This window comes from Miscanthus floridulus, unplaced genomic scaffold (assembly GCF_019320115.1).
Source record: "Miscanthus floridulus cultivar M001 unplaced genomic scaffold, ASM1932011v1 os_1932_3, whole genome shotgun sequence".
Classification (NCBI taxonomy): domain Eukaryota; kingdom Viridiplantae; phylum Streptophyta; class Magnoliopsida; order Poales; family Poaceae; genus Miscanthus; species Miscanthus floridulus.
Genome location: NW_027097997.1, coordinates 1851 through 72699, shown reverse-complemented (window position 1 = coordinate 72699; position 70849 = coordinate 1851). Strand labels below are relative to the sequence as shown.

At 52.3% G+C, this 70849-nt stretch overlaps 2 protein-coding genes and 3 pseudogenes across 2 annotated transcripts; all 5 read right to left on the bottom strand.

Annotated features, from left to right (window-relative positions):
* LOC136534431 (uncharacterized) overlaps positions 1-12978 on the bottom strand; it is a 14710-nt pseudogene extending 1732 nt beyond the window's left edge.
* A 3898-nt stretch (positions 12979-16876) lies between these two features.
* On the bottom strand, positions 16877-19474 carry LOC136534430 (pentatricopeptide repeat-containing protein At3g26782, mitochondrial-like; annotated as a pseudogene).
* Positions 19475-21908: 2434 nt separating this feature from the next.
* Positions 21909-23334, bottom strand: LOC136534432 (dehydration-responsive element-binding protein 1C-like). Its single transcript, XM_066526866.1, has one exon. The coding sequence runs from the start codon at positions 23209-23211 to the stop codon at positions 22507-22509; it is 705 nt and encodes a 234-aa protein (XP_066382963.1). The 5' UTR covers positions 23212-23334; the 3' UTR covers positions 21909-22506.
* Positions 23335-27918: 4584 nt separating this feature from the next.
* On the bottom strand, positions 27919-30770 carry LOC136534433 (peroxisomal membrane protein 11-5). The gene is made up of 8 exons (XM_066526867.1): positions 30639-30770; positions 29581-29788; positions 29404-29478; positions 29230-29304; positions 28892-28972; positions 28683-28757; positions 28382-28555; positions 27919-28287 (listed from the first exon to the last, which is right to left on the bottom strand). Exons 2-8 carry the CDS (start codon positions 29770-29772, stop codon positions 28255-28257), a joined length of 705 nt encoding a protein of 234 aa, XP_066382964.1. The 5' UTR covers positions 29773-29788; positions 30639-30770; the 3' UTR covers positions 27919-28254.
* A 664-nt stretch (positions 30771-31434) lies between these two features.
* On the bottom strand, positions 31435-57827 carry LOC136534429 (1-aminocyclopropane-1-carboxylate oxidase-like; annotated as a pseudogene).
* Positions 57828-70849: the final 13022 nt, after the last annotated feature.

Below are 70849 nucleotides of genomic sequence, written 5' to 3'. Positions count from 1 at the left end.
TACTACGAGCACTCCGGTGCAAGGAATACAAGACCGATCTCTCAGACTGGACGTAGGGCATCGATTGCCTGAACCAGTATAAACCTTGTGTCTCTTTGCATCACCATCTGAAATCGGAAGCATGCAGTTCAAATTCACTGGTTGGTTGAGGACCCCCCGGTCCGAAACACCGACAGTTGGCGCGCCAGGTAGGGGCCTCTGCATGTCAGTTTCGTCATCCCAGCAAGTTTCGGATGGCAGACCCCGTACGACCATTGCGTCTCGGCACGGTGGTTTGGTTCGGGAGCCTAGAGTTCATGTCTCTAGGGCATGAGTACGACATGGTACTCCTCACTCCTCGAGCCCCACCAACCGACGATGAAGTCACGCACCGGCAACCCAGGCGCAGGCGGCGCCCGAGCGGCCGCTCTCGCCACGCTCGCCAGGCACGACACGAGCATGACCACCCCGACGCTACGCGAATCCAGGGCGGCACGCCGCTCACCGCCGACATCCTACGACCAGCTGTTGGCACAAGGTCCCTGGCTAGGGACCTGTCTAGCCTGAGCTTGGACAAAGGAAAATCGCCGGTGGCACACGGCGATGCCCAGTCATCAAGCTCCGCCCCACCACTCCCTGAGGAGCCGATCCCGGCGGAGCAGAGTCTGGCGACGGCACCATCCCCATACCCCTTCGGGTTGAGAAATGCCGCCGCCTCTTACGCCTACGCTTACACTGCCGCTCACGAGGATCCCTCAGAGCGCCGCCAGCGCTTCGGCCTCGACCTAAGCACCCACGCCGACTCCTCGGATGAGGACGAGGCATGGCCCGGAGTGGATTTCTCCGGACTCCACGACCCTGGGGCTTTGCGCCAGTTCTTGGCCGCAAGCGACTACTGCTTCGGCTACTCCGACTCCGACGATGAAGGCACTTACGACCCCAATCGCGAGTGTTTTCACGTCGGGCTCGGGATGCCGAGGGCGGGCGAAGAGGACGAGGGGGTAGGTAGCCGTTCCCCGCTTCACCCAGGTGCGGGCGCCACCACGCCCCCACGCAATGTCCTACTGGCCGCACGAAATGAGAACGTCGCTCTTGCACGACCTCAGCGCCCAGACCTAGAATAGCTTCGTGAGCTCCAGGCCAAGGTCGAACAAGACCAACTCCTTCTGCAGCAGCTTCGAGACTCTCTTGAACAAGAACAGCGAGGTCACGGCGAAGGCGGGGGAGCCCGACGGAGGGCCCGCGATGTGCATCACCGCATCCATGACGATGAAGGGAGTGAGCAACCCCCAGTCTTCAATCGCGCTAGCCAGAACATCGCGGCTGCGGCAATGTTGGTTCGCGCAATGCCCGAGCCTTCTACCACGACGGGGGCGGCGGGTCCGCGGTGAGCTCCGGGATCTCCTAGAGACCGCCACGGTTCAGCAGGCCAAGAGTTTAGCCTCCCGACGGCACGGGGGCGCCTCGAACCTGCCCACGGCACTACCTCGACAGGACAGGGAAGCCTCGGCTCATCTCGAGCCCGACCGAGCGCTGATAGCCCACAGGGTCCCCGTGCTTTTGGACCGCCTCGGCAATCGACGCGAGGTACAGGGAGACCATGAGTTGGTCAGCAGGCGATGATGCCACGACAACGAGGGGCCCGCTCGGGGATACCACCCACACTGAGGCAGTCGCTACGACAGCGGGGAGGACCGCAGTCCTTCCCCTAAACCGCTAGGCCCTCGGGTCTTCAGCAGGGCCATCCGTGCTGCACTTTTCCTGGCCCGGTTTCTATAACCAGCCAATCTCGCGAAGTACAGCGGCGAGACCAACCCTAAACTCTGGCTTGCCGATTACCGCCTGGCCTGCCAGCTAGGTGGCGCAGACGATGACCTGCTCATCATCCGCAACCTCCCCTTGCTCTTGTCGGACTCAGCGTAAGCCTGGCTCGAGCACCTTCCTCCCTCACAAATCCACGACTGGTGTGACTTGGTTAGGATCTTCGTCGGGAACTTCCAGGGCACATACGTGCGCCCTGGGAACTCCTGGGATCTTAAGAGCTACGGCCAGAAGCCGGATGAGTCTCTCCGAGACTTCATCCGGTGCTTCCCCAAACAATGCACCGAGTTACCCAGCGTCGGTGACTCGGAGATCGTCCAGGCTTTCCTCTCCGGCACTACCTGCCGGGACCTGGTTCGAGAGTTAGGGTGGAACGTGCCATGCTCTGCTACCGCACTCCTCGACATCGCCACCAGCTTTGCCTCAGGTGAGGAGGCTGTTGGAGCCATCTTCCCCGATAGCGACACCAAGGGGAAGCGGAGGGATGAGGCCCCCGAGGCCTCAGCCTCCCACCTCCCCAAGAGAAAGAAAAAGGGGCGCCTGGGGAAGCAGGAGGTCCTGGAGGCTGATCTGGTCGTGGCCGCAGAACGCAAGAAACCCCGAGGCTTCAAAGGCCCTAGGCCCTTCGACGACATGCTCAAGAAACCCTGCCCTTACCACCAGGGCCCGGTCAAGCACGCTCTCGAGGATTGCACCATGCTGCGGCATTACTACGCCAGGCTCGGGCTCCCCGACGACGACGCCAAGTAGAAGGGCATCGGCGACTGTGACGAAGACAAGGACGACGGGTTCCCTGAGGTACGCAATGCCTTCATGATCTTCGATGGACCCTCGGCATGCCTTATGGCGCGGCAGCGCAAGAGAGAACACCAAGAAGTCTTCTCGATCAAGGTGGCTAGGCCCTAGTACCTTGATTGGTCTCGGGAGGCGATCACCTTCGATCGAGATGACCACCCTGACCATGTTCCGAATCCCGGGCAGTACCCACTGGTCGTCGACCCGATCATCGGCAACACCCGACTCTCCAAGGTGTTGATGGACGGAGGCAGCGACCTCAACATCCTCTACGTCAATACCCTGGAGCTCTTGGAGATCGACCGGTCGAGGCTCCAAGGTGGCATTGCCCCCTTCCATGGCATCGTACCAGGGAAGCGCACGTGACCCATCGGGCACATTGACCTTCCCGTCTGCTTCGGCACCCCCTCCAACTATTGCAAGGAAATCCTTACCTTCGAGGTAGTCGGGTTTGGGGGAGCCTACCACGCCATCCTAGGGCGGCCGTGCTACGCCAAGTTCATGGTAGTACCCAACTATACCTACCTCAAGCTCAAGATGCCAGGCCCTAGCGGTGTCATCACGATTGAGTCCACGTACGAACATGCATACGACTGCGACGTTGAGTGCATCGAGTACGCCGAGGCTCTTGCGGAGGCCGAGACCCTCATCGCCCACCTCGACTAACTCAGTGGTGAGGTGCCTGACTCCAAGCGTCGTACAGGGGTGTTCGAGCCCACGGAAGCCATAAAACTTGTCCCGGTCGACCCCGCCTGCCCCGACGACCGGGCGCTGAGGATCAGTGCCACCCTCGATATCAAATAGGAAGTCATGCTCGTCGACTTTCTCCGTGCAAACGCTGACATATTTGCATGGAGTCCCTCGGATATGCCAAGCATACCGAGGGAGGTCGCCGAGCACGCCCTGGACATCCGGGCCGGATCTAGACCGGCGAGGCAACGCCTGCGCCGCTTCGACGAGGAACAGCGTAGGGCCATCGGTGAGGAGATACAGAAACTCTTGGCGGCTGGGTTCATCAGGGAAGTGTCCCACCCAGAGTGGTTGGCTAACCCTATGTTAGTCAAGAAGAAAAATGGGAAATGGAGGATGTGCGTAGACTACACCGGTTTGAACAAAGCCTGTCCAAAAGTCCCCTTTCCATTACCCCGAATCGATCAAATCATTGATTCCACTACAGGGTGCGAGACCCTGTCTTTCCTTGATGCGTGTTCTGGTTACCATCAAATTAAGATGAAAGAGTCCGACCAGCTTGTGACTTCTTTCATCACACCATTCGGCATGTACTGCTACGTGACTATGTCTTTTGGCCTCAGAAACGCAGGTGCCATGTACCAGCGGTGCATGACCCAGGTCTTTGGCGACAACATCGGGCAGACCATCGAGGCCTACGTAGACGACATCATGGTCAAAACCAAAAAGGCCAAGGATCTCGTTGATGACTTGAGGATAACCTTCAACACCATCATCACCGACAACGGGACGCAGTTCACCGGCAAAAAGTTCCTGACGTTTTGCGACGACCACCACATCCGTGTGGCCTGGTCGGCCGTAGGACACCCAAGGACCAACGGGCAAGTAGAGCATGCCAACGGCATGATCCTACAAGGCCTCAAGCCAAGGATTCACAACCGGTTGAAAAAGTTTGGCAAGAAATGGCTCACCGAACTCCCGTCGGTCATCTGGAGCCTAAGGAACACTCCAAGCCAAGCCACGGGGTTCACGCCTTTCTTCCTGGTCTCTAGGGCTGAGGCTATCCTCCCCACCAACTTGGAATATGGTTCCCCAAGGCTACAAGCCTACAACGAACAAAGTAACCGCACCACCTGAGAGGACGCCCTTGATCAACTGGAGGAAGCCCGAGACGTCACGCTACTACACTTGGCCAAATACCAGCAGAGCCTACGGCGCTATCAGGCCCAACGCATCTGAGGCCGAGACTTGAAGGTAGGCAACCTGGTGTTGAGGTTAGCACAGAGCAACAAGGGTCGCCACAAGCTGACCCCGCCATGGGAAGGACCGTACATCATCGCCCAAGTACTAAAGCCCGGGACCTACAAGCTAGCCAACGAGAAGGGCGAAGTCTTCACCAACGCTTGGAACATAGAACAGCTATGTCGCTTTTATCCCTAAATTTCCAAGCATTGTATATATCGTTTCTCAAAATACAATTAAAAAGCATTCTTTAGTTGGTCTAATTTTTTGAGAAACCCCTCGAGCCCATCATAGGTCTCGGCAGTACAATAACACGACAAGGGAGACTTGGCTCTGCCTCGGTAGAACCAATCCTCCCTCGGGGGCTAGATGGGGGACTCCCCCCTAGGTCCCACGCACCGTTCTTCAGTTGTTTTTCACAAAAATTCCTACGCCAAGACTCTAGCAGGCTCTGACGAATCAGTTGTAAAAACTCCTCGAACCAAGGTCTGTTTCCTAAGCAAGAGGCCGGTAGAGTCGTGAGACGGCCTATGCCTCCGGGCTACGGCACTCCCTCACTACCTCTTGCTCGAGGGACGGCTTAGGCCCCAACGGGGTGCTTTGCAAACAAAATCCGATCAGGGGCAACAGAGGGCAGAGGCTCGGAAACATAAGAAAAACAACTAAGAAACACAAATACTTCAGAAATAAAGGCCTCGACGGCCACAAGCGTTACGATGCAAAAAATAACCCCTACTTTACTTTTACATAGCCTCCGGGGCACAGATCAAGGCTCAGGGTCTTCAGCACCGGCAGATGGTAAGGGAGGAACCACCTCCTCTTTGAAGAGCGTCGCCAGCACCGTGCTAGGGCCTTCCGCCGCCTCCATCAGCTTCATGACCACCGCGTCTGCCTCCTCGTCATCATCAGGTAGGACATACCCATCACTGATGGCCAGGAGGTCGACGCCGACATAGTGAGAAGAGATAACGGCCAGCGCGCGCTTGACACCAATGTGCAGCGCTCCTCGGAGCCGCTCGCGCACCTGGTTGCTTAGCATGGTCAGACGGCTCCCTAGGGAGCTACCTGACTGAACCCCCTTGACCTCTAAGGCCTCGCAGGCGGAAAGGGCAGCACGTTTCAGCGCCTCGTGCTCCCTGATCTCGGCCTCGAGCACCGTCTGCACCGCACTAGAAGCCTCGGCGTCTCGAGTGATCTCCGCCTCTGACTCTGCACCGAGGAAAATGGAATGAGTCCGAGCAAGAAAAAAAACAACCTAAGTTAGGGACGGAAGCCCATGGAACTCACCCTTGGCCTTCTGCTCCCAGCGTCGGGTCTCGATCTGACAAGCCTCGGTCTTCTCCTTCCAGCGCAGGGCCTCAGCCCGAGAAGCCTCGGCCTCCTCCTTCAAGCGCTGGGCCTCGACCCAAGAAGCCTCGGCCACCCTAGAAGCCTCACTCCCCAGCTCTGCGTCACGCAAGGGAGTTAGGGAGTGAACATAAGAAAAAGAAAACAAAATGAGGGGACTAAAACTCACCCTCGACCGTCCCCCTCCAAATTACAGCCTCGGTCCGCGAGGCCTCAGCTGTAGCAAGGGCCTCGTCCAAGGCACCTTTCGTAAGCTGGTGCACCCTCTATTCCACCCCTAGCTGCCCCGCGTGAGCCGCGGCCAAGGCCATAGCTTCAACGGCTCAGCCCCTAAAGGCATCCCGGTCGTTGACCGCGCGGGTAAGCTCCTCCTCCAACTCCTTAACCCGCGCCGCCAGAGGGGCGAGTTGCGTCTAGGCCGTGGCCGCCTTGACCTTTGCGTCAACACAATGAAGGCGGAGGTCCTCTACCTCCGCGCTCCACGCCGATAGGAGCTCATTGGCGCTGGCAAGAAGGTTCTTCTGCCACTGAAGCTGGTCCCAGACGCCCCTCTCCCACCGGAGAAAGACCGACTTCCCAAGCGACTGGGTCTCGAGCACCTGGGGAAGCAGAATGAGGGTCATTGGTTACAACGAAACTAGAAAAGGACAACGTCGCGCGAGAAAGGAAAACACAAACCTGGGCAACTCCGGGCAGTTCGTCGGCCACCACGGACAGGGCCGTCCGTAGCGACCGCTCCGCTAGCTGGAGGTATTGCTCGAAGGTGCCCCAGCGCCCACCTTCGGCTGCGCCCTCAAGGGCAAACAGAGGCTCCCCCTCAGAGTCGTCCCGGCTCCGCCACAGTACTCGCGGGTGATCCCACCCGCGAGGCTTGGGTCGCACCCGCACGAGGGCCGAGCTTCCCCCGTCCAAGAACGGCGCCGGCTGTTCCACGACACCGGCATCCTCGGCGTCGACCACCTCCCGCACCCGGGAAGTATCATCGGAGGAGATCGGATAGACCTCTGCCTCCCGGGCGCTCTCCCACAACAACGGCGAGCCTTGAACCAAGGGCGCCACCGAGGCCTCCGCCGCCTGCATCTTCGCCTCCTAGACAGATGGCCTCGCCGTCATCACGACGGCCTTGGTGATCTCGGGGGCTCCGGCCTCTGCAATTATGACCTCGACGGTCTTAGGGGCTTCGGCCTCCGCCATCGTGGCCTCGGCAGACGCAGAGACACCGACCGCGGCCACTGTGGTCTCGACGGTCGTGGGCGCTGTGGCCTCCGTTGCCTCAGCCTCGGAGACCCCGACGGCCTCGGCAACCAAGGGCACGCCGGCCCCATCCGACTTGTGAGCCTCGCCCCCATGAGGTGGAAGTGCTCCCTCCCTCGACTATGTAGGGGTCGCCTCGGCAACCCCTCCTTGGGCGGCCGGCCCCCTTGGGTCGACCCTCGCCAACGCCGCGCCGCGTTGGATAGCGGCTTGTGCCTCCACCACCCAGTGGGCGGAGGAGCCAAGGCTCGCCTTTAGCGCCTTAAGGGGCGCCAAGGGGAGCTCGTCCGCAGGCCACTTCCGACTAAGGAAAAATAACCTACAGGGTCAGCGCGAGACCAAAAGGGCAAACGGAATGCACTATGACCCTGCCAAAAATACACTGACCTTGAATGGGGCGGCAACCGCTTCGCCATAGCAAACCTCGTCTGCAACGGTAGAGGCGGCGGCAGAGGCGTTGCCTTCGTATCCATCGGCGCTGGTCGATCCTCGATGGACCCCGACACCCCTTCGGTCCTCTGTAGGGGCGGTGGCGTCGCCTCCACCGCCGCTTGTTCCACCACGGCTGCTGAGCCCAGCGGGCTGACGCACGTTTGCCCAACACCCATGCCTCGGGCGTGTCGGCCTCGGCCCCGGAGCCGGCAACCACCGACCCCGGGTCCGCTTCTCCTCCTCCTCCTGGGAGTGCCGGGCTGCTTGCCAACGCCCCAGGCACCACCTCCACTACGTTAGGAAGGTGGCCTAGGGGACCTCATCCCACCTCGCCCCCGTCATCCCCGTCCGAGGCCTCCGTCGACAGTGATGTCGACGGGGATTCCTCCAGCGGGAGACCCTCCTTCCTTTGTTGACGGCGGTGCTTATCCAGCTCCTCACGTGCGAGGAGTTGCTTCGTGCACTTCGCCGCCTAGGTGTCTTTCCATTTTTTTTGCGCGTCGGCGTGCGCGCGGTTGATCGCCCACCACCTCACGTCCTCAGGAACGGGCGGAGGAGAGGAGCGCACGTCCCTCATCCCCTGTAGGAACGACGGACGCGCATAAGGAAACAAGGGGTTAGGGGAGATTGAGGAGGCTCGAAGGCTATAGCGGCATGCGACTTACCAGCGAAAGGAACCCCCGCGACGGCCGCATCGTGATAGGGGTCAAGTTGCTGCCCCTCAGCTTCGCCTCTACCGTCTCCCCCACCCGACGAAGGATTTCCTCATCGGAAAGGGTAGAGGAGGACATCCGGGTGCCCTCAATGGGCTCACCCGGCTTCATCTCGAACAGCCGCCGGTGCCGAGCCATCAGCGGCAGCACCCTCCGGTGGTGGAAGGCGGCCACGACCATAGCCACGGTAAGACCGTGGCCCCGCAGCCTCGCCAACCCGTCCAGAAGCGGCTGCAGCTTGGGCTGGTCGTCCTTCGGGACGCCATACTTCCATCTCTTTGGGCAACTCTCCACAATCCGCCCAGTGTAAGGGGGAAGTCCTCCGTCGTCGTTGTGGAGGTAGAACCAACTCGTGTACCACTGGCGATTGGAGGACGCGAGTTGGGCCGGGATATAGAGGTGCAGGCGGTCCTGACGCACTTGGAGAGTGCAACCGCCAGCCCTCATCGCCTTCCTCTTACCTAGTGCGCCTGTCGGCTTGGTAGTATGCCCCGCCCGGAATAGGTGGAGCCACAACTCCCAATGGGGAGCAATCCCCAAATACCTCTCGCAGACGGCAACAAAGATAGCCGCCTGAGCGATGGAGTTGGGATTGAAGTTGTGGAGCTCCACGCCGTAGTAGTGCAGGAGCGCCCGCATGAACTGGTCTGCTGGGACGCCGAGGCCGCACTCGTGAAAGGAGACGAAGCTCACGACGTAGCCGTCGCAAGGCCTCAGCTCCGGCTCGCCGTACGGAGCAATCCACTCTGGCCTGCTGGGGTCTGTCACCGGGCGAAGGAGTCCACCGTCGACAAGCGACTGAAGCATCTCCTCGGTGACGTCCGACGGGTCCCATGGGTCTGCCTCGACAACGACGATGTCGCCAGCCATGGGTGCGATGGAGGAATCGGGTGCGGTGGTGAGTTTTTTCTCTCTCTCCCACGCTCTCGCTTTTTCCCCGCTTTCTCCCTAGGCTCGCTCTTCTCTCCTCCTCTTCCCGGCACCCGATGCTCTAGCAGTGGCTCGACGGAGGCAGTGCTAATGCAGGCAAGGTAAGACGAGGAGGGGCGGGACTCTTCAGGTATTTATGTAGGGAGCAGGCGAAACGAACGGGCGACGAAATTGGGGAGATTTTCCCCCTGATCCGGCGCAGTTAACCACGAGCCGATTTTGCTGGCCCACGCGCCCACGTCTCCCGCATTAAATGCGAGGATAGTTACGTCCCATCCACCACGTCACGCTCGGCCACTATGGCAGCAGGCGTCGTTTCGACTCCCCATGAAACCGCCTCAAAAGGCACGCCGCCCGTGCCGAGCCAATAGGGAAGATATTCCCTATGGCCTATTCCTTTCGTATGAAGGAACCGGGCTCTGAACCTATTACGATCCAGGGGTTCGAAGGCTGGGCCCCAAAGGGTTTCGATAGCCGCCCCAGGATAACAGAGTCAGGAACGACCGCGGGCGAGCCTATACGGGGCTGAGGGCCAAGCAATCGAAACGCTTGGGACACCCAAAGTCGTGTCCGAGACCGGGGGAAAGTCTCCGAATGGAATCCCACCATAGGGAGACACCGAGCCACCGAGGCCCAGCGAATGGCCTCGGCACCCACTAGAGAAATCCTCTGGTACTCTTGGAGTGTGTCTCTGGACCGCTAGCCATCCCCTAGCGAACGGGGTGCGGGCCTCTACTCGGACTACCCGATAACAGCTCACCGGAAGTGCCACCGCTCGTGCCCACCGAGGGTAGCGAGGCACATTCCACCCCTCCTTCTGAGCGAAAAGAAAGCGTGAGGGTCACACAAAAAGTTAGAGGAACCCCCGACGGCCTTCTCATTCTATGTAGAGGCTAGGGGGCTCTTCCTGCAACCTTGCCGAGACCCAGCGACCCTAGCTCACACTCAAAGGGGCTCGGCAAAACAAACCCTCCTTCCAAGCGAAAAGGAAGTGTGAGGGTCGTACAAAAAGATAGGGGAGCTCCTAACAGCCCTCTCACCCTGTGCAGAGGCTAGGGGGCTCTTCCTGCAAATACGCCGAGACCCCACAACTCGGGCTTGCGCCCAAAAGGGGCCTCGGCAAACAAACCCTCACGTGCGAGGGGCGTATAAAAAGTCAGGGGAACTCCCGACGGCCCTCTCGCTCCACGCAGAGGCTAGGGGCTCTTTCTATAACCTTGCCGAGACCATAATGGGCTTGGCAAACAAACCCTCTGTCTAAACGAAAAGGATATGTGAGGGTCAGATGAAAAAGTCAGGGGACCCCCGACCGCCCTCTTGCTCCAGGCGGAGGCTTGGGGGCTCCTCTTGCACCCGAAGACCAAGACAAACAGTCCAAGCCCATGCTAGAGGTTTCATTACAAAACACGATAAAGGGCACCGAGCCTGTTACGGTCCAGGGGTTCGAAGGCTGGGCCTCCAAGAGGTTTCGACAGCCGCCCCAGGGCAACAGAGTCAGGGATGACTTCGGGGCGAGCCTACGAATGGCCCAGGCCTGAGCAAACAGTCGCTCGAGGCGTCCTAAGTCGTGTCCGAGACCGGCAGGGAAGTATCCGAATGGGATCCCACCGTAGGGAGGCACCGAGCCACCGAGGCCCAGCGAATGGCCTCGGCACCCACTAGAGAAACCCTCTGGTACTCTTGGAGTGCGTCTCTGGACTGCTAGCTGTCCCCTAGCGAACGGGGCTCGGGCCTCCACTTGGACTACCCGATAACAGCTCACCGGAAGTGTCCACGCTCGCGCCCATCGAGGGTAGCCTGGCACATTCCACCCCTCCTTCTGAGCGAAAGGAAGCGTGAGGGTCATACCCAAAGTCAGGGGGCCCCTGACGAATCTCTCGCTCCGTGCGGAGGCTAGAGGGCTTTTTCCTGCAGCCTCGCCGAGACCCCCGCAACCCGAACTTGCGCTTAGGGGCTCGGCAAATGCAATAAGAACTACTCGTTCAAACACAATAATAAAAAAGCCCCTGGAGGAGTAACTCTACTCCTCCAGGACCTCGGGGGCTACACCCGATGGGTGCGCTCGCGCGCACCCACCGGAACCTCAAGATACAAAACTCAATTCCTACAGGAGCGGGTACGAACCAAGCCTAGGCAAACCCTCAGGGAGAGTGCACGCACTCCCCCGGAGGCTCGGGGGCTACTGTCGGGTACATTAGAACGGGGTACCCCGAGCGAACAATCAAAAGGGTCGCTAAAGTCCCATAAAAAAATAAAGCTAGAAGGTAAGCCATGGGCCCCTCACCCGCAACGACCGAGCCCACCAGGCCCCTCGCCTCGCCTCGAGCCTCGCGCAGGAGGTCTCGGCACCCTGACGTGAATTCCGCCTCGCGCGAGGCTCGCCATGGAAGGCCTCGGCAAGGGGTGCATTCTTCGTATCGCGCGAGGCCTCTCGCGGCATGCCTCGGCAAGGAATCCGATCTCCGTCTCGCGCGAGGCCTCATTCTCCGTGTCGCTTGAGCCCGGCTCGTCCGCAGCCCGTCGCCCCCCGCCTCGACCGACCCTCCAGACAGCACGTCATGTCTCATTAATGCTTCAACCACTCCCGCAATCTCAGCCGGACGATGGCTCAACGCCACAGAATGGCCAACGGGACCCGAGGTCGCATCAGCACCATACTGGTCGGGACAGGGCACGGCGGAGATTACCGGCCACTGTGTCCTAACGCTGTGCCCATGATCAGCGCCATACCAGCTGGGACAGGGCACGACGGGGATTACCGGCCATTGTGTCCTAACGCTGTGCCCACGATCAGCCGCCCACTCGAGGCCTCGGCACTGTACACCAAGGTCTCGGCTATCTTGGGGTTCGTGCCTGCCGAGACCCCTCCACTGCGGTGCAGCCTCGGCACCGACCAAGTCTTGGCTTCACGCACAGTCCGTCCACAGTGGCTTGCACGATCACCGCTGCACCCACTCCGAGGCAGTCCCGGGGCTCCCACGACGCACAGGATTGGATGGGACGACCACGCCGCCCCAGTGCTCCAAGGACGGACCACTCCGACGACCACGCCGCCACAGGAACAGGCTACAGGGCCCGGACACACCGCCTCTGTTCACACGACACCGTATAGTTAGCTCATGTACCGTCCTTGTCCTCCCTTCAGGCTATAAAAGGAGAGGACTTGGGCCGTTTTGGGGAAGGAGAACACCTGGTAACACACACAGGCACACATCCCAGCCGCCTGAGAGCAACGTCTCAGGCGACCCACACGACACCTTGCCGAGACCTGGGACTAGCTCCCTCTCTCCTCTAGCTTGTAACCCCTACTACGAGCACTCCGGTGCAAGGAATACAAGACCGATCTCTCAGACTGGACGTAGGGCATCGATTGCCTGAACCAGTATAAACCTTGTGTCTCTTTGCATTACCATCCGGAATCGAGAGCACGTAGTTCAAATTCACTGGTTGGTTGAGGACCCCCCGGTCCGAAACACCGACAATACCTTTCTCCAGAACAGTGTGTGCCACGTGAAATGGGACATGAGCAAAAACTTCAGGTCTAGGAAACATTAGCAAGTATGTTTTTTTGGGTCCGTGATCTCCACAAGTCGGGTATATCTCCTTTATCAGCTGCTTGCCAGGGTTTCCTTCCATCTCTTTCATTATGACCTCAAAGGGAGATGGCACACCGCTTTTGGTTGTCCTAGCTTGTTTCCGGAGGGTTGTCAGGGCCTATGTTTGCATGTCTTATCTTATCATTCTACACCAACTGATAGTAACAGAGAACAACAAATCAGAAGAGTGATATTCAGATCCCTGTTTTGGATAAATGTTGACTCCTAAAAGTTGGCTTAGCTCAAGGGCCCTTCTGTGCGCTGTTCTTTTGGAAACACCATTATCTGTTTTTCAAAATAAGAAGAAACTTTGATATTCTCTATTTTGATAGTCGATAGTGCTTTCACATATATGAGATGTGCCTGACAAAGTTCCACTTTGATCCCAGTGTTGTCATGTATGAACTGAACAACTTAAGTTTTTGTTATTCAAGAAATTCCTAATTGTAAGTAGCACTGAAATAATTCAATATCATTCTATATATATGAAACAGGTTGTCCTCTTGCCTCACCAATTTATGCCCTGTTCGTTTGGGCTGGTTTGGCTTATAAGCCATGACTGAAAGTACTGTTGGCTAGTTTGGTGTGAGAGAAAAATACTGTTCGTTGACTGTATGGCTTATAAGCCAAATACGACCAAGCGAACAGGCTGTTAGAAACAGCTGAAGAACTGATGGTAATTTTGTCAAAAAGAAAAGAAAGAAAGAATAATGATGCCAGGACACTACATATTGTTCCGTTTGTTTGTATTACCATTCTAATTTTGCTAGCAGTATGATCACTAAATAATTAGCACCGAGACAAAATTGTAATGCTGAAAATTTTCAGAGAAGATTAAGTCTACTTTTGGCCCCTCGACTATTGGGTTCGTCTAATTTTGACCATCAACTATAAAATCGTCTAATGCTGGTACCCCAATTATCAAAACCGTTCACTTTTAGCACCTGGACGCGGCTAGGGCTGTTTTGTCCAACGTGGAGCGTGTTTGACCACGCCACACTGGCGTTGACCGCCACGTAGGACGTTGGTCTCCATCTAGTGACATGTGGGGCACACACGTCAACCACCCATCCCCTCCCTCTCCATCCTCACGGTAGCGCCCCCACGCCGCCTCTGGCTCGAGCATCACCGACGCCGTCCCCCACGGCAGCGCCGCACCTATGCCGCCACCACTGTAGCGCCACAACCCATGGCCGAAATCCCGACGCCGCCTCCTAACTGTTGCAGCTGCCAGAGCTGTGCCTTGCCAGAGAAATCTCGACGCCGCCCCTTGCCTGCTGTAGCTGCCGGAGCTACACCCTACGTGGCCTCCGCGCCCGTAGCCGTTGGAGGAGGCTGGCCGGCAAGCAGCGCTGGCCCGCGCAGTCCCGCGGCCGGCTACGGCTCGGTGGGAGGCGGGTCATGGCCTGCTGGCCATGTGCGTCGGCGGCCTAGCGATCACAACCGCGGCAGCGGAGAGGAGCCGAGGAAAGGTGTGCCAGGTGCGGGACGAAGAGGGCTCGGCGGGAAGCGGGTCGTGGCTTGCTGGCCATGCGCGCTGGCGACTTGGCGGTCATGGCCATGGCGGAGAGATGCCACGGTGGCGGGGAGGAGGCGAGGAGAGGCACGTCGGGTGCGTGAGGAAAAGGGCTCGGTGGGAGGCAGGCCGTGGTCTGCTACTTTGCTGGCCACGTGCAACGGCGACCTGGTGGCCATGGCTGTGGCGGAGAGATGCCACGGCAGCGGGGAGGAGCCGAGGAGAGGCACGCTGGGTGTGGGAGGGAGGGGGCTCGGTGGGGAACTCGGCAGTGTCCCGGCCACTCGCGTAGGAGGCTGCGGTGGCAGCGATGCCGTGGTCGTGGTGCTGTAGCGGCGCAGCGAGCCGGCGACAGGGCACGCCACTTGCGTGAGGGCTTGGCGGAAGCAGCGGTGGTGCTCATTTAGCTTGCTGGCGGCCTGCGAGCACCGAGCAGCCATGGCAATGCCCATGGTGAGCTTGGTCTAGCGTAGGGAGGCGACTGTCGCCGTATCCTGCTCGTTCGCCGCCGCAGCAGCCTGCTGGCGTGCCATCGCCCGTAGCCAGCTCGCCGCCGTTGCCTCCTTCACGCACGCAAGAACGGGAGGAAAGAGAGGGCCAGCATGGCATGGTCAAACTCGCTCCACGTTGGACAAAACAGCCTTATCCGTGCTCAGGTGCTAAAAGTGAATGGTTTTGACAATTGGGGTACCAGCATTAGACGGTTTTGTAGTTGAGGGTTAAAATTAGACGAACCTAATAGTTGAGGGGCCAAAAGTAAACTTAATCCTTCAGAGAATGACCATTATTTCATATACCTTTGTAAATGGCTGTGGGTGGACCGTGCTTTAACTTCTGCTTCCGATGATTGCTGCACACCAAGGCACGACGAGTGGGACATGGTTGCCAATAGTGGTTCCTCCAAACAAGGTTGGTCCCTGAGATGACAAACAAAGTAAGGAAAATGAAGGCAGTAGTGCCAGAGACATCACTGCAGATATCCAAATGCCTGATAATGACCTATAGTTGCAGTACTTCCATGAGCAGGAACTATGTTGCAACTAATTTTCTTGGATGCTAGCCAATCAACTAATGGAGCAATGCCAAGAATCGACCACCTACAGTGATTGCAGAGTCCAATCTTCTAGATATGGACAGTGCAAAGCCGTATCCATCCATGAACTAATTGCATCAGAACCAAACAGCATAAGAGTGATGGCTATTAGGGACATGTGAAAAATCAGCACCGCACACAGTCCTGCACGCAAGCATGTGTGTCTCCTACCCACTGTTGACCCGCAGAACACAGGCAAGCTTTGACGGGTTACCTGACTGATAGGAAGCGATCGGAGCTATCCATGATTAGCAGACGTGGCGACACACAAGCCTGAAATTATGCAAGCCATTTTTAAAAGTCCCCGTTCGCTTCGCTGAAAAAACAAAGCCGAAACACTGTTCCGACTGATTTGTTGAGAGAGAAAAACACTGTTCCGGCTGAAAAAACAAGCTGAAAAAGACGGATTATAAGATAATCGAACAGGGCTAGAAGATTTGTCTGATGGCCAAACTGAACATGTTCCTGTGCAAAACTAAATTGAGACTGAAACTACGAATGACTGATGCTCAACGGACTGAAAACAGATAAATCAAACATCAGGAGGCTTCGACCGTCGCCACAAAGATTCTTATGAGGCATGCTTCTGACGGGCTGCCACGCGTCCGATGATTGTGTACAGGAAAACATCCCACAGGAGAAAATTGTATACAACAAAACCAAAGAGCTAATGGACTAATAAAAGAAACGGTAATGTAAAGAAAGAGCAAAAGCATCGGCCCATAAAAAGGGAAGGTAATATAACAAAAGGGTATCCATATTAGTTGCGGATGCGAATACGAATATCCATATTTATGTTTTTAGCGGATACGAATTCAGATTTTCAGACATCCATTTCTATCCCTACTCACAGCCCCGACGCGGAGGAGTGAGTAGCGAGGCGGATCGGACTTGGTCAGCAAGTGGTCTGGGGACTTTGTGGATCTCCTCCTACTTCATGAGTATAGAGTGCTGCAAGATGTGACACTTGCAACCCCATGGGAGTGGGAGTTAGCAAGTCCCACCTTTCAGTAATGGTCAGGGTATATTTGGGATACATTTTGAAGTTCCACTCAGGCATCACAATGTCATTTTGGTTGAATATGGCATCCACAAAAGGCACCTTTTTCAGGGTTTACTCATAGTGTACCTTGAAGGCGGTCTTTGTTTCCAATAATTTTGTTGCTCTGATATGAAAATTACATCAAACTCGTGTCTGAAAATCCTGAAGAGGATATCAGCAGATATTTAGTATAAGGTTGGAAAGCCATGTTAGACGTCCCGGATAAAATGGTCAGTGAGGGAAGGGAAGAGCCCCCATGTGTTGAGTTTATAATAACTAGTGTACCATATACCCTAAATTACTACAGATGATGACCGTCAAAACTTCATGTTAGTATATAGTGGTAAATAATAAAGCTAACTAATATCAGAATTACACAGGTCTGCTACCTCATAAAGGCTATTCTTTCCCTATTGGTTTACTGCGCTACGCCAGTTCCATCTCCTTCATGGCCCATCTCATCCTTTCTGCATCTTTCAACATTCCAGCTTCAAAGTACATGTTTGACATCAAAACATAGAATGTGACATCATTGGAGCCTGACTGGAAGAGGTCCTTGGCAACGAATTCAGCTAGCTCCAGATTACCGTGAAGCTTACAACCCCCAAGGAATGCACCCCACACGCACTTGTCTGGGCGCAAAGACATTCCCCTGATGATTTCATATGCTTCGACAAGTCTGCCAGCACGCCCTAGCATGTCAACCATGCAGGCATAGTGCTCCAGTGTAGGCGACATTTGGTAGTCAGAAAGGATGCTGTTGAAATGCTTTAGGCCCTGTTCGACTGGCTGGAAAAACGGCTGATGCTGATGCTGATGCTGATTTGTTGTGAGAGAAAAACAATGTTATTTCGCTGAAACGGTACGGCTGATAAGTTCAAGCGAACAGGGTTAGTCCTTCATTAACAAGGCCTGAGTGGCCACATGCCACTAGAACTGCAGTGAATGTGAACGAATTTGGTCTCACGCCTCCACTTTTCATCAGGGAGAAGATTTTAAGAGCCTCTTCAGAATCACCATGGTTAGCATATGCACTTATCATGGCACTCCAGGACACAACACTCCGCATACGCCAACAGTCAAAGACATTCCTTGCACTTGCCGATCCTTGCATCTGCGTCAAGCCCATGATTCCGGGCAAACTCATGCACCCATTTGCCAGTCTCCAGGGCTCCTGAGCGTGCGCAAGCAGACAGAACACTGACCAAAGTCACACAATCAAACCCCACCTTCTCATTAAGCATCCTACAGAAGAACTGTTTTTTTTTACAACAAACGACTTTATTATCAACAGCAAACAGCTGTTAGGAGCCTTACAGAGTTCAAGGCTACAGGTTGTAGTGCCTCTAGCAGAGTGCACTGAACATGAGCTGCATTAGAGCAGTTACATGATAAGCCTGATGAAACAGGTGATTGCGATTCTAAGAGAGCTTGCCTAGCTAAGACATCAGCCGTCTGATTGTGAGCTCTCTGTACCCTGAGAATTCTCATATCTCTTTGGCCTGTGAAATTGGAGAAGGTTTGAGTGAAGTATTTGATCCTCCACTCCGGTGGATTAGCTTGGTCGAGGCCATTTAGGAAGTGCACCAGCTGCTGATTGTCAGAGAGAAAGATGACCTGCTGCAAACCAAACCAAGACAGTTAGTGACAATTGCCGCAAGGGCCATTGCCGCAGCCTCGGCCATCAGCACTGATGTTGTGACCGTCATAATCGCCTTGATGTAGATGGTCTGCGCCGGGTGAACCTGGGCATTGATGATGAACAGACCAATTCCTGCATTTCTTGGAGTAAGAGAGGGGAGGTCAGGTGATGTTGAGGCATCGGTGTAGCATCTGACACCCTGCAGCAAGCCTGGAAAGCGAACGAGGTATCTGTCCTCCGGTGGATCCCTGTCTGCTTGCATCAGGTGTATTGGTGGAGCAGCAGTTCCTGCATTGTAGATTGGTGTACCTGATCGCGGCGAGCCGCTGGTGTCCTGCACTTGTTGGTCTGGTGTGTGGGAGACGGTTGTGTGACCTGCAGGGAAAGGAGCTGTACCTTGCAGAGGAGAGGAAGTTCCTGGAGCTGTGGAATTGGTGTCTGCAGTTTGGGTTTGTAGGGAAGCCTAGTGGGTACTGATGTGTGCCGCCACCACCGCGTGATGCACCTGCCAAGGAGTCCAGGACTTTCTCTTAAATCTAGTGTCGTTTCTGGCCTTCCACAAATACCACATAGTGATTAGTATCTTGCTAAGCAGATCATTAGAGGTAGAGGTAGAGATAATAGCCTGGAGGGTCAGTTGCACTCCATCGTGGTCCCATACATTGTGATGAGCGCATTAGCCAATGGAATGTTTGCATCGAACCCCTACCTGATCACGAACCCGTGAACCATTTCCCCGGCATACAGCCATTCTTGGCCCCGCAAGCAGGGCAGGAAATTGATCAGAGTGATCTCATTCGGAAGGACACCCTCTGCAACCATCGTGCCGAACAGCGCAACTGCCTCCCCAAAGAAGTAGTTTTGCATGTAGCCAGCAACCATGGCAGTCCACGACATGACCGTCCGGGACTACGAGCCATGGCTCTCCGCAAAGACCAGCTCAGCGTCTGCAACCTCCCCTTCCTGGAAGTACATCGCGATGACTGGAGCTGGACCTGTAGCCCTGAATGAAAGTCTGAAGATTCAGGCAGCCAGCCATCATCAGTGAATCCTCGTGCTGCTGCTTCTGACCGTGACCGTAGCAACCGGAGGTGATGATGCGCGGCGCTTGTCGTAAGCTGTGGCCATGCGCCGCGCCGCCCGCGCAGACGCGTCTACGCGAGTAGGAGGGCGGCCGGTGCCCATATTTATTCAATTCGGGATTAGCAACCACCTTTATCTGCTAATCACCTGCATGATTCCCCGTCAGGTAGTACAGCAGTATTAAGCTCGCCTGCATCTCCTCGCCTATCAAGGGAGGGCACATGTCGTAAGCTGTCAACAAGTCGCACGTGCGGCACCGCGTGCTGGAACTTGCGCCGCCGCCGGCCGGCCACCGCCATGATCTTGTCCTACCCGTTGCCGGATTGGTAAGCCACGGGCACGTGCACATGGTACTTACGGTAGGGTTTGTCTTAAAGTCTTCTTCCTTGCACCTCAGTTTTTTTCACTCTTTCCCCTTTCTTCTTTCTTCTTCTATTAAAAATATAAGGGAAATTTTGCTCACGGACACCGCTCAAACACCTAATATGCTGTTGGACACCGCCAAAAATGAAATATGCCTAGTACCATTACAAAACCATGTATGTTTGCCGTAGCACACCACACCGATTATTTTATTAATTTCTTAGATTTTAGGCAAGAGAAGGTGAGAGAAATGACATTTCTACCTTTATGTTCAACCTCTAGCTGGCCACTTATTATTTGCCATAACACATGCTGCTGTCACGGGCTGCACCGTGGCTATCAAGCGCCTGTAGGAAGTGGGGGCATGGCCATGTCCCACGCTGAAGGTTGAGAGCAGCACTATTTGGTGGTATAGTGAATCAGGCAGAAGAAGAGGTCGTCCAGGATGAGGCGCGTGAGCTTCTTGCCGATGGCCTCGCCGCCAAGCTCGATGGTGGAGTTGACGAGCACGAGGCAGAAGAGCATCACATCCTCCTCAGAGGTGAAGACGCCTAGGCCATCCGAGGTTATAACCATGTCGCCGAAGCCGAGGGACAGTTCGTCGGCGTCGGCCGTCGGCGTCGGCCGTCGGCGTCGGCCGTCAGCGTCGTCGAGGATGTCCGGCAGCCGCGCTAAGATGGCCTGCAGGATCTTGTGCATGCAGTGGTGCGCCGTGTGCTGGAGGAGCTCTCTACCACGGCTGCTGGTAGTGTGCTGCATGATCTAGATGCACACGTGTTGACGGCTGTGCACAGGAGCTTTCTGACAGCAGTGGCGTAGGCGGGGCCGTAGGAGCACGGCGAGCATAGCTAGAGCACGCGCATGAGCATGGCTTCATTGGCGCCGGCATCAGTCTCAGAGATGCGCTCGATCCGGCTGTTGGTGAGAGCGGTGAGGATGACGCCAGCGAGCCAAAGCCGTCTCGTCTTCATCTCTGTCGCCACGCTCGGTCCTCGACTGGGCCGTCAGATTCAGACTTCGAGGTGTTGGACAACACGGAGACCGACAGCGGCACTACGTCGCCGTTGTCATCCAGACCGTCTTCCCGCGGCTACCTCGCTCGCCGCACGCTGCGGGCGTTCAAGGGCCTCGTCAAGCTACAGGCGCTGGTGCGGGGGCACGATGTTCGGAATCGGTGGCGGCGGTGTGTTCGGAGTCTTTGGACAAATAATAAGTGACCAGCCAGAGGTTAAAGACAAGGATAGAAATGTCATTTCCCCCACCTTCTCTCTCCTAAAACATGAGAAATGAATAAAATAATGAGTGCGGTGTGCTATGGCAAATATCCACGGTTTTGTAATGGTACTAGGCATATTTCGCTTTTGGCAGTGTCCAACGACATATTACGCGTTTAAGCAGTGTCCGTGAGCAAAATTTCCCAAAATATAAATAGCGAGCATGAATGGGGTAGGACCAAGATTCAGGTGAAAATACATCTCGATTTTTAGTGTAATTACGGTGATTTTTTAGTGTAGGGTTTAGATAGAATTAGTTACTATATATGGGATTATGGGTGGTGGCACACCGAGGCCTTTGTTTAATTTCAGGATGTAAAGTTTTGGATGTCATATAGGATGTCGGTCCATCATTATCACACGTGTTACTGTAGCATCACGTTGTCAAATCATAAACTAATTAGGCTTAAAAGATTCGTCTCACAAATTAGTTGTAAACTATATAATTTATTATTTTTTTAGTCTATATTTAATATTCTATATATGTGTCAAACATTGGGATGGGATAGGGCTGGCCGGAGCAGTCTGCGTATGCAGGCCCGGGGATTCAGCGAATACGATCCGATGGGCCATGGGGAAGGCAGATTTGTCCTGAGCTGAGCTGCGTGCGCGCCGCCCGCGCAAACGCGTCTCTGCCTGCCTGCAAATCTGCAACCGAGGTCGGTGCGGTGCTTCATTTTAATTTATCCGTACCCCTCGCCAAAATGATTGTGTAAGCACGTGCGCCTGGGATGGGTGAACGGATCACCGTCACCGCCGCCGCTCCCCCATAGGCACGTGCATCTGCTCATCTCCAGTCGTTGATCTTCAGAAAAACAGAGAGAGGGACAGACAGACCTGCGTGCCGTTGCCATTTCCCCTTTGAAGAGTCCTCTTCACCGTCAGCCTTTTCGGTTGGCTGGTTCGTGAAGAATTACTGTTAACTGATTTGTGTGAGAGAAAAATACTGTTCCAGCTGGAAATTTACGATCGTTTACGACAAGCCACAAAAAAAAATAATAGTCCTACATTTGAACCGAGTGAAATTTTCTCAAATTTGACTGAACTTAAAGAAAATATATGAAATTCAATGATACTGAAAATATTAGTCATTTGTTTTTGTAAATTTGATTACATTTAAAATTGTTTGATTTTTTTCAAAAATCCATAGTTACATTCTTTTTTTACACAGAGCGAGCAGGCAGAGGATGCAAGTGAGCAAGTCTAACTGGAAAAAACTTCAATGCGAGCAGCAGCAGGGCTAGCTAACTTACACTCACTCCACCCATGCACGAAGAGCAGCAACAGGGGATCCTGCGATTCCTGCCTAGTTAATGTTGTTTTTCCCTCCCATGAAGATTAGCATTTACCAGTGTTAATCTTAATCCTATTCCAAAAAAAAATGTAGAAGGAGAATAACACTAACAAAAAAAAGACTCTCCTTTTTGTTTCAAAGAATAGTAGTATAAACTCTAGGCAGAGAGTTGCAGGTCTTTTATTATTCTCGCCCCCAAAAAAGGCAGAAGAACGGGAAATGCGTTCTTGCACGCCGTTTCGCCGTTCCCTCGTGTACTACGAACATTTGAATTCAAATTCAAATTCAAATTCAAACTCCCGTGACCCTATCAGCCCAGCGTGTCTGCTCTCCCAATCTCCTGTGCTCGAGACTATAGAGCAGCAGCTGAACCCGTGCCGGGTGCAGGCGTGCAGCAAGCTCAGTAGTAGCTCCAGAGCGTCATGTCGCCGGCGCACCCGGCGCCGTCGTCGTCGCCGTCCATATTGGTATGCCACCCGCTGCCGCCGCTCTGCCAGTCGTTCCCGCACACCATCCCGTCGTCGTAGTAATACGAGTGGTCCAACTCCATGCCGGCACCGTACGCGTACTCGCCGCCGTACATTGCGGCCGCGGCGTCCGCCTGGTACGCCGACGACGAGGGCGCGGGCGGGGCCTGGGTGATGGACGTTGACGCCGCGGGCACGGAGGCGTCCTGCTGCGCGGACGACGAGGATGCCGACGAGTCCTCGGCGAGCTGGAGGGCGGCGCGTCGGATGTCGTCGGGGGTGGTGAGCGTGGCGGGGTCGACGCGGAGCAGGCGCGCGGAGTCGGCGAAGTTGAGGCAGGCGGCGCGCCCGCGGAGCGCGAGCGCGGCGACGTCGTGCGCGCGCGCGGCGGCCTCGGCGGTGGCGAAGGTGCCGAGCCAGATGCGGGACTTCTTGTTGGGCTCGCGGACCTCGCACACCCAACGCCCCGCGGGCCCGCGCCGCCGCACGCCGCGGTACACCGGGTGCCGCGTCTCCCGGAACTTGGTCCGCCCCGCGGGGCGCTTCGGCGGCGCCGACAGCACCGTCGCGTACTCGTCCCCGTCCCCGGACGACGGCGGATCCCCGTACCCGTAGTCGTCGGCGACGCCGTACTCCATGGATTGGGCGGCGGCGGTGGTGGCGGCGATCCTTCGAGTGGTGTCTAGAATGTTCCTTGATTCGCTGGAATTGGAATGGATGGCGTGGCTGGTGATGGTTCGTTGGCTGGAGTGGGAACGTGTGTGCGGTCTGGTTTATATAGGATTTGGTGGTGGAGGGGGAGACATGGATATGGAGAGGAGAGGAGCGGGAGAAGTTTGAAGCGGGGCGCGTGGCGGGAGACGGAGGTGAGCTGGAGACTGCCTGGGGGAGAGTGCTGTGCTGCCTGCGGGACGGTGGCGAGGCGGCGGGGGAAGCCGTGTTGGCGTCAGCGTGGCGTCGCGTAGGGTGGGGTCCACGCCATTGCTTAGCGGAAGGAACGATGCGGATTGGGGAGACTTGGGGCCCCGCCATGGCAGCGACAGAGGAAGAAGGTGGGGGTGGCACTGGCACTGGCACGTGGAGATGGCGACAGCGGCTGGCTTTTGGGCGGCTGGGCTACCTGTCAGGCTGTGCTGCTGCCGTCTTCGGTCGGTCACTCACTGACATCCAACTATCCAAGGCTTCACGAAGAATCAAGAGGACGCACAGGATCTAGCAGGGCATGGGTGCGACTCTTACAGGGAGAAAAAAATAAGTGATTGTTTATTCTCAAAAACTTTTTTAAAAAGTGCTACAGTAGCTATCACGCATTAAATGTAGATGGAAAAAAAACTAATTGCACAGTTTGGTCAAAAATTATGAGACGAACGTTTTGAGCCTAATTAATCTATGATTCAACAATAATTACCAAATAAAAACAAAAATAGTACCATAGCCAAATTCTCAAAATTCGCGAACTAAATGCAGCCTACAAAAAGAGAAGGTGTCGTTAGGGCGTCCTCAGCCCTGCGCTCAAATCGCCGGCTGAGCTGGAGGCTAAAATCAATAAAAAAAATAAAAAAATAAAAAAAGCTGAGAGCACAGGTGCACAGACATTGGAGCTGTGAGAGGATTCTTCTTTGGACTCCGTGCGAGACTAGCGACTCTTTCGGCGCTAGCGCGTACTCTTGCCTCTCAGGAGCTCACCTCAGCTGGCGATTTCATCGCCCTTGGGGACGCCCTTAGGGCACTCCCAAGGCTAGAAACTACATATAGTTTCTATACCTATTAATTTTCATAGACACTATGTATAGAAACTATGGTTCCAATGGATAGTTCCTACAGAACAACTTTTTATCCAATCACATACACTCTCTCTCCATTCTCTACCAATCACATCCCTTCGTGTCTTGGTTCTCGTGTAGACATGGTTTCTAACTTAGACCCGGTTTCTATGATTTTTGTTCTCTCTCTTCAATAACTACCTTGCCACATCAGCAAAATGCTTAGGTGACAGTACAATTAATGCCCATAAAAACTATAGTGATTTCTGCATTGGGAGTGCCCTTATGGTTCTTTTTGTTTTTTTTTTTCTCGAAAAATCTTCTCCTATGCTAGTATTACGTTTCATAGAGCACGTACTACCACTACCAATGTAACTCTGCTCGAAGGACTAATACAAGGCTGGTCTCTGTAAGGAGTTTTGGTAGCGTTGTTTTCAAAATTATCATTTCATAAAAAAATAAATGAAACCTGGATGAAACGCTCACGCATAGTAAAAAGTTTCATTGTATGGCATTATAGACATTTAATTTCGTGATTTATACAGAGTTAGTAATCGTGCTAAGAGAGTTTCATCCTCATGAAACTCGTTTCTTCTCTTCTTAAAAACGTTGTCACATCATAAAAAATGCACACATGGTAGCTTATTAAATACAAATGAATTTTTGATAAGATTCCTACTAAAACTAACCTAATAATCTATATAATAAGTCTGTGCCAACAGCTAATCAAAACTGAGTAGGGTGCCGTTTGAATCCTATGGCATTCTAATCCCAACAGCTATATTGGGCTTTAAGATTCTAAAAATCTTTGAGTTAAAATCTCCTTAAAATCTAGACCGTTTAGACGAAATACTAGGATTGTGGGATTTTTCTATCCAGACTATCAAACTCCGGGGGATTCAAATAGGTCCTACATGCTCTCTCTCTCTCTCTCTCTCTCTCTCTCTCTCTCTCTCTCCTCTCTCTCTCCCCGGTTTGCTCCATATCGTTATTATCTTATTAGAGCATATGTAAGAGTACCTCATATCCCTTCCCGATCTATTGACAATTGGCAAATAGGCCGGCATCGTGTGTAAAAATGCGCTAAGCCTTTGTCGCGCGCATCGCTCTTCAAGGTGGAAGGGTGTGGGAGAGAATAGAGATTAAGAAAGGGTTCCTGATGCAAATGTACCAGAGAGAAAGAATATATAAAAGTGGTTACGATAATTTAGAAATAGTATAGGATTCCTGATGTAAAATTGTCTTTTATATTTTAGAAATGGATTGTTGAAAACTCTTGGAGATGGTTTTCTTTTTTTTTTCTCCCAACATTTTTTTAGGATTTGCAAAACTACATGTTTTCAGGAGAAAAAAAATAGGATACACTTGAAGATGCTCTAATTTTAGTTACCAGATCGATGAAAAAGTTTGTCTATAGTCTTCCAAGAGTGTAACAAGCCGGCGCCTTTTGCACTCCGATATCCCCTGTCGAAGCCAAGCCGTGGGCGGATCGGAGTCGTGGGCACGTCACGTTACGGCGGCCGGTGGCCTTGGCACGTGCTGCCCAACCCTGTGCGGCCGCAGTCCACTGGTTTGGTTTGCCTCGGCTTGCCGCTGGGGCGACTTCCTGCCAGTGACAGCTCGGACACAGCGGTGGCCGTTGCGCCGCCCGCGGAAACGCGTGGATTACCTGCCGCCTCGCGCCCGACACCGACCCGAGCCTGCTGCTGCTTCCTCGTCCGGACTCGATGCGGATGTGGCCGTGGCCGTGGCCGTGGCGTCCGTCCTACTCCGCTCTCAAATCAGGCGTCGCCGTCTGGACCCAATCAGCGGGCCGCGGCGGCCAACCAGCCGTCGGGCTCCACCGAATCCAATAGGGAACGGAAAGGAAGCGAAAGCAGCTGCTGCTGCTGCGGCCTGTGCCGTGACGGGAGTCCGCGGCAGCGGCCCAACCCGACACCTGCTGGAGGCACGGGATGGAGATGTGGGGTTCGACGTGACGTGGCCGTGGCGGCGTGGCCTGCCCGGGTTGAGCAGAGCTTGAGCGAGGCGACAGGGTCGTCAGGACGCAGGAGGGCCCGGGCGGAGAGCCACGCGTGGACCGCCCATCCATCCGTCGTGGTCGGTCTCTCGGTCCATTCTTCATCAATTATCATCACGGGCACGCCCGGATGGGATGGATACTCTCTCTCCTCTTTGACCGTCGCGATCCGCCGTCCACTACAATACTACATCCAGGTTTCATTTCTTCCCACCTTCTACCACGTCACCGAGTGGATACATAAATGGTGTAGTCATGTAGACACACCTCTGGTTCACCCTTCACCTCAATTTATTACTAGAAATACTGTGGGTAGGACATCCGTTTTGTCCAGACAAGCGTTGGTAGGCCTGGACACTCGCCTGAACGGCCCAACATTGTCATCCGCACGGACGCACCTATCTCAGTTCTTCACGGTGGCTATTGCAGTTCCCCACTAGATAGACCGTGGTCGTCGACGACGTCGTGTTTCAAGTATTTTTAGAAGTATGTTTTAAGTGTTTTATCTGGATACTGCCTATGTTGCAATGGCTATATACTTATGCTGCAAGTATATATTTCAAGTGTTTCAGTTGTTTCAAACGTCTGTTTCAAGTGTTTTATCTGGATGTTGCATAACATGCATGTTGCAAGCGTATGTTTCAAGTGTTTCAGGTGTTTTCATACGTATGTTGCAAGTGTGTTTATCTGTATGTTGCAAAAGTAGATCTGGATGTTGCATGCATTTGTAATGGCTTTCAAGTGTTTTTTTAGTGTTTTGCAACTATTTCAGACGTATGTTGTAAGTGTTTCTTCTGGACGTTGCAAAAGTAGATTTGGTGGTGCACATGTTGCAATGGGACCACCCGCCACAGTCGCCTGCTGTAGTTGCTGGGGCGTCGAATGCGCGTGGAAAGTGTACGAGGCACGAGCGGTCTCCACGTGTTGTAGGTCGGGGACATTCTGCTGCGCATGCGGTGTGCGTGGCGCGGGTCCCGCATGGATGCGCCAGGGTGCACGCGCAGGAAACGGGGTGCTGGCACAGGCATCTTTTTGGACGTCCATGAGCTAGCAATCCCCATTTATTACTGCTAATATACTAGTACTTACTCCTACAATATATATATAATACAATAAAACCTGCTTGTAGGCAGGATCAGGTGTACGGTAAAGTGTAGACACGGACGACAACCAATGGGCCGCCAGCGCCGCCAACCAAACTTCCTCAGCGGCGACCCCGCGTCGGCCCAGACCCCAGCGCCGCCCCTCTCCGGTCGAGGAACGCGCGGAAAATCCATCCATCCAGATCCAGTCGGAACCACCACCGAGGCCCGTACGCACAACTCCGCTGGCCCGCATGTGGGCTGGGCTGAAGCATGCCGGCGTGCACCCCACTTCCGGGCATGTGCATCGTTTCCTCGACCGCACACACACACCACTGTACACTTATCCATCTACACGTGAATGTCGATCCACTCAAAGTCAAAGGCGATATACCCAAACAATGAAACAAACAAACAAGCAGTCGTAAGGCGAATGATGAATAAAAAGAACACTGCTTGGAGATGCTATAACACTCATCGTTTCCACGGGTGACCATTTCTTATTCTGCCACAGGTCACACAGTGCCTTCATCAAGCTACAGATTAACCGACGACCATACAACTAACCAACAATCCACAATCGGATTATTTATGAATTATTACAGATTATCAGTCCTACCAGACATCAACATTGCCGTGGTTACAGCCACCTTGCGTGGCAACCAACCAACCAACCTACTAGTACACGCTACACGCAGAATCGAGAGTTCCATCCGGGATTTATTTCCTGGTGACAACGATGCCATCCATCAATCGGCGACGCACCAAACCAATCACTGCATATGCAGCCGCCGCCGTCGTGTACACCAAGCGACCTCACCTGCTCTTCGCTGGTGCGCTTGGAAGCAACTGCCAAGGCGATAAAGAAGAGATGAAACTCCAGCTGATCCGTCTTTTCCACAAACAGGGGGCAAGCATAAGCAACGCTTGTACAGGTACTTACCTGGTAGCAAGCGATCAGCGAGCTGGCGAAACCAAACGCGCCCGTGACGCGTGGGGTCACCTTCTTGGGTGCCAGCTGCAGCAGCCCCACGGCGACCACGATGTCGAGGCTCGATTTGATGAGGGCGAGCAGCCGCTCGTTGGACTTCTGCAGCTTCATCCGGTACTGCTCGTTCTGGAACACAGATTACAGCCAAATGCATCATCAGAAAGAAGAAACATGGGACAGCAGTTTCTTTCCATCAATCAAGGTGACATGGTGTACTATGCGTATGTCTTTGGTATCAAAAGAGAAACCGTACCTTGTACAACTCTTGGTGTTTCAGCTCCTTCTCTAGCTTCTTCATTGAAGCAGATAACCGTTGGAGCTCAGCTAGCTACACGGTTTGAGCATGAATCAGGTGTGGTAACATGATCGTGCCAAAAACTGTATAGGCTCACATAATAGAGTTGTTTCTAGATGGAGATGGTTACAAGCATACATGATATAATACTAGAAAAAGCAACATACCTCGATAATTGTTGTGCAGGTGTTCGAACCGAGGAAGCAATAAAATGCTATCCTTCCAAGGAACTCCGCTCGCTCCTTGTTCTGTAATGTATAAATAATCAGATTAGTTTCCCGTCTCTCGTTTGTCATAATGTAGTAAGTAGTATCGACTTCCATAAGTAAATTCTTTTCACAGATACTAGGGAATGACACTACTGCGTCAACTTGTTTCCTTTGTTTATCTGAACACAAATGATAGCAACACCCCGTCCTTTTTGCTATGCCAAAATCGAAGACACAGGCAAGACCAGGGCATATCAAACTTTTTGTCGCATGAAGATGTGAAAGAAAATTCAAACCTTGTATATTCCTGTCCTCCCAGCCCACACAATTTGGTCCAGGAAGAGGAAAGTTGACAGCATCGCATTCTTCGACTGGAACACGCATAAACAAAATCAATCAGAAAACTTCAGAACAAACTATCCTCAGCTGAACAAATCCTCATGTAATGCAAACTTCAGCAATCAGCATACCTTCCCGAGTAAGATCAGTGGAAGTGGAGTTCCTTTGGCAGGAGGACTAATTAAAGCATGAAGATCATTGACAAACTGTTAATAAGGAAAGGCTGGGTCATAAATCACACCAAGATGCAAGAGCAAAGGCTTTCGATTTGAGAGCAGTAGTAGTAAGTAAACGATTATGCAGTATACCTTAAAAAGCCGGAAAACTTTCCGAGCCAGACTAGTTGACTTGTCGACATTCTGTGCAGGCCCTGGTTCTCCATTACTCAGGAACTTTGATCCATACTGTATCGCTCTGCAGATTTTATCCCTTGCCTCAGCCTTGTTTAGGTACAAAATAACCAGAGCAAGGTCTCCTCTCACGGTGTCCAGAGAACCCATACTGAATCTTCAGTAACTGCATAAGTGACGCTGAGTCAAAACTATGGAGGTGAATGGATCGACATCACAATGACAGGAGCAGGTATGCAATTGAAGCACACACGGAGAAACTGAAAATTGGAGTGGTCACTCAATGAATGAACTATCTTGCATAGTTAATTAGTTATGCAGAGATAAATGATTCTAAGATTACATGAGTGTGGCTTAACGACAAATTCACGGATCCCGTATAAGATTAAAGGTAGCTAGTAATACGGTTGCAAGGAACATATAAGTTAGCTCAATTCCATGAGATGCAATTTCTCCTGCGCCACCAAACTTAGCTCGCTGCAAGATCCACGCTGCAGCGAGCGAGCTGGACCTCGGCAGCAACAGGCACCTGAGGCAACAGCAGCACCGCCGCCACGGGTTGACGGCGTGAGCCGTGCCTCCCAAGTCGCATCCATGGTGCGGTGATTCCTTGGAGGTCGCCGGCTGGCACATCACCGGCACGTCTCTACGCGGCCAACCGAACCCAGCCGCCACCCGCGACCGAGAGAGAAGCGGCGGCGGATTCGGGTGGGCGCCGCGGCGGCGACAGAGTCTGGGGGAACCGTGGAAGCCAACCAGATCGACAGCGCCGGCCGGCGGCAAGGTAGAGAGATCCCCCTAACAGAAACACGCTTAGCACCGAATCGAACCAGAGCAGCGAGCTAGCCAATCGGCGGCGCAATCAGGACAGGAATTTTGGGCGGCGCACATGAGGAATCGGGGCACGAATACTTCTCTGTTCCCTATCAAATCCGCTCAACCCCTCTACGGAAATCAGTGCACAGACTCGCTAGCGAGCGATCGATGGGAGCGAAGGCGTGCAAGGAAGCTCTCACCTGCGCCTGCGAATCCGACGACGATCTCGCCTTGTTGCTTGCCGGCTGCTGCAGCTGTTGCGGCCTTGCGGGCGATCGATCAATTTGATTGGGACACCACGCGAAGTATTCAACGTCTTTTTTCCTTCTCTATAAATATTGTTGGGCAGGTAAAATGTTAGGTGCACATGGAAACCTGTTACTACTACAAAACGTGCGCTTCTTCGCTTCGTAAGAGTACAAATTGTTTTTTTTGACAACAATAGGAGTACAAATTGTTAAGCCAGATGAAACCGTGGCAAACTAAATTGTAACCCTGTTTCTTTTTAATCTTATGTTTGAAACTTTGAATTGGCTAATGATTATCGTTAGTTGAGTTAATAGGGTTACAACATCAGCCTAGTTGAGTTATGTTGCAGGATGATTTGGACGATTTGTCATAAGGTTTGTGAAATTCCTTCTTAGTTCTTGATTTTGATGAACACAAACACATAGCCAGGGACAACGATAATAAGAATTGAAGAGTCCATCCTAGTTTATGACCTATTTAGATGTATTAACCGCTAATAGTTAGCTAGCCTGTTTCAAAAATATATATATAATTAGCTAGCCAACAGCTCATTTAGCTAACTATTAGCTGCTATTTTTGGATTAGCCTAACTAGTGATATAGTTGTCTAGTATTAACTAATATGGGAATTTTGCTGCAGGACATCGCTAAAAAGCCTAATATGCTGACGGACACCGTCAAGAGCGAATTTTGGCTAGTACCATTACAAAATCGCGTCCATTTGCTGAAACACACCACATCGAATATTTTATTCATTTATCAGATTTGCGGAGAGAGAAGGTGGGGAAAATGACTCTTCTGCCCTCGTCTTCAACCTTGGGCTGCCCACGGCTTCAAACCTAGGCTCCTTGGGCTGGAACTTCTGCTTGGCATACACGTCCATGTAGTCGCCGAACACGTACTTTGGGTACGCCTCCCCGCCGCTGGCCACCGCCACCGGCGAGATGGTGGCCTCGTTGGCCGGGTTGTAGAAGGAGGCGATGGAGCGGCGGTTGCCGTCGCGCATGGGCAGCACGCAGCGCCACGCGCTGCGGTAGCGGGCGTTACTGAGCACCTCGATCTAGTCGCCGGTGTTGACGACGATGGCGCCCGCGAGCGGCTGCACGTCGGTCCACTGGCCGTCCTTGAGCACCTCCAGGCCGCCGACCCTGTCGTCCTGGAACAGCAGGATGACGCCGCCGGCGTCGGTGTGCGCGCACAGGCCCGTGATGAGGTCCGGGCGTGGGCACGGCGGGTAGTGGCTGACCTTGGTGCCGAAGAAGGGCTCGTGCCGGCCGTTGCCAGAGAAGGCAGCCTTGATGCTGGCCCTGCCGAGGCCGAGGTTCTCGTCCATGGCCTCCATGACGCGCTCGGCGAGCTTCCGCAGCTCGGCGCGGTACTCGCGCATGGTCTCCTTGAACGCCGGCAGGTCGGACGGCCACTGGCAGCCATCGTGGATGTAGAAGATGTCCTCCCAGTCCAGGTCGTCCACGGGCGCCACCTCCTCGCCACGCCGCTCCGCGTCGACGAGCGCCTCCAGCGTGCGCCCAAGGTTGAAGACGAGGGCAGAAGAGTCATTTTCCTCACCTTCTCTCTCCGCAAATCTGATAAATGAATAAAATATTCGGTGCGGTGTGTTTCAGCAAATGGACGCGATTTTGTAATGGTACTTGGCAAATTTCGCTCTTAGCGGTGTCCGTCAGCATATTAGGCTTTTTAGCGATGTCCTGCAGCAAAATTCCCTAACTAATAACTAGAAACCCAAGCCGCGCCTTACAACATCGTCCAGGTCAGGGTGTTTTTTCCGGTGAACATTGATCTTGGGCTTGCAGTAGAAAAGGGATGTCAAGTAGATGCGTCTTGCTTGAATATTGGGCATTTGCATTAAGTTGGCTTCCCTCAAATTTAATTTCTGGCTTCTTCACCCTGATAGTAGTCGATTAAGCTAATGAAAAAAAGTTCATGTAACAATTGATGTAGAAAAGAATAGACTGGTACCAGGTATTCGGCCAGGTTTTGTATAAAGCAGACTTTACTACACATAGAGCGGTAGTGTGCAACTGTGCATCGGCAAGGCTGACTGGAAAACAATGAAAGTGCAATAAATTTCAACAGTTTAAGACATTCTGAATTCTTCACATATTACACGGTCTTAGTGTTGACATGTCTTACCGTTTTGTTTTAAAAAAAACATATAGTCTGTAGGTGAAGTTGAAGCAAAATACATTGTCAAAACAAATATAATTAGTGTGAGGAAGATTTATTATTGTGCTGCGGTACAAAACATGTGCAATTGTGAAATAGACAGCTTGCTTTCTCATTGCTTATGAAAGAACAAAATACCATTGTCGGTGTTTTGGACCGGGGGGTCCTCAACCAACCAGTGAATTTGAACTACGTGCCCCTAATCCCGGATGGTGATGCAAAGAGACACAAGGTTTATACTGGTTCGGGCAATCGATGCCCTACGTCCAGTCTGAGAGATCGATCTTGTATTCCTCGCACCGAAGTGCTTGTAGTAGGGGGTTACAAGCTAGGGGAGAGAGGGAGCTAGTCCCAGGTCTCGGCAAGGTGTCACGTAGGCCGCTTGAGACGTTGCTCTCAAGCGGCTAGGATGTGTGTGCGTGGGTGTTACAAGGTGTTCTTCTCCGTTCGTCCCCTTTTTCTCCCCCTCTAAGTGGCCCAAGTCCTCTCCTTTTATAGTTGAAGGGAGGACAAGGATAGTACATGTGTTTAACTATGCGGCGTCGTGCCAACAGGGGCGGCATGTCCGAGCCCTGTGGCTTATTCCTGTGGCGGCGTGGTCGTCGGAGTGGTCCGTCCTTGGAGCACTGGGCGGCGTGCCAGTCCCATCTGATCCTGTGCGTCATGAGAGCCCTGGGACTGCCTCGAAGTGGGTGCGGCGGTGGACGTGCAAGCCGGTGTGGACGGACTGTGTGCGAGGCTGAGGCTTGGTCGGTGCCGAGGCTGCACCGCAGTGGGGGGTCTCGGCGGGCACAAACCCCGAGATAGCTTAGACCTTGGTGCACAGTGCCGAGGCCCTGAGTGGGCGGCTGACCTGGTGCGCCGGCTTGGAGGCGATGATAACCCGGACCAAGTTGCCCATGTCGTGTTGTTTTCGAGGCGGGGATCGCGGGGCACAGTGCAGTGTGGGCGCTGATCGTGGGCACAACGTCAGAACACAGTGGCCGGTAATCCCCGCCGTGCCCTGTCCCAGCCGGTATGGTGTTGATGCGACCTCAGGTCCCGTCGGCCATTCTGTGGCGTCGAGCCATCGTCCGGCTGAGATTGCAGGAGTGGTTGAAGTATTAATGAGACATGATGTGCTGTCGGGAAGATCGGCCGAGGCAGGGGCGACGGACTATGGATAAGCTGGTCTCGCGCGATACGGGGAATGAGGCCTCGCGCGAGATGAAGAGCGGAGCCTCGCATGGGACGGAGATCAGACTCCTTGCTAAGGCCTTTCGTGAGAAGCCTCGCGTGATACGAAGAAGGCACCCCCTGCTGAGGCCTTTCGTGGAGAGCCTCGCGCGAAGCGGAGATTGCGTTCCCTACCGAGGCCTTCCATGGAGAGCCTCGCGAGAGGCAGAGACTGCGTCAGGACGCCGAGACCTCCTGCGCGAGGCTCAAGGCGAGGCGGAGGGCTCGGTGGGCCCGGTCGTGGCGGGTGAGGGGCCCATGGCTTACCTTCTAGCTTTGTTTTCTATGGGACTTAAGCGACCCCTTTGATTGTTCGCTCGGGGTACCCCGTTCTAAGGTACCCGACAGTAGCCCCCGAGCCTCCGGGGGAGTGCGCGCACTCTCCCTAAGGGTTTGCCGAGGCTTGGTTTATACCCGCTCTGTAGGAACTGGGTTTTGTTTTTTGAGGTTCCGGTGGGTGCGCGCGAGTGCACCCGCCGGGTGTAGCCCCCGAGGCCCTAGAGGAGTGGAGTTACTCCTCCAAGGGCTTTTTTCATTTTCGCGTTTGAGCGAGTGGTTTTTATCGCATTTGCCGAGCCCATAATCACAAGTTCGGGTTGCGGGGGTCTCGGCGAGGCTGCAGGAAGAGCCCTCTAGCCTCTGCATAGAGCGAGAGGTTCGTCAGGGGTCCCCCCTGACTTTGGGTGCGACCCTCACGCTTCCTTTCGCTCGGAAGGAGGGGTGGAATGTGCCAGGCTACACTCGATGGGCACGAGCGTGGACACTTCCGGTGAGCTGTTATCGGGTGAGTCCGAGTGGAGGCCCGTACCCTGTTCGCTAGGGGATGGCTAGCGGTCCAAAGACGCACTCCAAGAGTACCAGAGGGTTTCTCTAGTGGGTGCCGAGGCCGTTCGCTGGGCCTCGGTGGCTCGGTGCCTCCCTACGGTGGGATCCAGACTTCCCTACCGGTCTCGGACACAACTTAGGACACCCCGAGTGACTGTTCGCTCGGGCCTGGGCCATTCGTAGGCTCGCCCCAAAGTCGTCCCTGACTCTGTTGCCCTGGGGCGGCTGTCGAAACCTCTTGGAGGCCCAGCCTTCGAACCCCTGGACCGTAACGGGCTCGGTGCCCTTTATCGTGTTTTGTAATTAAACCTCTAGCGTGGGCTAGGACCATTTGTCTTGGTCTTGGGTGCAAGAAGAGACCCCGAGCCTCCGCCTGGAGCAAGAGGGCGGTCGGGGGTCCCCTGACTTTTTCATCTGACCCTCACATATCCTTTTCGTTCGGACGGAGGGTTTGTTTGCCGAGCCCATTCTGGTCTCGGCAAGGTTGCAGGAAGAGCCCCTAGCCTCTGCGTGGAGAGAGAGGGCCGTCGGGAGTTCCCCTGACTTTTTATACGCCCCTCGCGCATGAGGGTTTGTTTGCCGAGGCCCCTTTTGGGCGTGAGCCCGAGTTGTGGGGTCTCGGCGTATTTGTAGGAAGAGCCCCCTAGCCTCTGCACTGGGTGAGAGGGCCATCAGGAGCTCCCCTGTCTTTTTGTACGACCCTCACGCTTCCTTTTCGCTCGAAAGGAGGGTTTGTTTTGCCGAGCCCCTTTGAGTGTGAGCCGGGTCGCTGGGTCTCGGCAAGGTTGTAGGAAGAGCCCCTTAGCCTCTGCGTAGAGCGAGAAGGCTATCGGGGGTTCCCCTGACTTTTTTGTGCGACCCTCACGCTTCCTTTTCGCTCAGAAGGAGGGGTGGAATGTGCCTCGCTACCCTCGATGGGCACGAGCGGTGGCACTTCTAGTGAGCTGTTATCAGGTAGTCCGAGTGGAGGCCCGTACCCCATTCGCTAGGGGACGGCTAGCGGTCCAGAGACACACTCCAAGAGTACCAGAGGATTTCTCTAGTGGGTGCCGAGGCCGTTCACTAGGCCTCGGTGGCTCGATGTCTCCCTACAGTGGGATCCCATTCGGAGACTTTCCTCCGGTCTCGGACATGACTTTGGGCGTCCCAAGCGTTTCGCTTGCTTGGGCCTCGGTCCCGTATGGGCTCGCCCGTGGTCGTCCCTGACTCTGTTATCCTAGGGCAGCTGTCGAAACCCTTTGGGGCCCAGCCTTCGAACCCCTGGATCGTAATAGGCTCAGAGTCTAGTTCCTTCATACGAAAGGAATAGGCCGCGGGGAATATCTTCCCCATTGGCTCGGCAACGGGTGGCGCACCTTTTGAGGCGGTTTCATGGGGAGACGAAACGGCGCCTGCTGCCATAGTGGCCGAGCATGATGTGGTGGATGGGACGTAACTGTCCTCACATTTAATGCGGGAGACGTGGGCGCGTGGGCCAGCGAAATCGGCTCATGGTTAACTGCACCGAATCGGGGGGAAAATCTCCCTGATTTCGTCGCCCGTTCGTTTCGCCTCCTCCCTGCATAAATACCCTAAGAGTCTCGCCCCTCCTCGTCTTACCTTGCCTGCATTAGCACCGCCTCTGTCGAGCCGTCGCTAGAGCAGCGGGTGCCGGGAAGAAGAGGAGAGAAGAGCGAGCCTAGGGAGAAAGCGAGAAAAAAGCGAGAGCGTGGGAGAGAGAGAAAAAACTCGCTGCCGCACCCGATTCCTCCATCGCACCCATGGCCAACGACATCGTCGTTGTCGAGGCGGACCCCTAGGACCCATCGGACGTCACCGAGGAGATGCTTCAGTCGCTTGTCGACGGTGGACTCCTTCGCCCGGTGACAGACCCCACCAGGCCAGAGTGGATTGCTCCATACGGCGAGCCAGAGCCGAGGCCTCGCGACGGCTACATCGTGAGCTTCGTCTCCTTCCACGAGCGTGGCCTCGGCGTCCTGGCGGACCGGTTCATGCGGGCGCTCCCGCACTACTACGTCGTGGAGCTCCACAACTTCAATCCCAATTCCATCGCTCAGGCGGCTATCTTTGTTGCCGTCTGCGAGGGGTATTTGGGGATTGCTCCCCATTGGGAGTTGTGGCTCCACCTATTCCGGGCGGGGCATACCACCAAGCCGACGGGCACGTCGGGTAAGAGGAAGGCGACGAGGGCCGTCGGCTGCACTCTCCAAGTGCGTCAGGACCGCCTACACCTCTATATCCCAGCCCAACTCGCGTCCTCCAATCGCCGGTGGTACACGAGTTGGTTCTACCTCCGCAACAACGATGGAGGACTTCCCCCTTACACTGGGCGGATTGTGGAGAGTTGCCCGAAGAGATGGAAGTACGGACGTCCCAAAGGACGACCAGCCCAAGCTGCAGCCGCTTCTAGACAGGGCTAGGCGAGGCTGCGGGGCCACGGTCTCACCGTGGCTATGGTCGTGGTCTCCTTCCACCGCCGGAGGGTGCTGCCGCTGATGGCTCGGCGCCGGTGGCTATTCGAGATGAAGCCGGGTGAGCCCATTGAGGGCACCCGGATGTCCTCCTCTGCCCTTTTCCGACGAGGAAATTCTTCGTCAGGGTGGGGGAGACGGTAGAGGCAAAGCTGAGGGGCGGCAACTTGACCCCTATCGTGATGCGGCCGTCGCGGGGGTTCCTCTCGCTGGTAAGTCGCATGCCGCTTGTAGCCTCCGAGCCTCCTCAATCTCCCCTTACCCCTTATTTCCTTATGCGCGTCCGTCATTCCTATAGGGGATGAGGGACGTGCGCTCCTCTCCTCCACCCGTTCCCGAGGACACGAGGCGGCGGGCGATCAACCACGCGCACGCCGACACGTAGAAAAAACGGAAAGACGCCAAGGCGGCGAAGCGCACGAAGCAACTCCTCACGCGTGAGGAGCTGGATAAGCGCCGCCGTCAACAAAGGAAGGAGGGTCTCCCGCTGGAGGAATCCCCGTTGACGTCGCTGTCGACGGAGGCCTCGGATGGGGATGATGGGGGCAAGGTGGGGCGAGGTCCCCTGGACCACCTTCCTGACGTAGTGGAGGTGGTGCCCGGGGTGTTGGCAAGCAGCCCGGCACTCCCGGGAGGAGGAAGAGAAGCGGACCCAGGGTCGGCGGTTGCCGGCTCCGGGGCCGAGGCCGACACGCCCGAGGCGCGGGCATTGGGCAAATGTGCCGTTAGCCCGCTGGGCTCGGTGGTCGTGGTGGAACAAGCAGTGGTGGAGGTGACGCCACCGCCCCTACAGAGGACCGAAGGGGCGCCGGGGTCCATCGAGGACGGACCGGCGCCGATGGATACGGAGGCGACGCCTCTGCCGCTGCCTCCGCCGTTGCGGACGAGGTTTGCCGTGGCGAAAGCGGTTGTCGCCCCGTTCAAGGTTAGTGTATTTTTGGTGGGGTCATAGTGCATTCCGTTCACCTTTTTGGTCTCGCGCTGACCCTGTAGGTTATTTTTCCTTAGTCAAAAGCGACCTGCGGACGAGCTCCCCTTGGTGCCCCTTAAGGCGCTTAAGGCGAGCCCCGGCTCCTTCGCCCACTGGGTGGCGGAGGCACAAGCCGCTATCCAACACGGCGCGGCGTCGGCGAGGGTCGACCCAAAGGGGCCGGCCGCCCAAGGAGGGGTTGTCGAGGCGACCCCTACACAGACGAGGGAGGGAGCGCTTCCGCCTCAGTGGGGGCGAGGCTCACGAGTCGGATGGGGCCGGCGTGCCCTTGATTGCCGAGGCCCCCGGGGTCTCTGAGGCTAAGGCGACGAAGGCCACGGCGCCCACGACCGCTGAGACCGTAGTGGCCGCGGTCAGTGTCTCTGCGTCTGCCGAGGCCACGATGGCAGAGGCCAAAGCCCCCGAGACCGTTAAGGCCATAATTGTAGAGGTCGGAGCCCCCGAGATCACCAAGGCCATCATGATGGTGGCGAGGCCGTCTGTCCAGGAGGTGGAGATGCAGGCAGCGGAGGCCTTGGTGGCGCCCTTGGTTTAGGGCCCGCCGTTGTTGCGAGAGAGCGCCCGGGAGGCGGAGGTCTATCCAATCTCCTCCGACGATACTTCTCGGGTGCGGGAGGTGGTCGATGTCGAGGAGACCGATGCCGTGGAGCAGCCGGCACCACTCTTAGATGAAGGAAACTCGGCCCTCGTGCGGGTGCGACCTGAGCCTCGTGGGTGGGATCACCCGCGGGTACTGTGGCGGAGCCGGGACGACCCTGAGGGGGAGCCTCTGTTCGCCCTCGAGGACGCAGCCGAGGGCGGGCGCTGGGGCACCTTCGAGCGATACCGCCAACTGGTGGAGCGGTCGCTATGGATGGCGCTATCCGTGGTGGCCGATGAACTGCCTAGAGTTGCCCAGGAGCTCGAAACCCGGTCCCTTGGGAAGTCAGTCTTTCTCCCGCGGGAGAGGGGCGTCTAGGACCAGCTTCAGCAGCAGAAGGGCCTTCTTGCTGGTGCCAACGAGCTCCTGTCGGCGCAGAGCGTGGAGGTAGAGGACCTCCGCCTTCGTTGTGCCAACGCGAAGGTCGAGGCGGCCATGGCCCAGACGCAGCTCGCCCCTCTGGCGGCGTGGGTGGAGGAGTTGGAGGAGGAGCTCACCCGTGCGGTCAGAGATCGGGATGCCTTTAGGGGCCGAGCCGTTGAAGCTACGGCCTCGGCCGCGGATATCATGGGGCAGCTGGGGGTGGAATAGAGGGCGCACCAGCTGATGAAAGGTGCCTTGGATGAGGCCCTTGCTGCAGCTGAGGCCTCACGGACCGAGGCTATGGTTTGGAGGTGGACGGTCGAGGGTGAGTTTTAGTCCCCTCATTTTGTTTTCTTTTTCTTATGTTCACTCCCTAACTCCCTTGCGTGACACAGAGCTAGGGAGTGAAGCTTCCAGGGCGGCCGAGGCTTCTTGGGTCGAGGCCCACCGCTTGAAGGAGGAGGCCGAGGCTTCCAGGCCGAGGCCCTGCGCTGGAAGGAGAAAACCGAGGCCTGTCAGGTCGAGACCCGACGCTGGGAGCAGAAGGCCAAGGGTGAGTTCCGTGGGTTTCCGCCCCTAACTCCCTTGTTTTCTCTCTCGCTCGACCTCATTCCATTTTCCGCTGGTGCAGAGTCAGAGGCGGAGGTTACTCGGGCCGCCTGAGGCTTCCAGCGCAGGTGCAGACGGTGCTCGAGACCGAGATCGGGGAGCATGAAGCGCTGAAGCGTGCTGCCCTTTCTGCCTACGAGGCCCTGGAGGTTGAAGGGGTTCAGTCAGGTAGCTCCCTGGGGAGCCGTTTGATTGCACTGAGCAACCAGATGCGCGAGCGACTCCGAGGAGCGCTGCACACGGGTGTCAAGCGCGCGCTGGCCATAATCTCTTCTCACTACAGTCGGCGTCGACCTCCTAGCCATCAGTGATGGGTATGTCCTACCTGATGACGAGGAGGAGGCGGACGCGGTGGTCACAAAGCTGATGGAGGTGGCGGAAGGCCCTGGCACGGCGCTGGCGACGCTCTTCGAAGAGGAGGTGGTTCCTCCCTTACCATCTGCCGGTGCTGAAGGCCCTGAGCCTTGATCTAGGCCCTGGGGGCTATGTAAAAATAGAGTAGGGGTTATTTTTTGTATCGTAACGCTTGTGGCCATCGAGGCCTTTATTTTTGAAGTATTTGTGTTTCTTAGTTGTTTTTCTTATGTTTTCGAGCCTCTGCCCTCTGTTGCTCCTGATCGGATTTCGTTTGCAAAACACCCCCTTGGGGCCTAAGCCATCCCTTGAGCGAGAGGTAGTGAGGGAGTGCCATAGCCTAGGGGCGTAGGCCATCTCACGACTCTACCAGCCTCTTGCTTAGGAAACAGACCTTGGTCCGAGGAGTTTTTACAACTGATTCGTTAGAGCCTGCTAGAGTCTTGGTGTAGGAATTTTTACGAAAAACAACTAAAGAATGGTGCGTGGGACCTAGGGGGGAGTCCCCCATCTAGCTCTCGAGGGAGGCTCAGTTCTGCCGAGGCAGAGCCGAGTCTCCCTTGTCAGTGTTACTATACCGCCGAGACCTACGATGGGCTCGGGGGGTTTCTCGAAAAATTAGACCAACTAAAGAATGCTTTTTAATTGTATTTCGAGAAACGACATATACAATGCTTGGAAATTTAGGGATAAAAGCGACAGTAGCTGTTCTATGTTCCAAGCGTTGGTGAAGACTTCGCCCTTCTCGTTGGCCAGCTTGTAGGTTCCGGGCTTCAGTACTTGGGCGATGATGTACGCTCCTTCCCATGGGGGGGTCAGCTTGTGGCGACCCTTGTTGCTCTATGCTAGCCTCAACACCAGGTCGCCTACCTTCAAGTCTCAGGCCTCGGACGTGTCGGGCCTGATAGCGCCGTAGGCTCTGCTGGTATTTGGCCGAGTGTAGTAGCGTGACAGTCTCAGGCTTCCTCCAGTTGATCAAGGGCGTCCTCTCGGGTGGTGCGGTTACTTTGTTCGTTATAGGCTTGTAGCCTCGGGGAACCATATTCCAAGTCGGTGGGGAGGATGGCCTCAGCCCCATAGACCAGGAAGAAAGGCGTGAACCCCGTGGCTCGGCTTGGAGTGTTCCTTAGGCTCTAGATCACCGACGAGAGTTCGGCGAGCCATTTCTTGCCAAACTTTTTCAACCAGTTGTGAATCCTTGGCTTGAGGCCTTGTAGGATCATGCAGTTGGCACGCTCTACTTGGCCGTTGGTCCTTGGGTGTCCTATGACCGACCAGGCCACATGGATGTGGTGGTCGTCGCAAAACGTCAGGAACTTTTTGCCAGTGAACTGTGTCCCGTTGTCGGTGATGATGGTGTTGGGGACCCCAAACCTGTGGATAATGTCAGTGAAGAATAGCACCGCCTGCTCGGATTTGATTCGATTGATTGGACGAGCCTCGATCCATTTGGAAAACTTGTCGATTGATACCAGCAGATGGGTGTAGCCCCCTGGGGGCCTTTTGTAGAGGCCCGACCATGTCGAGCCCCCACACGGCGAACGGCCATGTGATGGGGATGGTTTGCAGGGCTAGGGCTGGGAGATGTGTCTACCGAGCATAGTACTGGCATCCTTCGTAGGAGCGTACTAGCTTGGTAGCATCGGCGACCGCCGTTAGCCAGTAGAACCCTTGGCGGAAAGCGTTCCCTACGAGCGTCCGAGGCACCGCATGGTGCCCGTAGGCGCCTGCGTGTAAGTCCCAAAGCAGGGCTTGGCCCGCCTCGGAACTGATACATCGTTGGAGGACACCTGAGGGACTTCGCCTGTACAATTCATCATTGTAGAGGGCATAGGTCTTGGCTCGGCGTGCAAGTCGTCGCGCTTTGGTTCTGTTGTCAGGGAGCTCCCCCCATCAAGCCAATCGAGGAACAGGACTCGCCAATCCGCGTCCTGATCAGTCTGCGGAGGCTCGGTGTTGACTTCCATGACCTCGGGCTCGGTCGAGGGGGTCTCGGCAGCAGAGGGGGCATCGAGCTTTGCCGTGGGTCCCACAGGTGGGCCCACCTCTGTCGTCGAGGTGTAGTCAATGGAAGGCGTGTGGAGGTCTCTGGCGAAGACGTTCGGGGGGACCGGGGCCTGTGCCGAGGCCATCTTTGCTAGCTCGTCGGTGGCCTCGTTGTACTTCCGCGCAATGTGATTTAGTTCGAGACCATCGAACTTGTCTTCTAGGCGTCGTACCAACTTGCAGTAAGCCTCCATTTTGGGGTCGAGGCAATTCGACTCCTTCATCACTTGATCTATGATGAGCCGCGAGTTGCCTCGAACGTCGAGGCGCCATGCCCCAAGTTCGATGGCGACTTGTAAGCCATTGATGAGGGCCTCGTACTCTGCCACGTTGTTGGAGGCGGTGAAGTGGAGCCACACCATGTAGCACATGTGTACTCCGAGGGGCGAGATGAACAATAGACCCGCACCTGCCCCAATTTTCATCAGGGATCCGTTGAAGTATAGGGTCCAGCAATCCGTCTGAGTTTGAGCCGGTGGCAATTGGGTGTCTATCCATTCAGCCACGAAATCGACCAAGACCTGAGACTTGATCGCTTTTTGAGGTGCAAAGGTCAAGGTTTCCCCCATAAGCTCGATGGCCCACTTGGCTATCCTGCCCGAGGCCTCCCGGTTATGAACTATCTCGCCTAGGAGGAAAGATGATACCACAGTCACTGGGTGCGACTCGAAGTAGTGACGCAATTTGTGCCGGGCCAGGATCACGGCATAGATCAGCTTCTGGATGTGGGGGTAGCATGCTTTGGTCTCGGAGAGCACCTCGCTGATGAAATAAACAGGATGTTGGGTGGGCAGAGCATGCCCCTCTTCCTGCCTCTCTACCACTACGGCAGCGCTGACCACTTGGGTCATTACGGCAACATAGAGTAAGAGGGCCTCATCCCTGGCCGGGGGTACCAGGATGGGAGGATTTGTGAGCAGCATCTTGAGTCTGTCGAGGGCTGCTTCAGCCTTGGGGGTCCAAGAAAAACGCTCAGATTTTCTCAAGAGTCAGTACAGAGGCAAACCTTTTTCGCCGAGGCATGAGATGAAGTGGCTCAGGGCCGCAAGGCATCCCAGGACCCTCTGTACTCCCTTAAGGTCTCTGATTGGTCCCATGCTAGTTATGGTCGAGACCTTCTCTGGGTTGGCTTCAATGCCGCATTCCGAGACTATGAATCCCAAGAGCATGCCTCGGGGGACCCCGAACACACACTTCTTGGGATTGAGCTTGATGCCCTTCTCTCTAAGGCATTTGAAGGTTATCCTCAAGTCGTCGATGAGACCCTCGGCCTTTCTGGTCTTGACCACGATGTCGTCTACGTAGGCCTCGACGGTCCACCCAATGTTGTCACCAAAGACCTGGGTCATGCACCGCTGGTACGTGGCATTTGCGTTTCTGAGGCCGAAGGGCATCGTCACGTAGCAGTACATGCCGAATGGTGTGATGAAAGAAGTCGCGAGCTGGTCAGATTCTTTCATCTTGATTTGATGGTAACCAGAATACGCATCAAGGAAAGACAGGGTCTCGCACCCTGCAGTGGAATCAATGATTTGATCGATTCAGGGTAATGGGAAGGGGACCTTTAGACAGGCTTTGTTCAAACCGGTGTAGTCTACACACATCCTCCATTTCCCATTTTTCTTCTTGACTAATACGGGGTTAGCCAACCACTTTGGGTGGGACACTTCCTTGATGAACCCGGCCACCAAGAGTTTCTGTACCTCCTCTTCGATGGCCCTGCGCTTTTCCTCGTCGAAGCAGCGCAGGTGTTGCCTCACCGGTCTAGACTCAGCCCGGATGTCCAGGGCATGCTCGGCGACCTCCCTCGGTATGCCCGGCATGTTCGAGGGACTCCATGCGAATATGTCGGCATTCGCATGGAGGAAGTCGACGAGCACAGCTTCCTATTTGATGTCGAGGGTGGCGCTGATCCTCAGCGCTCGATCGTCGGGGCAGGCGGGGTTGACCGGGACGAGTTTGATGGCCTCCGCGGGCTCAAATGCCCCTGTGCGACGCTTGGAGTCAGGCGCCTCGCCACTGAGTTGGTCGAGGTGGGCTATGAGGGTCTCGGCCTCCGCAAGAGCCTCGGCGTACTCGATGCACTCGACGTCGCAGTCGTATGCATGTTCATACGTGGACTCAATCGTGATGACACCGCTAGGGCCTGGCATCTTGAGCTTGAGGTAGGTATAGTTGGGTACTGCCATGAACTTGGCATAGCATGGCCGCCCCAGGATGGCGTGGTAGGCTCCCCCGAACCCGACTACCTCAAAGGTAAGGACTTCCTTGCGGTAGTTGGAGGGGGTGCTGAAGCAGACAGGAAGGTCGATGCGCCCGATGGGTCGCGTGCGCTTCTCGAGTACGATGCCGTGGAAGGGGACGACGCTGCCTTGGAGCCTCGACCGGTCGATCTCCAAGAGCTCCAGGGTATTGACGTAGAGGATGTTGAGGCCACTGCCTCCGTCCATCAACACCTTAGAGAGTCGGGTGTTGCCGATGATTGGGTCGACGACCAGTGGGTACTGCCCGGGATTTGGAACATGGTCAGGGTGGTCATCTCGATCGAAGGTGATCGCCTCCCAAGACGAGTCAAGGCACTGGGGGGTGGCCACCTTGATCGAGAAGACTTCTTAGCATTCCCTCTTGCGCTGTCGCGCCATAAGGCACGCCGAGGGTCCACCGAAGATCATGAAGACATTGCGTACCTCGGGGAACCCGTCGTCCTTGTCTTCGTCCCGGTCGCCGGTGCCCTTCTGCTTGGCGTCATCGTCGGGGAGCCCGAGCCTGGCGTAGTAACGTCACAGCATGGAGCAATCCTCGAGGGCGTGCTTGACCGGGCCTTGGTGGTAAGGGCAGGGTTTCTTGAGCATGTCGTCGAAAGGCCTAGGGCCTATGGGGCCTCGGGGATTCTTGTGTTCTGCGGCCCCGACCAGATCAGCCTCCAGGACCTCTTGCTTCCCTAGGCGCCCCTTTTTCTTTCTCTTGGGGAGGTGGGGGGCCGAGGCCTCGAGGGCCTCGTCCCACCGTTTTCCCTTAGTGTCGCTGTCGGGGAAGATGGCTCCGACAACCTCCTCACCCGAGGCAAAGTTGGTGGCGATGTCGAGGAGCGCAATAGCGGTGCGCGGCACGTTCCGACCTAACTCCCGAACCAGGTCTCGGCAGGTGGTGCCAGAGAGAAAAGCCTGGACGATCTCCGAGTCGCCGACGCTGGGCAACTCGGTGCACTGTTTGGAGAAGCGTCGGCTGAAGTCTCGGAGAGACTCATCCGGCTTCTGACGACAGCTTTTAAGATCCCAGGAATTCCCAGGGCGCACGTATGTGCCTTGGAAGTTCCCAACGAAGATCCTAACCAAGTCGCGCCAGTCGTGGATTTGTGAGGGAGGAAGGTGCTCGAGCCAGGCTCGCGTTGAGTCTGACAAGAGCAAGGGGAGGTTGCAGATGATGAGCAGGTCATCATCCGCACCACCTAGCTGGCAGGCCAAGCGGTAATCGGCAAGCCAGAGTTCGGGGTTGGTCTCACCGCTGTATTTCGCGAGATTGGCTGGTTGCCGAAACCAGGCCGGGAAAAGGGCAGCGCGGATGGCCCTGTTGAAGACCCAAGGGCCTAGCGGTTTAGGAGAAGGACCGCGGTCCTCCTCGCTGTCGTAGCGACCGCCTCGGTGTGGGTGGTAGCCCCGAGCGGGCCCCTCGTTGTCGTGCCGTCGTCACCTGCTGACCACCTCATGGTCTCCCTGCACCTCGCGTCGATTGCTGAAGCGGTCCAGAAGCACGGGGACCATGTGGGCTATCGGCGCTTGAGCAGGTTCAGGACGAGCCGAGGCTTCCCTGTCCTACCGAGGCGGTGCTGTGGGCAGGTTCGAGACGCCCCCGTGCCGTCGGGAGGCGGAACTCTTGGCCTGCTGAACCGCGGCGGTCTCTAGGAGATCCCGGAGCTCGACATGGACCCACCGCCCCTTCATGGTAGAAGGCTCGAGCATTGCGCGGACCAGCATTGTCGCAGCCATGACATTCTGGCTAGCGCGATTGAAGACTGGGGATTGCTCACTCCCTTCGTCATCATGGATGCGGTGATGCACATCATGGGCCCTCCGTCGGGCTCCCCCGCCTTCACCGCGACCTCGCTGTTCCTGTTCAAGAGTGTCTCAAAGCTGCTGCAGCAGGAGTTGGTCTTGTTTGACCTTGGCCTGGAGCTCACGGAGTTGTTCCAGGTCTGGGCGTTGAGGTCGCGCAAGGGTGGGGGTCTCGTTTCGTGCGGCCAGCAGGACAATGCGTGGAGGTGTGGCAGCGCTTGTACCTGGGCGAAGCGGGGAATGGCTACCTGCCCCCTCGTCCTCCTCGCCCACTCTCGACATCCCGAGCCCGACGTGAAAACACTCGCGAGTGGGGTCATAGGTGCCTTCATCGTCGGAGTCAGAGTAGCCTAAGCAGTAGTCGCTCACGGCCAAGAACTGGCGCATAGCCCCAGGGTCGTGGAGTTCGGAGAAATCCACTCCGGGCCATGCCTTGTCCTCCTCCGAGGAGTCAGCGTGGGTGCTTAGGTCGAGAATGAAGCGCTGGCAGCGTTCTGAGGGATCCTCGTGAGCGGTAGTGTAAGCATAGGCGTAAGAGGTGGTGGCATTTCTCAACCCAAAGGGGTATGGGGATGGTGCCGTCGCCAGACTCTACTCCGCCGGGATCGGCTCCTCGGGGAGTGGTGGAGCGGAGCTTGATGGCTGGGCATCGCCGTGTGCCATCGGTGATTTTCCTTTGTCCAAGCTCAGGCTAGACAGGTCCCGAGCCAGGGACCCCGTGCCAACAGCTGGGCGTAGGATATCGGTGGGGAGCGGCGTGCCGCCCTAGATTCGCATAGCGTCGGGGTGGTATTGCTCGCGTTGTGTCTGGCGAGCGCGGCAAGAGCGGCCGCCCGGGCGCCGCCTGCGCCTGGGCTGCCGGTGCGCGACTTCATCGTCGGTTGGTGGGGCTCGAGGAGTGAGGAGTACCATGTCGTACTCATGCCCTAGGGACATGAACTCTAGGCTCCCAAACCAAACCACTGTGCCGAGATGCAATGGTCGTACGGGGTCTGCCATCTGGAACTTGCAGGGATGACAAAACTGACATGCAGAGGCCCTTACCTGGCGCGCCAACTGTCGGTGTTTCGGACCAGGGGGTCCTCAACCAACCAGTGAATTTGAACTGTGTGCCCCTAATCCCGGATGGTGATGCAAAGAGACACAAGGTTTATACTGGTTCGGACAATCGATGCTCTACGTCCAGTCTGAGAGATCGATCTTGTATTCCTCGCACCGAAGTGCTTGTAGTAGGGGGTTACAAGCTAGGGGAGAGAGGGAGCTAGTCCCAGGTCTCGGCAAGGTGTCACGTAGGCCGCTTGAGATGTTGCTCTCAGGCGGCTAGGATGTGTGTGCGTGGGTGTTACAAGGTGTTCTTCTCCGTTCGTCCCCTTTTTCTCCCCCTCTAAGTGGCCCAAGTCCTCTCCTTTTATAGTTGAAGGGAGGACAAGGATAGTACATGTGTTTAACTATGCGGCGTCGTGCCAACAGGGGCGGCATGTCCGAGCCCTGTGGCCTGTTCCTGTGGCGGCGTGGTCATCGGAGTGGTCCGTCCTTGGAGCACTGGGGCGGCGTGCCAGTCCCATCCGATCCTGTGCGTCGTGAGAGCCCTGGGACTGCCTCAGAGTGGGTGCGGCGGTGGACGTGCAAGCCAGTGTGGACGGACTGTGTGCGAGGCCGAGGCTTGGTCGGTGCCGAGGCTGCACCGTAGTGGGGGGTCTCGGCGGGCATAAACCCCGAGATACCCGAGACCTTGGTGCATAGTGCCGAGGCCCCAAGTGGGCGGCTGACCTGGTGCGCCGGCTTGGAGGCGATGATAACCCAGACCAAGTTGCCCATGTCGCGTTGTTTTCGAGGCGGGGATCGCGGGGCACAGTGCAGTGTGGGCGCTGATCGTGGGCACAGCGTCAGAACACGGTGGCCGGTAATCCCCGCCGTGCCCTGTCCTAGCCGGTATGGCGTTGATGCGACCTCAGGTCCCGTCGGCCATTCTATGGCGTCGAGCCATTGTCCGGCTGAGATTGCGGGAGTGGTTAAAGTATTAATGAGACATGGCGTGCTGTCGGGAAGACCGGCCGAGGCGGGGGCGACGGACTATGGATAAGCTGGTGTCGCGCGATACGGGGAATGAGGCCTCGCGCGAGACGGAGAGCGGAGCCTCGCGCGGGACGGAGATCGGACTCCTTGCTAAGGTCTTTCGTGAGAAGCCTCGCGCGATACGGAGAAGGCACCCCCTGCCGAGGTCTTCCGTGGAGAGCCTCGCGCGAAGCGGAGATTGCGTTCCCTGCCGAGGCCTTCCGCGAAGAGCCTCGCGCGAGGCGGAGATTGCGTCAGGACGCCGAGACCTCCTGCGCGAGGCTCGAGGCGAGGCGGAGGGCTCGGTGGACCCGGTCGTGGCGGGTGAGGGGCCCACGGCTTACCTTCTAACTTTGTTTTCGATGGGACTTAAGCGACCCCTTTGATTGTTCGTTCGGGGTACCCCGTTCTAAGGTACCCGACAACCATATTATGTATGTGACAGTACGTAGGTATTGAACAAATGGGAGACAAATTGAGAAGGAGCAAGCTCATAATGCATGAATAATAGGAAACTTATATAACTGAAACTGAGCCTAAATCTATGGTGAAATTATTTTCATTCATCACAGGCAGTGCCGGTCCTAGAATTCTGAGGGCCCTCTGGCGATCTCGTCGCAACGACGCATCTTAATCATATATAAAATCTTATAATATATAGACGCTAATTTTACTTACAAAACAAAAGCAAATTCAATAACATATTTTTAATTTAACAGGTCTGATAATTATCGAAGAACAATATAGATTAAGCAATATATTTGTAGATGTATGATAATTATTAAGAAACAATGTAGATTAAAAAACAATATATTCGTTTTCTTTTCTCACCTATGACAAATGTTTCTTGGGTTACATTCTAAAATTCTAACAGATGAATTAGAAAAAAAATATGACTATATGGGTACAAAGTACTAGAAGTCTGAAATACTATATAAATAATTAATTTGGATTAAAAATAAAAAAGAAAAAAAATACCTAGGCCTAAACAACTGATCGGTGATCGCAATGCGTAAGAAGCCAAGAATCAAGATGTCGTCGTCGTGGAGCCCTGCCTGGTCGCTGTCCTCGTGCGCCGTGTTCGTGTCTCCGGTAGTCTAGCTCTTCGCGACGGCGCGGCTCGCCAGCTCCGCGTGTGTAAGGCGCACGTCGCGAACTCACAATCAGAGTGTGCTGTGTGCAGCATGACTCCTCGCCTCCTCTCTACCCGAGGGCCGTGGGAAAGGAAACTAGTAAAAAAATATCGATGTTGTCTTTTTTAGCCGCATGACCAGTTCTATATCTCTCTTTTCATTAGTTTGTTAATACCTAATAGACTATAGGACCTGGAGGTTTGTATATCTAGGTTTTTGCCCCTTCTCCGCTTGAGCCCTCGGCCGTCGCACCTCGTGCCCTACCCTTAGGGCCGGCACTGATCACAGGATTATGTTGGAGGTCCCTCAGCTTGGCGCAGATGTTGGCGCCGGCCTTCTTCTCCAGCGCGGGTGTGGGCGCCTCGCACCCCGGTGACCGCCGTGGCTGCGGCGACGCTCGAGCGTATGGGCCGCAAGCAGCGGTGCTGCGACGACTCCGCCTCAGACGACGAGAACCCGCCGTAGCTGGAGCACTCGGAGGAGCTGGACGTTGTGGATGAAGACGGCGACAGTGGTGTACATAGGCGCATCTAGCATGGGCTCTGCCCTGCGAGTTCGCGCCGCGTCGGCAAAACTCCCGATTCCGATGGCTCTGGGACTGGGCCTAAAGAGATGGTGCCTGCACGGACGGCTCGATCGAACTCACCGCGTAAATTGAACGGCCGAGAAAAACTGGTGACGTGGCCCAATGAACGGCCTGAGCTTGGCTCAGGTTTAGAGAGAAAGAGATTAGCTAGACCATTAATTGGACTCGTTTGATCTAAATGAGCTAAACTATTAGCTCCATGGATCAAACAAGATTTACTTCTTGTCAAGTTTTCTAATATCTAGATTCGAAGCACAGACGAGGGTGTAACCATAAAAAAATAAAAAAAAATACTAGTATCATGTTAAGGTTTGCCTTGTCCCACCTTGCAATACAATTATACAATATGGAAACATTATTTTTTTCCCCGATCTGTCTTCATTTACTTGACACCAAAATCTGCACAATACAACTATACAAATTACGGTACGAGGGCTGAGAGTCCAATTCTAACATAAGGCAAATGTCGCGACCACTGCGTAAACCTCCGGACCGTAATTCATCTAGGTAACGCAATAAGTTGTACTCCCTCCGTTCCAAATTATAAGTCGCTTTGACTTTTTTGGTTCATTCATTTTGCTATGTATCTAGACATATTATTATATCTAAATGCATAGCAAAATGGATGTACTAAAAAAGTCAAAGCGACTTATAATTTGAAATGGAGGGAGTATATTTTATTTATCATATAAGACGTGGACATGAAAATGAAGAGTAATGAACATTGGAGGAACAGCACCCGGGGCTGGTTGGTCTTCTTCTCGGGTGTGAAATTGGCTGTGCCGCGTAGCATAACTGTGGCACATACGGATAGATAGATAGATGTCCCGGCTGCATAAACCTAGAAGAAAGCGCTTTTGTGGGGCCCAGCTGACGTGGGCATAACTAAAAAGGCTGGCTCACGTGCGTGCAATTGGATGTTCCGAAGTTTAGATGGAGATTAGGTCTAGTTGGAGATCACCGTGGTGTGCTAAACCTAAACGAGTGGTGGGTTGGTTAATTTGTAGTAAAAAAAAGAAAAAAAGAAACCCGGCACGGTTGTCTAATTTCTGCTGCGTTTCCTTGTGGAGAAGTTGCATGTCCCAAAGTTGATCTTCTCCATCACAGTGGCTACGGCAGAACTTGCATGTCCCAAAGTTGAGAATTGTAAGTTTATTAGGATATGCACTGGACGTCTTAGTGCCGATATAAACATAAACTTAGGCTTTGTTGGGATGCGCATGCATTCATCTCAAGCCGTATGCGTTGAGGTGGATTATAGTGGAATTAAACTAAATTACGTTTCAATCCACTTCAACACACGTATATTGAGGTGGATTAAGATAGATGTATATGCATCGAAACATGGCCTTATCTGTAAAGGAAAAAAAAAGTAGTAGACGATAGAGAGCCACAGTGACGTGTTGGCGCTGATATGAACTCAGAGGAGGAGGATTCAGGTACAGATGAATGAGACAGAGACGAGGTAGTTTCAGAGGTAAGTTCCCTGCCCACACAACGGAAGCCGGCGCTATATCTCGGCCCGCGACTCGCACGATACACGCGGCCCATGGCCCAAATCGACAAGGCCCATTGACTATGGTCCGTCTTAACCAGTAGCCAATGGGCCACCTAGTCCGGAGGTAGTAGTAGGTACGCTTGGGCTTGGGCTTTGTTGTCGGCGTCAGGCGTGCGTGACTGGCACACGAGCTCAGCGGCCTGGGCCCTGGGGTGCTGCCAGAATTTTGGTTCAACGTACACACACGTGCAGAGGAGGGAGGTCTGGAATCTGGGATGGTAAGCGCGTACGTACCGTGGGTCCCGGCCCGGGATGCACGTCTGACCTGATGGAGATTGCAGGCCTGTTCGCTTAAACTTATTAGCTGATTTAGCAGTTAAAATCTACCGTATTTTTCTCTCATAACAAATTAGTTAAGATCAGCTTATCAGCTAGCTTTAATACCAGACGAACAGGCCCGCACACGAACCACGAGTCCCGTATCGGCCTGTTCGTTGGTTGGTTTCTGGGCTGGTTTGGGCTGGCTGGTGCTGGTTTTATGTGAGAGAAAAACACTGTTGGTTGACTGGTTTGAGCTGGTTGAAACCAACAAGCGAACAGGGTGATATATAGCCTTATTATTATATATGTTCGGTGTACTCCAATTATCATCGGCATTCCACATTAATATACTGTCGCCTTACAACATTATTAAGAAGAAGAATAAAAAAAGTGGTCATCTATAAACCTTCATCTCAAGTAGGTGATATCAGAACAGATACCCTACACTTGTACACCCTGTGCCACTATCAAAAGTAGCCGCGATTCTAAACCTTCGGCTAAATTATCCACCTGTAACACACATCTGTTATAAAAAATACTCTAAGAAAACTTTTTTTTAAGCTAGGACCTAGATTTCCCACCGCTGTCGCTACGTAGCACTAGGCTAAATAACTCATACTCATTTTATTCCAAATTATAAGTCATTCTGGTTTCTAGTTACATTGTTCTTGTCATAAAATAATTAAAAAGGAATCTAAAAAACAATGTATGTGCAATGTTTTTCGATAATAAAGACATGTATGAAGTCATTAGCATATCGTTTTCTATGCCGAAGACACAGCCAAACATACATGTCAGCCACTGATGGAGGTGCTACACAAAACAGGAAACCTATAATAAATGGAACGGTCTAAGGCCTTGTTTGGTTTCCCATGACTAGAATTTAGCTACTATAATCAACGACTAAACTTTAGTCATTCTTGTTTGGTTTTAGTGACTAAAGAACATTAAAACAGTTCAACAAAGACCAAACTACTTCTAATGAATGTACAAATCAAGATAGAGGACCGACAATAATGAGGGGTAGCCTCCGTCTACTGGACACTTTAGCACCTCCTTAGAGTACTAATGTGACTAAACTATTTTAGTTTATTTTTAGTTAATTTGTTTGATAGTTTAGTAATTAAATTGACTAAAGTTTAGTAGCTAAACTTTAACTTTAAGAGGAGTGAACCAAACAGACCCTAGATAAAACGACGGGTGTCTCTCGGTCATATAAAGCATGCAAAGTGCCATGGATATTGCGTTACAACACGAATGCAAAGAACAAAAGATAAAAGACTTTTGATTAGGTCTACGTCTCTGCGCCCAAATTTGTTTTTTTATCAAAAGACTTCTAACAGTTTTATATATCAAAATCACTACCCTCTGCACAGGTTGATGGACCACCAGTGCCTGCATCTAATTCGTGACAATTTTATTTGGAGACGTGTCTAAACAATCGATTCATCATGCTCAATTCAAGAGAAGACTGATAAATGATTTTTTTATTATGTGAAGGGCTGATTCTTTGGAATGGACTAGGGGCCGTGAGCTAAAAAAAGTAACTCTCTTTCTCTTGATTCACTTCATGTACCCTATACATAGAGTTTATCCTAAAGAATCAATTTCAATAAGAGAATCACTTCTCATAGAGAATCAGCTTTCACAGAGAATAAGAATTAATTTCACTAAGAGGTCGTTTGGATCCTTTTATTTTGGAGGAATTGAAATCTACTTAATGGATTAAACTATTTGACTTAGAATTTGACGTTCCATAACTTTGACAAGCTCACAAATAAACCTATTTCAAATTCATAGGATGAGAGATGAAAATAGATTCTATAGATCATTATGCTATAATTCTACTTTCCAACTTATAGCACACTCTTCAACTCATTTTCGTACAATAAAAATACAACATATAAGTATGTCCCTTTATGTCTAACAATAAATATACAAATATATTCCATATATACAAATATATTAGCTTAATTAATCTATGTCTAAATTATAATTATTAGAATAAATTTAATTCTGAGAAAACGGGCCCTAAGACAATTACTTCTCATAGAGAATCAGCTTTCCGAATCGATGCATTACCAAGCCGGGATGCATGCATGGCCGGCCGGCCTTGGCCTTGCGCCCTTGCCCTCTCTTTCTTCGTCGTGGCGGGCTGGCGGTTGCCGTCGTAGACGAGACCGTGACCACGCAACCGACATCCACACAACTGTCGTGGCTGTCCCGTTCTCGTCGCAGTCAGGAATCCCCACGGCCGCGCGGTGTGCTTAACAAAACACACACCAAGGACGTACGCGTCAGCTCCAAGTGTCTCTATGACTTCCTTTTGTCTTTTTCCCCCCTTCTTCTATGGTCATGTGTGCGAAAGCACCTGTCCTATTGCATGATTCGTCACAAAAAGGGACGGCCATGACTTTCACAAGCCCGCGATAGAAAGAAACCGCTCTTCTCTTCTCTCCATGCCACTCTTGTGTCTCTGCTCTGCACCGACAGTGCTACGCATTGTAAGTGCCAAAGGAAGAGATATACAGAGCCACCACTCGTTTTTGAACGAATAATTTTTTTTCTTAAACCAACAGAGCTACCCATCTATCTTATGACGATTACTGAAAGAGACTCTTTTCTTTTCCCTTTTAGCATTCATGTTGATCCTCGTGTGTCAACACGCCAAGCCGAAAGATTCTACGATCGAGTTATTTGAAACAAAACATAAACATCTAGCCTTGTGCTTGGTGTACTCTGATCATCATCGGCATTCGACAATAATATCTCTCCTTACAGTTGCATTAACAAAAATAAATGGCCACACATAAACCTTCATCTCAATTACCCACCTAAGGCGATATTATAACAGATAATATTGAATAACACACTGAACTTGTACACCCCTGTGTCACTATTAGAAATAACCTAAATTGTAAACCTTTAGCTAAATTACCCTTTGTATTAATTATGTTCTTATGGAAAATACTCTAAAGCAACCTTTTAGTGTGGACCTAAATTTCCCACCTCTGTCACCTAGATAACTCATACTCCATCCGTTCTAAATTATAAGTCATCTAGGGTTTTCTACGCATCTGGTTGATGATCACGGAATAGAGCACTTGGCCGCAAGTGCGCCCAAACGCTTGGTCTCTCACCAACACTGTGCTTGAATGGTGGACATCCCCAAGAAAGAAATTCGTTCTCTAATTCTACTTGTTGTGTGGGAACCGTGGAATGAGAGGAATGCAAGAGTATTTAGGCATAGGGAAACTTCCACCATTTCACTACCAAAACAAGATCAAGGGAGAGGCAGAAGCTTGGTTCATGGCAGGCGCAAGGTGCCTTGCACCTCTCCTTGGGCAGAGAGTAACTTTTTTCACCCTTTTTTTTTTGCTTGACTGGTTTCTACTTTTTTTAGATTAGCAAACCTTGTGACTTCTTTTATAAATAGAATTTGGCACTGTCTCGAGCCTTTCGTTAAAAAAAGATACATAATAAAAACTATTATATATCTAGAAAAACATGAACAACTTATAGTTTTGAATGGAGAGAGTATGTTGCTTTATCTAAGTTATTACTCGCACATGTCATTACGAAATAATTAAAAAAAAGTAGCCTAAAAACATATACATGTACGGTGCTTTTCATAATAAAGACATGTATGAAGTCATTAGCATATGGTTTTTCTATGCCGAAGACACAGCCAAACATACATCTAAGGCACCGATGGAGGTGCTACGCAAAGCAGGAAAACTATAATAATAAAACGGTCTAAATAATTAAAGCAACCGGTAACTCAAGATCATATAAAAGCGTACAAAGTGCCACGAGTATATTGCGCTACAACACGAATAAAAATAAGAAAAGATAAAAATACTTTTGGTTCGGTCTGCGCTCAAATTTGTTTTTTTTAATCCAAAGACTTGTAACAGTTTTATATATGAATAATAAAAGCAATGAATTTAAAAAGCCAAACATCTTATAATTTAGAATAGAGGGAGTATATATCTAAAACCTTGTAAATGTTTTATCTTCTAAAATCACTATCCTATGCAGGTGGATGGACCATAGCGCCTTTCTCTAATTGGTGTGACATTTTTATTTGGGGATGTATCTAAACAAATCGATTCATGGGTGACAGGCATTAGTAGGTCGGGAGGCATCTCCCTCACCGTCCAGCAACGACGCGAGAGTGAAGCGCCGGGCATCTCGCATCTCACCATCGGGCATCGGCACGCATGCATGATCTCCCACTGCTCAACCACCGGAAATAATACGCTTGCTGCACAGTTTTTTTAACACTTTTTTAAAACTTTTTTTAAATCTGACACTGTTTATTTATTTTTTCAAATCTAACACTTTTGGCCACGCCTATTCGCATGGCGCGACAAATTCAAGCTGCCACGCCATGTATAGGGGCGCGGCAGGGGTGCCAACGTGGCAACGTCCCGGCCCACTGGTCGCTGACGAGGCGGGGCGCGGCAGGGGTGCATCATGGCACGGCGGTGCCGCCCCACCCATCATGGCGCGACAAGGCTGACACGCCAGCCACCATGGCGCGGGCAAGGCTGACGCGCCCCCAGCCATGGCGTGGCGGTCAAAGCGGCAGCAAATGGAACAAGGCACTTCTGTTATGTTCTCACATGAGCCATGCTATTTCGTCGTGTCGGTTTAACGAATAGGTCAGCAGGAAGGTTAAGTGCACAAGACAATTAATACACAAGTTCAGCAATACTAACTTGTACACGTCCCAAGTTCATCGTAAGTTCGACAATACCTCTGTTCGACATAAGTTCAGCAAGTCATAACTACGACACAAGTTCATCAATACATAAGTTCGACATTACTCGACATACTACATGTTCCATCAGTATATGGGTGTCCGAGTACAAGTGCATCATGTCATCCTAAAGAACTCCTACGACCCAGGAGTATATGGGTACCGCGGACGTCGCTGCCTCTTCGGACGTGAAGGCAGCACGTTAGGGGTGAACCCAACGTCGGTACGGTGTCGCTGGCGGTACACTCGGCGGTACTGCTGAGTGTAACTAGGATCCTGCAATTACAATATAGGCATCGTTACTTACAATGTTTAAGTAATTGTGACGTATATGGCAAATGGTTGTTTCAAGTACCTGTTCGTCGAATTGTGTAGGAAATGGTGCATCACCAAGCTGAGACATCCCAATCTCATCGTAGTCCTCCTCCTCGTCCTCCTCATCCTCGTCCTCCTCAACGTCGTGCTCCGCACTGCATTGCCGGGAGTACGAACATAAGAGGTCCCACCAGCCGTCGTGTCGGAGGAACCTGCTCGTGTCGGCATAGTGCTCGAGCGTAAGGAACTAGACAGGTCCGGGTCATAGAGCATCTCCCATGGAGTATCTACGCAGCTGAGCTTCTATGCCAGCTTCTTGCAGCTTCTCCTCACTTTCGGCAAAAAAAGAAAACACGGATGAATGAGTCATGGAAACCATTTAACCATTGTCATGGCTTTGAGAATATAACGTACATCGACGAAGACGTGTAGAATGCCGTGCGACTACCCTCTAGTCTCGTGAAGTCGCACGGCTGCTTCGTTGGACATACTTGTCAACTGTGATGCCTACATACACAAGCGAGCTAAGTTCGTATCGCTACAATTCATTGGAACATCGACGTGCAGTTGTATTGAAATTCAAATTTCTTACCACGTATCTATGTAGCGGGGCTCTCTGAAGCTGTGTCTCCATCCTTGTCGCCTCGTCGTATGCATCAGCGATGTCATCCTCGTCGTCGTCCTCATCAATTGGCTTGTTAGTGTAGGGGGCCTGCATATGTGTGCGGGTACTCCTATGCAACAATTGGAGGTAGCGGTCGAAGTTATGTTGGTCGTGCGGCGGTATCTCGGCGATCTAGACCCTTTGCCGACTGTCCTAGTCGTGGATGAACGTGGCGTGCGTCACGACCCAATTCTTCTCCTTGTACCTGTTCCTTCGATCGCACCTACAAGTTTAACGTAAGTTAGTGGTTGTATGTATGCACATGACTGCTAAATTATTATGTTTTAGTTGTCGCACCCGTGCAACTTTCTGTTGGCTGTGTAAAGCGGCGGTGGGCATGGCTGCAATCTTCTGAACTGCCTATACACCCTTATAGGGTAGTGCATCTCGACTACGTGGAAGAAAATTAGTGACCCATTAAAAAGCCACTCGTCCGACTCTTCCTCGATGCGAGGACTCAGGTACCCCTCTAGCTCGAATCTGGACCAAGGACATCAATTCACCTGAAAGTTAGGTAACTACAGTCATATTTTTGGAATAATAAAAAAGCAACAACACCGACTAGCAGTATCAAAGTGGTCGTTACCTGGTGCTGTGTCAGGACATCTAGCGTGTTCGAGTACTGCCTGTACCGTCGCTTCAGGTCCCCTCTAACTACGTTAGCTTCTTGCCAAACATACAGAGCAGTCGGTCCTACGTCCACGTAATTCCATGCCTACATTGAATAGGATAGTCAGTCACAAGCGCGGCATCAAGTTTGAGGAAAATAAAAAATCGATGCACTTATAGGTAAACCGTGAACAACGGGCCTTCCGACTGGCCATCGCTCCCAACACCAAACCTGTAGTAGGTGGGAACAACCTCCTAGGTTGGAATCTCCTGTACTGCGTTGGTAGGCAACACAGAGCTGACGATAGATCCATGCTAGGACCGCGTTGCCCTAGCTGTACGCTCCTATATTCTCACATGGCTGGCTCAGTATGTTGAGGAAGGTCCAACTGATGGTGTGTAACACCCCGGTGTTATGCCAGCATTTAGGCACTGCAAATCATGCATATCATGCATCATCAAGCATCCTAATCATACATGCCTAACCATGTAAATAATAACTGAAATACTGCTTCGAAACATACGAAACATGCTTGTTAGAGTTGTTTTGCCCTGATTATGCTTGCTAGGTTAGTAGAACTTGTTTGGTTATGATTGTAAATCATCTAGAATTATTTAGTACAATTTTTGGAGCAAAGTTTGTATTCAAATTATTACCAAATTTGGTTTTAAAAATAATTCTCCAAAATTAGGGTTTTGAGTTAAAATTTACTTTGAATTTTATAATTCAAAATCTATCAAGAATTGACTTTGGTTATAAAAGCAAAGTTGTAGAGAATTAAATTCTAATCAACTTTCATTTCTGGTACATTTTCAAAAGATGTCATTTTCTTGCTCAAAATGATATTGAAAACTGGTATTTGAAAATCTCTTGAAAACATAATTTGAAAAAGGCTTTCTTATTTCGCGGGCCGCCGCCTCGTTTCTCGGGCCCATGGCCGAAGCCGGCCTGGCCTGCAGCAGCGAGCCTCCCACGCCAGCGCCGCGCGCCTTGCCTCGGCCCAGCCCAGCGCCGCGCCTGGCCTGCCTCCGCGCTCGCCCGCTCGCTGGCTCGCCGCGCCGCGCCCGAACCAGCGGCAGAGCACGCCTCCGCCGCGTGTGCGGCCATGCGCCGTCGACGCCGCCCGCGCGTCGCAACTGGCCTGCGTCCGCTCCCACGCGCCCGCCTACATCTGCTGAAGCCGCTGCGCTCGCCTTCACTCTCCCGCGCTGCCTCTCTTCTCCGCCCGCGCCGAGCTCGCTCTCTCCCCCTCGCCGCGGCCGCCGGGCGAATTCACCGCCCCTCCTCCACCTCGGCCAGCAATCAAGCGCCAGCAGCTCCGCCTCGCTCTCCGGCACTTGGTGCTCGCGATTGTGCCGTCTGTTGAGCCCAGGTAGCGCATTCTCGCGCCTCGCCGCCGTGGAACTCCCCCTTCTCCTCCCTGCCTAGCTGCCTGCCCGCATTCGCCAGCTCCCCACGAACCTCAGGCACTCGCCCGCTTGCCCTGACCCGGCCGGCATTGGCCGCCGGCCCGCTGGCCGAGCCACGCCGCCGCAACGTCTCGGCGCCGGCGTGAACGCCCTTCGCCTTGGCTGAGCTGGGCCAAGAGGCCGTGGGCCGAAGCCCCTGCCAGGCCGCCCGCTCTTTCCCTTCGCTCGGGCCGCGCAGGCCAAGTGTGGCCGTGGGCCGGCCCAGTAGCAATAGGATGTTTTATTTTCAGTTTTTCTTTATTATTTGAAAAGAGAAATGATTTGGAAATTGTTTGGATACTCAAAATTTCTCCAAATCTGTTGAAATAAATTTTGCTAGGTTCCTTATCACCAGATCTACTTGGGAAAATTATTGCATGTCATTTTTGAGATACTTTTCTGTAGAACTTTATTTAATCATGTATATTGCTGATAACTTGAAAAATGTGTAGAAAAAACCTATAAGCTTCAGAAAAATATGATTTCCAAGATTGTTAACCTTCTTATGTAATGTACTTCCTAGGAAAAATATGTGTCATGCATGTGTTGTAGAAAATTTTTGAGGTGTAGTTCAAGTACCTTTAATAGCTGATTTTTGTTATTTTTGCTAGAGAGCAAAATTAGTATAAAACATGCATGTGATAATTTTTATACAGTAATTGTATGCTATGAAGAACATAGGAAATATGCTAACTCTGTTGTTTGACACTTTTCACAGTACAAAGTATTTTCATGTTCATAATCATGCCATAGCTTGTTATTTTTGTGTAGGCTAATCCACTCATTCAAATACCATGAAAATCTGAGGTTAGACTACTTAGGGTAGTACTGTGCTATGGTAATTTTCTAAGATTTTTCTAAGCAATAAAAATAGATGTTGCTATTCAAACCTATTATTAATTAGGGTTTAATCAAGTGTTGCTTTAAGTGTGATTAAGAAATTAGTGAATCTTTGGTGTATCTTTGAAGCATTTAATAAGACGTGTTGATTTAGCATATTAGTAGTAGAAGAGAATGCAGTAGATGACATGTGCTTGTAGTATATGTTCTTGGATGATGTTGACTACCTTGCATTCAAATATATCCATTGTATTCATCTCATTCGATGCACCGATTGCATAAGCGCTTACGCACATTGCATCATACAGGATCGCAAACCGAGAACCCAGTCGTCATACCCGAGGAGCCCGAGGAGCAAGCTTGAGGTACAGCCGCAGGAAGTGCCCGAAGCCAATGAGGAGGACGTTGAGGAACTTCCGGAGTGCCCCGATCATCGCCCGAGCTCCTTCGAGAGAGGCAAGCCCCGGAGCATTTTCTCCCGGTTTGCAATTATTAATTAAATGATTTACTTTAATTGATGCATTACGTTTAGGAGTTGTTTGCAACCGTTGCTGCATTATACCTTGTTTACCTTTGTTATACTATATCCTTGTTACCCTGGTATCCGCAGTCGAGTCAATGCTTAGCTGGCTTAGACCGGTAGAAGTCAGGTGATTCCCTGTCACCTGCGAGCTATAGGTGGTTACCTGGATCTGCTTGGATGACTATGAAGTCATGGTATAACTAAGGGTTAAATGAAGTTGAGACTGGATGGAGACTTGCAGAGTTTTGGACTGTAGTGCTTTCCATCTGTGTCGATTAAGGACCGACCGTTGTTGGGCCTCGAGTCATGTTGAACGCATGCCTTATATTTAGCTGGCCGAATAAAGTACCTTCCGACCGCGAAGCTGGGAGATTATTCGGGCCGAGTAGATTGCCCGCAGCGCACTATGCCGGAGCAGGTGTGGTAGGACACGGGGGCGAGATGATAAGACCAAAGTGCAGTCGGTCGGCCCCCGGGTACATGTGGTTCCTGGCAAACTCAAGATACCTGGATAGTTGACTCGGTGATCAATACCTCACTTTAGCGGGTGAGTGAGGTTTGTGTAAGGAATAAATCACCAGCTGGTTAGGAATCGATTCGAATCGCCATCGCTCCTAGATAGTGAGCACTTGACTTGAGTGACTTCATCGTAGTAATGTTGATGGAACACTTGGACAGTTATAATGAATATGACATTATGGAAGTTGTTTAATGATCATTGGTTATCATTATCTGCTTAATCACATATTTGCTCTAGTATAGGTGCAAATCTAGTCGATAGGTTATAATTAATTAACTTGGCAATAATGTCTTTAGAAAGGTTCTTGAAATGCTAAAAATGCTTTCTTTGCAAATGAGTCAGCTACCCTACTATAAAGCCTTCATAATCCTTGGTGTCACTTATTTTCGGTTATGTTGGGTAAGTCTCGCTGAGTACCTTCTCGTACTCAGGGTTTTATTCCCACTTGTTGTAGATGGGCAGATGTATTACGGCTACTGTATCAACTGCCTTTATCCTACGATGGGTGATGCTTAGGACCATGGGCATGGTCATTCCTTACGTCTCGTCTGATGCTTTTGTTGGAGATGATCATTCGCTGGCACTATATTTGAACTCCGTGTGAGTGTGCGTGGTTTGAACAAATGGCTTCCGCTACTTTTATTCGAACTTGTTTTGTAATAACTATGTTTAACTCTGATGTATCTGAGATTGCGAAACTTTTATGTAATATGTGATGGTGACCGCTAAACTTATTACGATCTTGGCTGGAATGGAAGTTGGTTTGAAATCCTTCGTGATTTCACGGACTACCGGGTTATACGGGCTTAAGTTCGCTAAATCATCTGCTCTGGCGGATGATTTTCTTACTTAATTTCGTATAATTGGTCGGTTCTGTTATAGCTGGCATCAGAGCATGGTTTAGCGTGTTACTGTTCACAAGTGTATTTAAAACAAAAAGGCATTTGGAAAACATGATTTTCAAACTATAAAGTGTGCCAGTGGTCATATCCTTTATGCCCAGTTAAGGACTTTAGGTGGCTTAATTAAGTACTGACTTGGGGTTCTTGCATCATATTTCTCTTTCGTCGCTCATACGGCGTGCTATTGTATGAGTGCCACTTGTTTGAGTGGTAATGTATGGATCAATTTGCCTCTACGCCTCGGTAAGTGTGAGTTGTGAGAGCATGATACGGATACACCGCCGATCTAGGGTGAATGCTTATATGATGCTGGAGTAATTACATGTTCTACGCATGTTTTATAAATGTATCTCATGTGTGGGTATTCCGTCTGTTGAGGCGATGCTGTCAATAGGACGATGGTTCGGGTAGTTACTACCGTTGTACACGTATCTGGGGATTCATGTAGAGCGTGTAGATAAAATTTTACTGCTTTTATGCATTCATTGGGAATTGGGCTGTAATGAATCTTCTGCAGGTACATAACAACGCTATCGTGTAGAACGTATTAGCTACGTATTTGAGAGATCGTTTGTATGCCACCGAATTCGTCGTTAGAAATTATTCATTTCATAAGTTTGTGAGAACGTACGGCACGTACATACATCATATTACTTGTGCATTTCATTCATGTCATGTATTCCTCCCCTTATAAATTGATTATCTCTTTTGATAAAAGTTGTATCACCTAAAATATGTTTTCCCCAGGGTAATAAAAGAACTTTTGCTACATATGGCCCGTACGAAGCAGACCGCCTGTAAGTCCACCGGAGGAAGAGCACCTCGACGTCCGTTGGCCCTGAGGGAGCACCACACCACGGACACCTTCTTGAGCGAGTTTGGCATGCCAACTTTGCTTTGGAGAGTGCTCCATGATGTGGGGTACCCAGAGGGTCAAGAATCGGTGTACTCTTGGAATGAGAGTCAGTTAGCAGAGGATGGACTTGCAGTGGTAGAGATCATGGTTCCTGCTCTCGGTGATGCTCCAGATTGGGATGGTTGGCATTTGGAGTTTGAGGGTCGCACTCCCACAGAGGGAGCAGCCTTCCGTGTCATCAGGGATATTATGAGCAGATTTCCCAGTGAGCTTGCAGCAGCTCTAGCTGGCACCTTTCCTAGGGATGATCCTCGTGATGCCATTTGGGTTCAGCCTCAGGGAAGTGCCTTGGTTAGAGGTCCAGCTGAGGGACAGGCTAGCGACAACCATTCTATGAGTGCTATGTTCACCGCCATCAGAGCGTATGAGGGTCTCGAGAGTACCTACTAGACTTTGACTGGCTTGCGTGGTCAGGATAAGCTCAAGGGGAGAAAGCAAAAGAAGAGACAGGCACGTGCTATAGCTAGTTTGTAGGAGCAGTTGGCTGATATGAACTTACAGCGAGACCAGGCGATTGAGAGAGGTGATAGAGCTATGCAGCGGGTGCATACGTTGACTCAAGCCAACAACAATGCAGACCGCATGATTGGACATTTGGTTCAGAAAGGAATGAAGCCTAGGACGAGAGGACCTTCTGCTGCAGAGGGTCAATGAGCTAGAGGAATACAATGGCAACCTGCACGAGGAGTTTCACACGCTCTACAATGGGGTTGGCCCATATGCTCCACCAGACGCCACTGGCATGGACATCGACGACGACAACAAGGACGAGCATGTAGTTTCACCTGGGGGCGATGGTGACATCTCCGATCCCGATGATGGCCCCGAGGAGTAGGCTAGTTGCCTTGCGCTAGTATCTAGGTCCTGTCGCGATGACCTTTCTTTTGTTGGCATGTAACCTAATGTGTTTTGCTTCAAACTTATGAGACTTGGCATGTGGTTGGAACTTGATTAAGAATGCGATATCTGAACACATAAAAGTCCAGTGTATGTATGCTGGCAATTTGGTTGTATGGACGTGATGTTTGCTGTTGAAGTAATTTGATTAAGTGATGTTGTTTAATTGGGATGCGATTGTTGTGCCTCTGTTTTATTGTATGAATTTATTCTCTCCAGTAAATTCAGTACGGCATAATTTTTCCTTCACTCGCAATTATTACAGCTTCACTCAATCATTACTTGTTGCTGAAATATGCAGATGACAAACACTCACCGAACCACGTATGAGGCCGCTGAGACCGGTGCTAACGGTGCGGGGACCGGTGGTGGTGGTGGAAACCACGGCAACAACAATGAACCTCCCCATGAACCGCATTTGCCACCTCCTCCCCCGTTTACCCCCGAGATGTTCCTCGCACAGTTGCTCGGGAGTCAGCGCAACGCGGAACAATCCCAGAAGAACATGGAGGATTTTCTGCGCACCATCGCCAACAACGTTCAACGCGGTAACAATCAGGGTGGTGGCATTGGAGTGAACCAATATAGCAGCTTCAAAGATTTTATGGACACCAGGCCGCCAGTATTCAAGGAAGCAACAGAGCCACTCGATGCTGAGGAATGGATCAACACTATGGAAGATAAATTCCGTGTGTTGAGGATGACTGAGGTGTTGAAAACGGAGTATGCTGCACTTCAGTTGCAAGGACCAGCGGGAATGTGGTGGAAGCACCATCGCACCACCTTCCCTCCAAATGCTCAGATTTCGTGGAGAGAGTTTGCTGAGGCCTTCCGTGGAGTTTATATTCCACCCGGGCTGACCGAGATGAAGTTGGGAGAAGTTCTTGGCGTTAAATCAGGGCACCAAGACCGTGACGCAATATCTGCATGCCTTCAACAACTTGTGTCGCTATGCTCCCGACATGGTTGACACTGATGCTAAGAGGAATAGCCAGTTTAAGAGGGGACTCAATCCAAAAATGATGAAGCATGTTGGTACCAACAACCGCAGTCAGATTAATGACTTCATCAGCGACTGTCTGAAGCAGGAGAAGAATAACAACGCCAGCACCGCAGCCAAGACACGCAAGAGAGCCCTTGAAGGTGGTCCGTCCCAAGCTAGAGCACCTACTGGGAGGTCGTCCTCCATATCGCCCATCGGCACCTGGCGCTAGGTTCAGGCCACCTCAGCAAGAAGTCAGAATTTCCGTGGACCCTCAGAAGCCTTACAAGATGGCAGTACAGCCCAACAAAGCAGCCGCAACTGCGGTACAAGGCTAGTTCCAAGGGAGCTGTGGGATCTGCTAGGGACAGTGAGGGGACCCTGCTATAACTGTGATCAACCCGGCCATTTCTCGAGGTTTTGTCCGTATTCGCCCAAGAAGAAGCAGCAGACTTATAATGCTAGGGTGCATAGTACGACTGTGGATGAAATTCCTGAGGGAGAGCCCGTCACTGCTGGTAAGTTTCCTATCAACGAAAACCCTGCAGTTGTTCTATTTGATTCTGGATCATCGCATTCTTTTATGAGTCAAGCATTTGCACAGAAACATGAACAACTATGCACAGAATTGGGTTATGGTTACCGTATAAGTTCAGTAGGGGCTGATGTTTTGACCAACCGGATGGTTCGAGGGGCAACCCTTGAATTAGGTAGCAGGAAGTTCCGAGTGAACTTGATAGTTATGCCTAGGACTAGTTTTGGATGTCATTATAGGGATGAATTGGATGAAGGATTGGGGAGCAGTCATAGATACTGGAAGTCGAGTACTTACCCTTAAGGATCCCCTGGGTGAGGGTACTTTCCAAGTACCATTGCCTCGAAGAACAGACCTTATAAGTGTTACATGTGCTACGGACAGTCATTCCTATTCATCAGATTCCGGTAGTGTGTGAATTTTCCGGATGTATTCCCGGATGAGCTACCTGGTCTTCCGCCGGATAGGGAGATTGAGTTTGGAATTGAGTTAATCCCTGAACAGCTCCGATTTCAAGGAGACCCTATCGGATGCCTCCAGATGAGTTAGCTGAGCTGAAGAAGCAATTAGAAGATTTATCAAAAAGGGGTTTATTCGGCCAAGCAAGTCTGAATGGGGATGTCCCGCCTTGTTTGTGAAGAAGAAGAAAGAGGGCACGTTGAGAATGTGCGTAGATTATAGGCCACTCAACGCTGTAACCATAAAGAATAAGTATCCCTTGCCTCATATTGATGTTCTGTTTGACCAGTTAGCCAAGGCCAAGGTGTTCTCAAAAATAGATTTGAGATCCGGTTATCATCAGATCAAGATTAGGCCACAGGATATACCGAAAAACTGCATTTTCCACCAGATACGGGTTGTATGAGTATCTTGTCATGTCCTTTGGCTTGACAAATGCTCCTGCATACTTTATGTTTTTGATGAATACAGTTTTCATGCCAGAATTGGATAAGTTTGTGGTGGTGTTCATCGATGACATTCTGGTGTACTCGAGAACGAGAAGGATCATGAAGAGCATCTGAGAATTGTCTTGACCAGACTTAGGGATCATCAACTGTATGCTAAGTTTAGCAAATGCGAATTCTGGTTGAAGAAAGTTCCTTTCCTTGGTCACATTCTGTCAGAAAATGGAGTTTCAGTCGATCCAGTAAGGTGCAAGAAGGTATGAATTGGAAAGCACCGACCACAGTTCCTGAGATTAGAAGTTTCTTAGGACTAGCCGGTTATTACCGTCGCTTTATACCAGACTTTCGAAGATTGCCAAACCGATGACAAGTCTGCTACAGAAGGATCACAAGTTTGTGTGGACAGAGGAGTGTGAAGCAGCTTTCCACACTTTGCGGAAACTGTTGACCACTGCTCCTGTTCTAGCACAACCAGATATCGAGAAACCATTTGATGTGTTTTGCGACGCATCGAAGACTGGATTGGGCTGTGTTCTTATGCAAGAAAGGAGAGTCATTGCTTATGCTTCACGTCAATTGAGAAGCACGAGGTCAACTATCCAACACATGATCTTGAACTTGCTGGCAGTTGTGCATGCCCTAAAAATTTGGAGACATTATCTACTTGGTAATGTGTGCAATATTTTCACGGATCACAAGAGTCTTAAGTACATCTTTACCCAACCAGAGCTAAACATGAGACAGCGCAGATGGTTGGAATTGATCAAGGATTACAACTTGAATGTGCAATATCATCCTGAAAAGCCAATGTAGTGGCAGATGCTTTGAGCAGAAAGTCACATTACTTGAATGTGCAGCCATTACTTGAAGATGGGTTCGATCTGATGCATCCTGCTGTGTTACATAGTATTCAGATTAGTTGCTCTTTGGAGAGTAAGATAATAGAAGGCCAGAAAACCGACAAGGGAATATTCCACATCAAAGAGAAAATCAAAGAAAAGTCAGTCTCAGCACTTTAAAGTGGATGAAACAGGGCGTGTTGTGGTTTGACGACCGTCTTGTGGTTCCCAAGGATCGAGAGCTTAGGAATAAACTCATGGATGAAGCTCACCTTTCTAAGCTATCTATCCATCCCGAAGTAGTAAGATGTATCAAGAACTAAGATCTCGTTATTGGTGGACCAAAATGAAGAAAGAAATTACAGCATATGTTGCCAGATGTGACACATGTTGTAGAGTGAAAGCTATTCATATGAAACCTGCCGGTATGTTGCAACCCTTGTCAGTCCCTAGTTGGAAGTGGGACGATATAAGTATGGATTTTATCTCGGGTTTGCCCACTACTCAAAAAGGACATGATTCGATTTGGGTGAATTGTGGATCGTCTTACCAAGACCGCTCATTTCTTACCTGTCAAGACAACTTATCGACCACCTCAATATGCCGAGAAGTATATCATAGAAATTGTGAGGTTGCATGGTATACCAAAGACCATAGTATCTGATAGAGGCTCACAGTTCATGGCTCACTTTTGGGAACATTTACACAAAGGCTTAGGAACTAGTTTGATTCGTAGTACCGCTTATCATCCTCAGACAGATGGTCAGACTGAACGAGTGAATGCTGTTTTGGAGGATATGTTAAGAGCCTGTGTATTGTCTTCTAAGGGATCATGGGAGTCATGGTTACCATTAGCTGAGTTTTCTTATAATAATAGTTATCAAGAAAGCATCAAGATGGCTCCATTCGAAGCTTTATATGGCAGAAAATGTAGAACACCATTGAATTGGGTCGAGCCTGGAGATAGAAGGTATTATGGCATTGACTTTGTAGAAGAAGCCGAGAAGAAAGTTCATATTATTCAGCAGAATATGAAAGCAGGCCCAATCACATCAGAAAAGTTATGCAGACAGAAGAAGGAGACCCCTTGTGTTTGAAGTTGGTGACTATGTTTATCTGAAGGTCACGCCAATGAAGAAGAAAAGGTTCAGAGTCCGAAGAAAGCTTGCCGCGAGATTCATAGGACCATACAAGATCCTGGAACAAAGAGGTCCGGTAGCCTACAAGTTAGAGTTACCTGAGACAATGAGTATCGTTTTCCTAGTTTTCCATGTATCACATCTCAAGAAATGTTTGCGTGTTCCGGAGGAAAGAATAGAACCTCGAGGCATCCAACTCAAATCAGATTTGGTGTATCGTGAGCAACCAGTCCGTGTGTTAGACACTAAAGAACGTGCTACTCGGAATAGTGTGGTAAAAGCATACAAGATACAGTGGGATCATCATGATGAGGGAGATGCAACTTGGAAACGGGAGAGTATCTACAAAAAGCTTATGAAGATTTTTATAACAAATGGTTCGTAACCCAAATCTCAGGGACGAGATTTTTATAAGGGAGGAGGGCTGTAACACCCCGGTGTTATGCCAGCATTTAGGCACTGCAAATCATGCATATCATGCATCATCAAGCATCCTAATCATACATGCCTAATCATGTAAATAATAACTGAAACACTGCTTCGAAACATACGAAACATGCTTGTGAAACGTAAATGATTGCATACACTTGTTAGAGTTAGTTTTGCCCTGATTATGCTTGCTAGGTTAGTAGAACTTGCTTGGTTATGATTGTAAATCATCTAGAATTATTTAGTACAATTTTTGGAGCAAAGTTTGTATTCAAATTATTGCCAAATTTTGTTTTAAAAATAATTCTCCAAAATTAGGGTTTTGAGTTAAAATTTACTTTAAATTTTATAATTCAAAATCTATCAAGAATTGGACTTTGGTTATAAAAGCAAAGTTGTGAGAGATTAAATTCTAATCAACTTTCATTTCTGGTACATTTTCAAAAGATGTCATTTTCTTGCTCAAAATGATATTTGAAAACTGGTATTTGAAAATCTCTTGAAAACATAATTTGAAAAAGGCTTTTCTTATTTCGTGGGCCGCCGCCTCGTTTCTCGGCCCACGGCCGAAGCCGGCCTGGCCTGCAGCAGCGAGCCTCCCGCGCCAGCGCCACGCGCCTCGCCTCGGCCCAGCCCAGCGCCGCGCCTGGCCTGCCTCCCGCGCTAGCCCGCTCGCTGGCTCGCCGCGCCGCGCCCGACCAGCGGCAGAGCACGCCCGCCGCGTGGCGGCCATGCGCCGTCGACGCCGCCGCACGTCGCAACCGGCCTGCGTCCGCTCCCACGCGCCCGCCTACATCTGCTGAATCCGCTGCGCTCGCCTTCACTCTCCCGTGCTGCCTCTCTTCTCTCCCCCGACGAGCTCGCTCTCTCCCCCTCACCACGGCCACCGCGCCATTCCCGCAGCCGCTGGGCGAATTCGCCGCCCCTCCTCCACCTCAGCCAGCAATCAAGCGCCAGCAGCTCTACCTCGCTCTCGGCACTTGGTGCTCGCGATTGTGCCGTCTGTTGAGCCCAGGTAGCGTTTCTCACGCCTCGCCGCCGTGGAACTCTCCCTTCTCCTCCCTGCCTAGCTGCCTGCCCCATTCGCCAGCTCCCCGCGAACCTCAGGCGCTCGCCCGCTTGCCCTGACCCGGCCGGCATGGCCACCGGCCTGGCCGAGCCACGCCGCCGCACGTCTCGGCGCCGGCGTGAACGCCCTTCGCCTCAGCTGAGCTGGGCCAAGAGGCCGTGGGCCGAAGCCCCTGCCAGGCCGCCGCTCTTTCCCTTCGCTCGGCCGCGCAGGCCAAGTGTGGCCGTGGGCCAGCTGATTCCCGTGGGCCGGCCCAGTAGCAATAGGATGTTTTATTTTCAGTTTTTCTTTATTATTTGAAAAGAGAAATGATTTGGAAAATTGTTTGGATACTCAAAATTTCTCCAAATCTATTGAAATAAATTTTGCTAGGTTCCTTATCACCAGATCTACTTGGGAAAATTATTGCATGTCATTTTTGAGATACTTTTCTGTAGAACTTTATTTAATCATGTATATTGCTGATAACTTGAAAAATGTGTAGAAAAACCTATAAGCTTCAGAAAAATATGATTTCCAAGA

Coding starts and splice junctions, on each gene's coding strand:
- LOC136534433 (XM_066526867.1), bottom strand. CDS start 29,772: ATGGGTTCTCTGGACACCGTGAGAGGAGACCTTGCTCTGGTTATTTTG. Junction 29,479..29,580: donor AAGTTTTCCGGCTTTTTAAG/GTATACTGCATA, acceptor CCTTATTAACAG/TTTGTCAATGATCTTCATGC. Junction 28,758..28,891: donor CCTGCACAACAATTATCGAG/GTATGTTGCTTT, acceptor CAAACCGTGTAG/CTAGCTGAGCTCCAACGGTT.
- LOC136534432 (XM_066526866.1), bottom strand. CDS start 23,211: ATGGAGTACGGCGTCGCCGACGACTACGGGTACGGGGATCCGCCGTCG.